General features: G+C 43.9%; 1 protein-coding gene across 3 annotated transcripts; it reads left to right on the forward strand.

Moving 5' to 3' along the window:
• Positions 1-15,358: 15,358 nt before the first annotated feature.
• On the forward strand, positions 15,359-47,595 carry AGPAT5 (1-acylglycerol-3-phosphate O-acyltransferase 5). Of its 3 annotated transcripts, none has more exons than XM_083431770.1 (9): positions 15,359-15,459; positions 15,762-16,003; positions 21,455-21,524; positions 22,705-22,820; positions 30,812-30,901; positions 32,061-32,151; positions 38,002-38,163; positions 42,231-42,354; positions 43,879-47,595. In XM_083431770.1, exons 2-9 carry the CDS (start codon positions 15,785-15,787, stop codon positions 44,102-44,104), a joined length of 1,098 nt encoding a protein of 365 aa, XP_083287896.1. In that variant the 5' UTR covers positions 15,359-15,459; positions 15,762-15,784; the 3' UTR covers positions 44,105-47,595. The 3 variants fall into 3 exon arrangements, with proteins under 3 accessions (XP_083287896.1, XP_083287895.1, XP_083287894.1); XM_083431769.1 differs by having other exon boundaries at positions 15,371-15,425; XM_083431768.1 differs by having other exon boundaries at positions 15,381-15,459; positions 15,766-16,003.
• Positions 47,596-72,089: the final 24,494 nt, after the last annotated feature.

Raw genomic sequence — 72,089 nt, forward strand, 5'->3', positions numbered from 1 at the left:
TGATGTCCCTTAAATTTCAAAGGAAGCAGCTCCTCCCGCTTCCTCCCTGCCAGCCAGGGAGGAGGGAGGCTCCAACTGTGTTGCTTGGCTGTGTTGCTCACCCAATAAGAAGTCTAAGAAAGACTGGGGGGGTGGAGCTTGCATGCCATTTGTGTGGCTAGTTAATGCAAGCTGAGGGGGTTTTTGAATGCTGGGCGCCATTTTGTTGCACGTGCTGCTGCAAACTTTGCAGTGCAAAGCCAGGCTGGGGAGGCATCTTAAGTTGTGGCTGCATAGGCCTTGTGGTGCATGTGATTCAGATTCTATTCAGTTGAACCTCTGGTTACAAAGTTGGTTGGACAGTGTTCTCGAAGCTACCAGCATGAGTTTGACCAAACTGCAGGAGGACAGGAAGACTGGAATGCCTGGAACAGGTGAGGCTGCAGGTCCCTTATTTTGGGTGCTGGTCCCTTATTTTCAAGGCTGCTGGTCCCTTATTTTCAAATCTGTAAGTTGACAGCTATGCCAATGATGCCAGCTCCTGATGCTGAACCTGAACATGGAGTCATACCCATTAAAAATGGGTCCTACTGAAGATCACTAGTTTAGAACCTAGTGTTTCTCTAGAGCACAGAGAACAGAAGAAGGTGTGTCAGACCAGCAACTAGTAGGTCTTGGAATAAACTCACTCATCACTGCACAGAGCTTATGCACCGGAACAGAAAGAAGTGCTTTGGTGAGATACCTCCATACTGGCTGTGCAAGTCCACCCTTATAGACAGGCTTCCCCCTCCTTGTCTTACAACAGCTCGTTTTAATTGTACACAAAGATTGTCAGTTGCGGAGCTGGAGGGCAAAATGCTGCTGCTTTTATGGCAGAGGATTTATATTTTCTCTGACATTGCCCAGGCAACACACACCCAATTACAAGGAAAATCAGAGTCTGGGAAGCAACGATGTTGTTTTGTTCCCAGTAAATTCCATATCTTATTTACAGTCTTTCTTTCTTTTTTTTTAATGATGTTTCAGATATTTTGATATCCAGTGTAAAAAGTATCACAATGCTTGATGGCAGAAAGCAAGACAATTGGACTTTCTGAAGGAAAAAAGCTCTTTAGAGTTCCCCCTGATATAGCGTTTGTTTACACAGGTCCCTTCCACAGAAACAAATGCCACCCATACTCAAGGAAATAGCACTCGTGATATTTTTCTACGTTGGTCATACATAGTCCGGAAAAGTAAGCCAAGGGCACTTTCCCATTCACTGATATATGAAAACTAGGAGCTAAATGGCACCTTCAACCTAGGTTATGGGTGCAACAACAGAATGTCTAGGTGCACTTTTTTTATAACAATAATAAAAAAGGTAAAGGTACCCCTGCCTGTACGGGCCAATCTTGACAGACTCTAGGGTTGTGCGCCCATCTCACTCAAAGAGGCCGGGGGCCAGTGCTGTCCGGAGACACTTCCGGGTCACGTGGCCAGCGTGACATCACTGCTCTGGCGAGCCAGAGCCGCACACGGAAACGCCATTTACCTTCCCGCTAGTAAGCGGTCCCTATTTATCTACTTGCACCCGGGAGTGCTTTCGAACTGCTAGGTTGGCAGGCGCTGGGACCGAACAACGGGAGCGCACCCCGCCGCGGGGATTCGAACCACCGACCTTACGATCGGCAAGCCCTAGGTGCTGAGGCTTTTACCCACAGCGCCACCCGCGTCCCATAACAATAATACAAAGCTGAAAATGAACTGCAGCTAAAATATTATGTTCATTTTTCACATGGTCTAGTCCTTCCTCTGCTCGCCCCCCTAATATTCTTAAGACAGTCTCTTCTCCAGTCTTCAGAGAGTAGCTGGAAGTGAGGAGGCAGAAAAAAGTCCTCCTTTCCGTCCACTCTGCCATTTTAATCTGAAATCTTAGGCGCAGTATTGCGCCCGGAGCTCAGAAACTGCTCGCGCTAATGAAATGTCCTGTCGCAAAATGCGCCCAGAACAATGGGAGTTTTGAACACTGATGTGGGTGCGTCACTCGATGAACAGTAACTGAGTGTGTGAACTGAGTCCTGAAAACACTTCAGGTGATGTGAAAATGGTGGCGGTGGTGTTAGATCTGTGATAGTGTATTCACACATGAACACCCCCCCCCCTTGGAATCCGAGGAATCAGCTGTATCTCAAGTTGGATCTTATTCCATACACAGACTCCAGAATCTTGGAGCTGGTTCTTTGTGTGTGCTGTATTACAGCTTTTAGTCAAGCTAAGTGAGTATTTTATAAGGGCTTTTTTGTTCTTGTAGTTTCCACATGGCTATCTTAATATCTTCTGGAAGGTTATCACTTGTAAGTGACTGATAAAAGCACATAAATGATTTTGGCTACATCTTTTTAACCAAAATAACCGCTATAAATAGGCAGATAATGTCTGGGATCTCCACAGCCTAAGTGCTATAAATAGTTCTTAACATTTTCCCACTTCATGCTTTTGAAAAGAACATTCTCCACTTCCTTTCTTCAAGAACCCTGGGGAATTATACTAGAGCACCACTGCTCAAATATATATATATATTTGGAGAGTTACAAAAACATGGTTAACGAACTTGATAACAGCCACTACAAAATCCATTGAAGGAGGTCAAGTACACTGAGTTAGCGCTGTTCAAGTCATCATTCATACTAAACTGTCTAACCCAATTATTTGTCTTCAGCTTGGTTGAAGAATAATGTTACTTTCTAACCTTTCATTTAGGGATTTCAGCCATAGGAATATGGAATGCAGCTGATGTTCTTTAAGAATTAAAACAAACCATCTAGACCACTAAAGATCTTCTCTTTAGAATGCCCTTTCTGGTGGCATCAGCCTGATTTCAGCAATAAATAACTCAGGTAGAAAAGATATTTACATTTTCTGTACAGTAGTTGGCAATGAAAACAGACTCCATAGGTGCAGTCAAAATGCCTGATCGATAAAAAACTAGCAGCTGCCTAAGTTCTAGCACACCCTGCTGGCTGAGACATTAAGAAAAAAGCTGCAACAGATGTAAAACTGGGTTAAGGAACTTTGGGCAGGTTTTTCGGGTTTCGTTAGCATTCAGAAATGCATGTTGAGTCATTGTATTGCCATGTGTTATAAACATGGCCCATGTTTTGCATTCAGACGTTCCCAGCTTCACCTCCAGCAGGTGTTGTGAAAGACCTTTGGCTGAGGTCTCATGCTGAGGCCCCAAACATTTAAAGCACTCTTAAACCACTTCCACAGTCATGGCTTCCCCCAGAGCATCCTAGAAACTGTACTTTGTTAAGGGTGCTTAGGAGTCTCAGCAACTCTCAGCACCCTTAACAAACTACAGTCCGCAGGATTCTCTGTGGCTGGCCAAGCGGTGCAAGAGTGCTTTGCATATATGGTGTGGATGTGACTTTGACCCTGGACATCTGCTGCCAGTCAAAGTAGACAGTACAAGGCTAAACAAATAATCGGACGTGGCGTAAGTCCAACTTCCTCTGATAAGCCATCCCTGACAGTGCGAGCAGTGGAGACAAGCAGGAAATAGACACACAACACTGAAATAGCCCACAGATTCCCATTTTCATCTCATAATAGGGGTAGTGTGGGATTGAATGAGGGGGAACTGGGAATAGACCAGAGTGTGACAAGAATTCCAGATTTCCACACACACCGCCAATACTGATCGACCTTGTAATAAAAAATTTAAGGTCTTATATATGTTCATAAATGTACCAACCAAGCACATACATAGATATGTGGACCACATGTCTGGAGCAGCATGGAAGACCATCCTGCAACCATTTTGACTCCCCAACTGACCAAATGTTTTCTCTGCAAGGAGGGAGGGGGTGAGGGAACCTTCAGGAATTGGGTAATCACCATTCCAAAGGAATGGGCAGACTACCAGATAAGGCAATCAGATAAGGCATTATCAGATAACCTGGCAGACAGGAAAAACAACAACATTCAAATTTCTGTTGTAGACCACCTTTTCTGTGATGTAGGTATGATGTATGGAGGGGTGGTTTTGAGCTCCAGGGCAGGGAATTTAAAATTGGCAGGCACGCCTTTGTTCTGGGTCCTCCGTCCTCCTGCGTGTGAGGGGAGCACCCTGTTGCAACAGCTTTAATAAAGATCAGTCTTACTTGCTGCTTTGCTTCTCAATATTCCCTGATTGGCCTCTGTTATTTTCTCCTACCGATAGGGAACCCACTTAAGGACTCTATATGGGCTCTTGGATACCCTATAAGGGAAGAAGGGCAGATTTTGTTTACAACAACCTTTTCATTGAAAAGAAAAAGCAGTGATACCAACTGAACATTCCTCAGAAGCTTCTTTGCCTTAAGGTCCATGTCAAAAGCAGTCCAGCTTTTTCAACTGTGGGTATGTCATGCTTCTCATGCTCCCCTTTTGGTGCAGCCCTATGCATCAAGAGAAATGTAAAAAGACTTGTATCTCCTGGTTTCATTCCTTGTTCACCTGTATGCACTTGTTTGCTTCCCCACCCCACCCCATGCTTTGTAAATAAAATTACTTTTGGTTCAGTCTTTGTTTAGGCCGACTCAGCCAGGACTCCATCACAGTCACTGCAACTTGTTCTATGTCAGTGGCTTGGAAAATTACTCTGAATGGTTTAATGAAGAAGCATCTGCAAATGCCATGCTTTGTCGTCACACATAATATAGCTGCTGGAGATGTTCTGTGCCTTGCATCTGTGAAATAATCTGGGAGGTGAAGAAGGCAAGGTTCAGTTCAGTTCCTATCCCACCTTGTCTCCAAAGATATCAAGGTCGTGTCCATGGTTTCCCCTTTTTTATTTAATCCCCGGAACGATCCTGTGAGGTAGGTTAACCTGAGAGGCAGTGATTGGGCCTAATTCAATCAGTGAGCTTCATGGCCAAGAGGGGATTCAAACTCATTGTTAAGTTGTGGGTGAACATATCAGATGACACAGCGATTCTTCAAACAGCTCTTGTTTATTCACAGGCCAGAACAGAACTGAACTGAAGGATTCAGCCAGTCTGCTTATATAGAGCTCCACTAGAACGCAACAGTAACCATTTTCTGTAACTATCCAATCACTGAACGTCACTTTCAATCCCTTATTTGCATATGTGGACCTGAGTGAAAACTACCTACAGTATCGCCCTGCTAGCCCAGGGTGAGAACTTCAGTACATAACACCCATGTCTCCCAGGGTGTAGTAAAATACTCTAAACACTACACCACACTGGCTGTTAGGTAAATACAACCTGAACCATACTCTGTCCAATTCTGGTTCTGTAATGTACACAAAGTCCAAATTTGGAAATACAGCATTTTTCTTTGTCAAAGTTGAGATGTTGGAGGGCTAAGGATCTGATACAAAATTATCAGCAACCCTCCTAACTAGACTTCTCCAAGATTCATATGGCCAAGAGAGATTAGTAATGATATTGTTCCCTGTCATAGTCTTCATACGGTAACCCCCTGTTATATCATCCATCTAGGACAACAGAGGGCATAGCTTGAAAACGCAGCTCAGTAAAAGCGAATCAAAGTGAAGCTGGCCAGGGATTTGACAGCTAACTGGTTCTAAAATGAACCATTTTTAGAAGGGGAAACCAAGGAGGCAAAATTACCGTATTTTTCGCCCCATGGGGCGCACTGGCCCATAGGGCGCACCTAGGTTTTTTTGGGGGGGGGGATAAAGAAAAAAAATATATTTCCCCCCCAAGCGCGGGGCTGGGGCGGCCCCACCCCCCAGAAGCCTGGGACCCCACCCCCCAGAAGCCTGGGAACTCCCCAGGCTTGCGGATAGCTTCCTGAAGCCTGCGTTCGCCCCATAGGACGCACACACATTTCCCCTTCATTTTTGGAGGGGGAAAAGTGCGTCCTATAGGGCGAAAAATACGGTGTAATAATTTTCAAGCCTCCTGAGAACTGGTGCTAATTTAAATATAACTTATTACCACTTTGTCCATTTTTAGCACTGCATTTTGACCCAAGTATGAAGCAAATATATATTAAACCATTTATCTAATCTTGGACAAATGGTTTATTGTCCATTGGTACATTGGAATGAAGTACCGGTACCAATATTCTGGTAAAAGGTGGCTTGCGGCTGCATGAGAGCTGAATTGCCGATCAAGCTTAAGATCAATCTAACTGTTTGCTGAAGCTTTCAAATTCAAGGATGAGCAAACATGCTATTAAAAGCAACGTATTAAACCCTTAATGCTGGCTTTGCTGAAGAAATGGCATGATTTGGCAGTTGTCCTATAATAGCAAAAGGATTATTCAGACATATATAATTATTTGGATCAAAATGGGAAACTACAAATAGCAAAAAGAAGCTGGCAAACAGCCAGATGTGGGAATGGACCTGAAAGATGGAGAAAGAGAAGTCTCAGTAAAACTTAAAATGTGGCTTATTGTAAAAGCAAAAGAAGTTGCAACTTACATATTAATAACAAGCTGGATCCAGACTTAATCACACTTAGTTGCAAGTAACATAAGTTCAGTTGATTTCAATGGGTCTGTTTTAAGGATTTATTTATTTAAAAACATTTCCATACTGATTAATATTTTAAAATTCTCTAAACCCTGTACTCTATGTAACACTAAATCTACATGTTTTTAATGTTAGAGGAAATTATGAACTGGTGTCATATCTCAATATCATGCAGACCTATTATTGCACACATTTAAATATTATATTATTTTTGAAATTTGTTAGTGGTCTTTTTTTCCTAGAGGGTGCCCAATTAAGCCTAGAAGATGTCCAATTAGTATAGAAACATATTAGCGGGAACAAATAGTCTCCACACACAAAAATAATAAACATAGCATTGAGTGTTTCGCATCATTTTACATAATCTTGGTTTTTTTGCAGAGACTGTATTAAATTTTATTCATTTTTTTTTTTAAAAAAGGAACATATAGAAGTTGCTCTAATTTGCCTCTGTGTATTTCAGTGTTGAGCAGCATACTTATTCTAATGTGACATTTACCAGTCTCTCTTAAGACCTTACATCAATGTAAAGTATTACATGCAGTAACGTCAGAAATCATAGTTTTTCAACTTCCCACCCACATCTTGGCTCACATTGCTTGCCTAAATAACCTTAATTCAGCCCTGAGAAAACATATCTAAATAGCAAATATGTGTCCTAAAAATAAAATAAAACCAAGTTGGCATTGATGGGCAAGGCTGTACTTTCATGATGACTCAAGGCAGGTTACCCTAACTCGGTAATTTTTAAACCGTGATAAACTGAAAAGAGCACAGCTACCCTGTCTAAGGATCACAAATAGCTGAGCAGTATGGCATGCTTTAAAAGCTATCCATTCCAAAGCAGCTGTTTTTGGCACTAATAATAGCTGGCCTGGGACCCTAGGGGCTCTGCCCCATGCCCCGCCCCCCACTGCTGTGAGCATGCTCTTCATTAGAGGAGAATGACAGGCAGATCCAGCTCAGGCTGAATCTGACATCATGACTTTGGGACGTCAAAACAAAGCATCAGTAGGTCTGGCACAATTTGTGAATGTGTGCAATGCAGGTGTGAGATGCTCACATCTAAATAATCCATGTAGACTTCATTGTTGCTTTTTAATGTACCATATTTTTCACTCTATAGGACGCACTTTTTCCCCTCCAAAAATGAAGGGGAAATGTGTGTGCATCCTATGGAGCGAATGCAGGCTTTCGCTGAAGCCTGGAGAGCGAGAGGGGTTGGTGCACACCAACTCCTCTCGCTCTCCAGGCTTCAGGAAGCTCTCCGCTAGCCTTCGGAGCGGGGCAGGAGTTCCCGCCGGCCTCCAAAGGCTTGCTGATAGCAGCCTGAAGCCTGAAGAGCGCAGCGCTGCACACCCCGGGCTTTGGCCAGCTAAATAAATAAATAAAAATTTATTTATTCCCCCCCCTAAAAACTAGGTGCGCCCTATGGTCCAGTGCGCCCTATGGAGCGAAAAATACAATACTTATATCCTGCTGTATTTTAAAAGAAAAAAAATCAACTTACAACATAAAACAAAAATCAGTAAACTGCTTACAAATGGAGTAAAACTATGCCTAAAGTCTGTCTAAACTGTTTGAGGGTTCCTTTTCCTCTCAAAATCTGATAACTCCCCCTGGTTTGGTGTATTTATCCAACCACTGTTGTATTTATCCAACCACTGTTTCTATGTTTTTATTAATGGGCAGAGCAGACACTTGGTTATGAGCTATCAGACAGTAGACTCTTAACTCAGTGGGGAAACCATTAAGATATCGGAGATGATCTTCCAAAAAAGCTGAAAAAACATCTTCATGTATGCGACAACGGCCGCAAGAGTTTTAATAGCACAAGGATGGAAGGCTGAAGAAACCCCAACTAAAGAATCACGGCAAGAAAAATTGATGGACTATGCAGAACTAGCAAAACTGACATACAAGCTACGGGACAAGGATAACTGTGACTTTAAAGATGAATGGGAACCCTTTACAAAGTATTTGAAGATGCAACAAAGCGAACTAGACTCCTTGGCTGGTTTTGAATAAACATTCACAAACTTTTTATTGATAATAATCAGCTAAATAGTTTGAGGATCTATACAACTGTGTAACATGCAGAAAACAGCATTTTTAGAGAAATCAAAGACTGGAACTGAGGGTAGTCGGGGGATGGGTGGGTTCTGTGGGGGGGGAGGGGGAGGGAGGAAAATGGGGAAATAAGGATGATATGTTTCTGGATAATATGTTTTGTTTTAATTTTGAATTAAAAAGTTATAATTTAAAAAAAAAATATATCGGAGATGAAACAAATGTCTCTGAAAATTGGGATGATGGTCTTGAGCAAAGTGTGGTTGCAGGGGAAATGTTTTCTGAACGGGTGTCAGAAAATACACTGCATGTTTTGCAGAAGTAGTAAAATTATGAAGCTAGCAGAATGCCTGATGTACGATGTCCCTGGGGTAGCAAGTAAGCAATCAGTACAAACTGTATTTTACACTTTGTGAAAGAATTAGTGATTTCAGTTCCAAAATATTATTGGAGTGGGAGAAAAGAAATTTATAGTGGCAAAGATTCAATACATATTAAATGTTCAGCTAGTTCATATAAAGATTTTCAGAAACTGTGACTCTCCAGCTGGAAAGTAAATGTAAATAAAGGTGACAGATGTGCAAATATATAATAGCCTAAATTAATACTGTTACTGTTTGCCTAAAAGAAATTACATTTGTTGGTTGACTAGTCATCAGCATATGATGAATCTATTTCTTATTAGATTATACCACAGTGATATTTTAAAGTATTTTTCTGTTTTCTGCTTTGTTTTCATCTGAACGTGAATGGGTAGAGGTTGAAAGAGATTCTTAAAACACTTTAGACAAGGCCTTTGAGCCATAAATTGAACTTCACCTATTTCCTTTATGACACCAGAATAAATTGCAATTTTATGCTCTCATCCCCCCCTGCAACTTTTCCTGAAGATTGTTTAAACATTGATAGTTGAATATTGATGGGAATCATCCAGCAAACGTACGGGGTTCTATCCCAGCAAACAGCATTCCCTAAATCACCATCCATGGAAAATTCCTCAGAATATACAGCTAAAAAAAACATATTTGTTGCTGTATCTTTTCTACAATGATGCTGTATTTTCTTTGGGCAAGCCAGAGAAGTGTAAACTTCTCATTACTGCTATTCAACAGATAAAGTGGAGTCACCCCAAAAATGTTTTCCATGATCCACAAAACTGTTTTTCTTTTTCTTTTTTGGTATGCAAATATTTGTTCTTCAGAGGTGATCCTCTTTCATAGAGCTCCTCAGACGGCACTTCTCCAACATTTTTTTTGTCTGAGCTCCCCTCTTTGGGTAGAATTCAGTAGGCTGGTTTGTTACTGATTTTATTTTAATTTCGAAGCTTTACACTACATGCTGATGACTGGTAGCCACGTGAGTGAAGTAATGACACCAGAAATGTTAAGAGGTGGCATGGCAGTCCCAACTTCAGTAAAAAAAAGTACTCTTAGGTGGGTACAACAATCCATAAAACAAAACTACAAAAAAATGTCAGCAGAAGTATGGGAATGTTCAGGGAGGCAGGAGAGGATATATTGTTTAATAATATCCTCCCTAACTTGCGTTAGCAAGTTATATAACTTAGTTTTACATTCCCCTTTTAAACGCACAGCGGTTAGCTTGTTGCAAGCTTGTTTAAGCTTATCAATATTAGATTCCTGGTCATTTCCCCTTTTATCCCTCCGAAAAGAATAGACACAACACAATCTTGTGTAAAGTATACAGTGGTACCTCAGGTTAAGTACTTAATTCATTCCGGAGGTCCGTTCTTAACCTGAAACTGTTCTTAACCTGAAGCACCTCTTTAGCTAATGGGGCCTCCTGCTGCTGCTGCGCCGCCGGAGCACGATTTCTGTTCTCATCCTGAAGCAAAGTTCTTAACCTGAAGCACTATTTCTGGGTTAGCGGAGTCTGTAACCTGAAGCGTATGTAACCTGAAGCGTATGTAACCTGAGATACCACTGTATATAAAAGAAGTTTACTCACACATTCAGTTCACAGATGGATCTTTGAAGGCACTTCGTTATGGAGTATATACATGTGGAATCTATCCCATATGGGAATGGTCCCTTTGTCCTCTGTTGGCTGAAAGCCAACACAGCACCTCTAGCTAAAAAGCTGTTGCTCCTACAGTGGACAAAATGAAATAGACGGTGTGTACAGCGTGCCTGTCCTTTTGTGTTACCTGGGCAGGTAAAGTCACACCCACCTCTAGTCACATGCAAAAGGAAGTATGTCCCAGTCAGGAGGAAAGTTTTCTACTGACTGGACCAAACATTCCCCGCAAGTTCACTCTAGGAAAACAAGGAATGCTGTACTTGACTGCTATCTATGTATCACATCCCACATGAAGTAGAATAAAACAGCAGGCTAAAAACAAGACTGCTGTTTTACAAAAAGATGTAACTCAGTGGCAGAGCATCTGGCATCACCAGAAAGGACTGGGAGGGACCTTGTCTGAAACCCTGGACAGCCATTGTCAGTCAATGGACAACACTGAGCTAGGTGGACCAGTGGTCTCTCTCCATATGTTCCCATGCCTGGGTCTGGGCCAAAAGGAAGACAGGCTTATTGGGAACGGCATTCCATTCCTTTTTGCCGTAGCCAAAAAAGACGGTATCGAGAAGTAGCAGCAGGTACTACTTCATGCAACATATAGTCGAACTATGAAACTCACTCCCCCACAAGGCAGGGATGGCCAACAATTTGGATGGCTTTAAAAGAGGACTGGACGATTTCATGGAGAGGGGTATCAATGGCTGCTAGCCCTGGTGTCTCTGCTTTGCCTGCACAGATGGAGACAGAAATGCTTCCGAATACAGTGGTACCTCAGGAATTACTTTTATAATGAAATGATTTTAGAATGTTGTACTGTTTTATTGTTGTTAGCCGCCCTGAGCCTGGCTTCGGCTGGGGAGGGCGGGATATAAATAAAATTTATTATTATTATTATTATTATTATTATTATTATTACCTCAGGTTAAGTACTTAATTCGTTCTGGAGGTCCGTACTTAACCTGAAACTGTTCTTAACCTGAAGCACCACTTTAGCTAATGGGGCCTCCCGCTGCTGCTGCGCCGCCGGAGCACGATTTCTGTTCTCATCCTGAAGCAACGTTCTTAACCTGAGGTACTATTTCTGGGTTAGCAGAGTCTGTAACCTGAAGCGTATGTAACCTGAAGCGTATGTAACCCGAGGTAGCACTGTACCAGTTGCTGGAAACCATGGGAGGGGAGAGTGCTCCTGCGCTCATGCCCACAGGTTCTTGCAGGAAATGATGGAGCTCCTGGTACCCATTTCAAACATGAACAGATGCTTCCAATTTTCCTCCTAATTCCACACCTGAAATTACATTTTCTGCTCTTCATGGCAGTCTGGTACTTTAGATTTTCCCACAACTTGGAACACTATAATAACAGTAACAACAACAATAATTTTATTATTTATACCCCGCCCATCTGGCTGGGTTTCCCCAGCCACTCTGGGTGGCTTCCAGAAGAATATAAAAGCATAATAAAACGTCAAATGTTTAAAAACTTCCCGATGCACCTGTGCCCCTGGCAAGAGATAAGAAAACAGCTACAGTGGTGCCCCGCAAGACGAATGCCTCGCAAGACGGAAAACCCGCAAGACGAAAGGGTTTTCCGTCTGCAGAGGCGCTTCGCAAGACGAATTTCCCTATGGGCTTGCTTTGCAAGACGAAAAATGACGAAAAAATTTGAATTTTTTTTCGCTCCAAAACCCCTTATTTTGAATCGCTAAGCTGCTAAAAGCATTTTAGCAGCAAAACCGCTAATCTCCCAAGCGTTAAAAAGCTGTTTTTAGCCCTTAAAATGTCAATAGCGCTAATAGCGCTACTCCGCCAATGGGCTTGCTTCGCAAGACGAAAAAACCGCAAGACGAAAAGACCCGCGGAACGGTTTCTTTTCGTCTTGCGAGGCACCACTGTACATGTGCTGAACCTTGAGTCAGTCGCTTTTACAGGAGCATAGCATTTTGAATACAGGCTTGCTCTTTTGAAACAAAGAAGGACAAAAAGTGCTGGGGCATAGTAGAATTGTTCCTTTTTGTTACCATCTCTATACAGTAGCCTAAAGTACAGTGTGTGCTTCTAAACATGACAAGAGCTTATGTCACCATAAACAAAGTGCATTCCCAGAACAGCTTCCCATGCTTGGTCCAGTAATGAATGTTCGATAATTTATTTTTTTTAAAAAAAAACCCTATATGCCAGAATATTGATGTTGGGAAAGAATGAGGGCACAAGGAGAAGGGGACGACAAAGGACGAGATGGTTGGACGGTGTTCTCGAAGCTACAAACATGAGTCTGACCAAGCTGCTGGAGGCAGTGGAAGACAGGAGTGCTTGACATGCTCTGGTCCATGGGGTCACGAAGAGTCGGACACGACTAAACAACAACAACAATGCCAGAATACTGTTGCTGGAGTGTAAAGGCGGCAAAGCAGAATGCTTTATCTGTTGAGTTTCTGCCTGCCTCTCAGCTTGTTAATGGCACAGTAAACCTGCCAGAAAATGAAACAGAGGAAACCTAAGTTCAAACTCCTGCCAAGTTATGGATCTCCAGTATAGATACCTTGGATCACCATGTGCAAATCTCTCTCCTACCACACATGACTGGAGGAGGAGAAATACCTACAGTTGGTATTGTAATTTATCTTGCGCTCTTATGAGGGGAAATAAAAGGTAAGGAAGTTATGAGAGAGAAATGCCACGCTGGTCTATAATAGCAAGGCAAAAAGTGGCACTGTGGTACAATTGCTTCTAGAAGCTTCAGTCTACACGAGGGATGAGTGACCTGTAGTGTCCCAAATACTGATAGGCTACATCTCCCATCATCCTCAGCATTGGCCAGTGAGATTTTGAATGCCAACCCCATCCCTGGTCTACACAACTGAGACTATCACAGCTACTACAATCCAAACAACTGTCTGTCAGCAGTGTCCTTGTCAGGACATTTCCTGAATTTTTCTCTTGCATGACTGATTCATTTATTTTATGCAGCGCTTCCACAAAGGACTGCAGGACAGTGTATTTGAGCGTTTCCCCAATTTAGCCTCATAGCCTTGTTGATGTGTAGATCCTTCACACCACTTGCTATCCGGTCCTTTTAACTTGAGGTGACAGGGTCCGAACATGGGACCTTTTGCATCCAAAGTATGTGCTTTACTATTATCCCTCCCCAACATTACCCATTAAGCTTTATGGCCAAGTGCAAACTTAACAACACAGGTCTCCTCTGTAGAAAAACCAACATTCTGTCCACAGCAAATGGTTTTTGCAAGTGCCCGGCCAAATGAGACATCTATGTGAGCTTTACAGCACCATTAGTGTTTGCAATACCAACTTACAGTCCATGGATAGTAAGCACATAATAAAGTCCCTTATCATTTCTTGAATTTATATCCTGATCTATTCTGTGGATTCAGTGCAGCTTATTGCTGTTCCTCTCTCTCTCTCTCTCTATATATATAATGTTTATTAAATTTTCAATTATACATCTCAAAATAAACATTTTACGTACCGTTAAATATCCAACAACCTCCCTCCTTCTCCTTCCACGGTTCATTCTGTCTTTTGTTCCTGCAATATTTTACATCACTCAAGATTAACGACACTGTTGATTTTATCTTAATAAAACTTGACTTCCTTCCCTCTCTTTCTGCGGTTCCTTAAATTTATTTTTTCTTCCGCATATCCAAAATAACTTAATTTGCTCATTTATTAATCTACTTTAAATATATAACCTTATAAAAATGTAGGTTATTACAATAATCCTGCCAATGTTCTTTTACGTTTACAATTCATCTGTCAATATTCCATAAACCATTTCCATTCTTTTATTGAAATGTGGTGTATAAACGCACTGTTAACGGAACAGCAACTAACAAAATAAAATAATAATAATAATCTAAACAAAGGGCCGGATTTAGGTTTGATGAGGCCTAAGCTACTGAAGGTAATGGGGCCCTTTATATGTCCAGCTGTCCTTTGTCAACAACAAATCGTCGCTGTTTTTGTGTTGAATATATGCTATATGGTAATTTATGAACCTAATAAGTATCTAAAGCCATTTGCACATGTTGCCATGCAACCAGTCCATGCAGAATGTAGGCACCCTATATGTAAAGGTAAAGGGACCCCTGACCATTAGGTCCAGTCATGACCGACTCTGGGGTTGCGGCGCTCATCTCACTTTATTGGCCAAGGGAGCCGGCGTACAGCTTCCGGGTCATGTGGCCAGCATGACTAAGCTGCTTCTGGCGAACCAGAGCAGCGCACGGAAACACCGTTTACCTTCCCGCCGGAGCGGTACCTATTTATCTACTTGCACTTTGACGTGCTTTCGAACAGTGCCACCCTATATATAGAAATGAGCAAACCAGTGATATTTTAGGGAGCAGGTGGAGCCCATTGCTTACATCCTAGGAGCCTACACAACACAAAACACTGTTGCTGTATGTAGGTTTTACTTTGTTTTCTATCTTATATTTTGGAAATTGGTACATCCAGTTTTGTTTTTTCTTTTAAAAAGTTTGGGGGCCCCAAGAGAGTGGGGCCCTAAGCTATAGCTTGTTTAGCTTATAAGTAATTCCGGCGCGCTTAACAGCAAAAAAAGACTAACGAATTAATGCGGCGTTTGGAATCTGCAAAACATTGACAGGAGGAGCAATTAAAAAAGATAATGAGCTAAGCCCTAAGGGCGCCTTTACGCGCGCCTTTTCCCTCCCGGGCACGAGAGGCGAGAAGCGAGAGCGAGGCGGGGAGAGGCTCGCCTCCTCCGGGCAGGCGGGCGGAGCAAGCCTTGGCCAACCCCCGGAAGTCTCCGGCGAAGCGGAGGCGGAGCTGCCTCGTCGCCGGCGCCCTTCTCCTCCTCGGTGCGCGGCCAAGAGGCACGGGGGTGGCGGGCAGGTGAGGGCGTCGCGTGCGCCTCCCGAGCCGGAGGAGGAGCTGCCGGTGCCCGGCTCCCGCTGCCGGCTGCTCCTTGCTTCTCCGCTGCGCCCTCCCACGCTGCTTCCTGCCTGGGCCACCCGCGGGCCATGCGGCCGAGCTGCGGAGCCCTCCTCTTCCTCCTCGGCGGCGCCTACAGGCTGCGAGGCGTGAGAAGAGGCGCCTCCTCCTCCTCCTCCTTCATGTGCTAGCGGCGTCGCGAAGCCCAGGAGCCGGATCTTCATTTCTTCTTCTTTCTTTCTTTCCCCCTCCCTTTTTTAAAGTCAGCCCAACTCTGGCCGGAAAGATGCTGCTGTCGCTGGTGCTGCACACCTACTCCATGCGCTACGTGCTGCCCACCGCCCTGATGATGGGCACCGCGCCCACCTACGTGCTGGCCTGGGGCGCCTGGCGCCTGCTCTCCACGCTGCTCCCCGCGCGCGTCTACCACGAGGTGGATGACCGGCTGTACACCCTCTACCAGAGCATGGTGCTCTTCTTCTTCGAAAACTACACCGGCGTGCAGGTCAGGGCGGCTGCTGCTGGGGCGGGGAGGGGGCTGGCGGAGGCGCCACGCCTCCTTAGGGGGGGCTGGGGAGATAGGAACCCACCCCCACATCACCTTTCTCCCCCTATCTCTCCACCATGTCGCGTCTCTGGATGCCAAGCCGGAGAGGGACTCGGCAACTTGGCTACAGGTGGGCGAGGCTGCGCGCAGGTGAGCGAGCGGAGGCAGGGGCTGCGCCTTCCTCGCTGCGCTCTCTCCCTCCCTTCCTAGCAGAGAGGGGGTTGCCCCCTCGGTTTGCTCACCTTCCCAGGCTCTGGGTGGCCTTGCAGGTGGGAGCGAGCCTTCCCAGGCAGCCCTGGGGCTCTGCCTACTTCCTTGATGCTGGTAACACCGAGGTTGAGTACAGCACAGTTAAGGTTGCACACAGCAAGCCGAATTTGCACTGGGGAGACAGCAGAGTTTCCTTCGGGAGGGTGGGGGGAAAGGGACCCTGATTGGGGTCACATTCGACCTGTGGAACGCCTTCCCACCAGATGTCAAGGAAATAAACAACTGTCTGACTTTCAGAGGGCATCTGAAGGCGTAGAGGGAAGTTTTAATGTTTGGTGTGTTTTTGTTGGGAGCTGCCTGGAGTGGCTGGGCTAACCCAGTCCATAGCTGTCAACCTTCCCCTTTTTTGTGGGAAATTCCCTTATTCCAGTGCTGTTTCCCGCTGCTATCCCGGATTGTTAGATATCCCATAGACTGTCCCCAGCACAGGTGAGGCTGCTAATCCCTTATTTTCGAGGCTACTGATCCTTTATTTTCAAATCTGAAAGTTGACAGCTATGACCCAGTCAGATGGGCAGCATATAAATAACAAAGGTGGCACAGTTGGTCTAGTCTTCCCTGTAACTGTGGTTCCCAGAAAGAGGTGACCTACCAGAGACAGCGGCTTACCTGCCATGCCCCTTTGAGTGGCACGTTCAGTCTGATGCCCCCAGCCTTTGCTGCTGTCCCATTGTGACGGTGCACTTCTGCCATTCCTTTCTGGCTAGTACATCACTCGGAGGGTGAATGATCGAGGAAGAGAGGTAGCTGTGGGAACAGCCCTGCCTCGACTTGCTCTCCACTCTCTGTGGGTGGTAGAGCAGGGAGGAATCTCTGCCTGTTGAACCCAGTTCCAGGTTGCACAACCTAGAGATGCTGGCAAGCGAGCAGGTGGGAAATGAGCAGAGTTAGCAAGGAGCAACAGTCAGCTCTTCCTTTCCACCTCCATGCCTGGGCTGGGCTCTATTCTCAGCACAGAGAGAGGGCAGTTGAATAAGGATTGCTGGTGCTCTTTTGCAAAGGCCACTGTTTACCCACGTTGGTAGGTGAGCAGGTGAAGAAACGGTATCTGTATTGGCAACCTTTGCCTTTTTCCAGCAAGACCTCCACCTCTCTAGGGTTAAAGGGGAGGAGCAGACTCTTCCACCCCAGCAGAGTCCGAGCCTTCCAAGATTACTCCTGCCAACTTTGGCGGTTGTTTATCATCTGCAGGAGACTATCTTGACTTGTCTGGGACCTTGTAAGTTGCCTTACCATCCACCGTACTGTCTAACTGGCACTGGGGAAACAAGTGCAGGCCTCCTCCCAACTAGAGAGTGAAAGGGTAATAACACAATGAGGATTCTGTACACCTTAAAGACTTAAAGGGTTTATTGTGTCATAAGCCTTGTGAACTTGGCCAATGAAAGCTGGCCATTGTAAACCTGCCAGCCTTTAAGGTACCATGCCTGGTGTTAAGTCTTAACAGAATAATATGGTTGCCCTTCTGGAATTTGACATAGAGGAATATAAAAGGAAAAGGTATGATATTGCATGTTGCTCATCAAGGTACCACACGTTTTTAAAAGGTGGTGTTTTGTGCATCTCTGGTTGGCGGCACTCAACTGCAGCTACACTGGTTCAGACAACGTGCTTGAAACGGTGGTTTGTGCATATATGCTGAATGGCAGATCTTCAATAGTGGCTGTGACATGAATACGGCACTAGAAAGGGCTATCCTTCTGGACTGAAAGGTAGTCCCTGAGTGGGGAACCTGTAGCTTCTCAGATGTTGCTGAACTACATGCTTCCATCATCCTTGACCACTGACCATGCTGATCGGAGAGGACTGGAGTTCCACAGTGTCTGGAGGACTGCAGGGTCCCTGTAATCCTTTGAATGGCTTGGTATTTGAGCAAATTACGCAAGTATGGTCCTTCCTAGCTGTCTTTGCCACCCATCTAAGGAAAGGCATAGACGTATGAGCTCTCTGTGAACAGTAAAAGGTAAAGGTGAAGGTACCCCTGACCGTTAGGTCCAGTTGCGGATGACTCTGGGGTTGCGGCGCTCATCTCGCTCTGTAGGCCAAGGGAGCTGGCGTTTGTCCACAGACAACTTCCGGGTCATGTGGCCAGCATGACTAAGCCGCTTCTGGCAAACCAGAGCAGTGCACAGAAATGCCATTTACCTTGCTTTCGAACTGCTAGGTGGGCAGCAGCTGGGACCAAACAACAGGAGCTCACCCCATCACGGGGATTTGAGCCACCAGCCTTCTGATCGGCAAGTCCTAGGCTCTGTGCTTTAGACCACAGCGCCACCCACATCCCTGTGAACAGTAGACTTAAATAGATCCATAAATCGGCAGTCCCACTTCTCTAATAAGGCATTGTGGTTTGACTTGTCCCTTGTTGTAGCACTCCATGTTGTTACCTGTTGCTTTCTAATGTGAAACAAGGCATAGGTTTAACTTGCCGTGAACTTCCAGTTAACATTCCATCCAAGCCCATACATTCAACATCAGAAGGAGGAGTTACTTCTACATGGCTTTGGTGCACCCAACTGAAACTTTTCTGTCTCTTCCTCCAATTTCATTTAGTATTTAAACTGTTGAAACTCTTAAAGATGCTAATAAGAGTTCAATTTGCAGAATTTTTCAACAACTTGTGTTGCATGTTTTCTTCCCCGAGTTGTGCTACCTAAGCCTGATATCTAGAGGATGACTTCTAGTTTCATTCTAAACCATCAGTTCATCATGTGGTAAAGCTGTTCCTAGGCCGTACCACTTTGGATTGTAAGTGGGGAATTACTCGATTCAATAGTCTGTTCCCCACTTGAAAGCAAAACATACTAACAATGACAAAGAGATGAATTTCAGTCAAGCTTATCTGTTTCACATGATGGTTTGGGGCCAGGATTGGGAGTTGTTGTTTTCTCACTGGTGGTACATTTGATCATACAATTCCATACCTGCAACCTGTCAGTACATTCATTCCAAAGACAGTTTTATTAAATAATATAAGCTATATTACTCTTAAAAGTCCATTGGCTTTACATTATGCCTGTCGCTACACCAAGTGCCTGCTTGATGTCTTAAAATGTCTTCACCAAACTACGTGTGCTAGCAGAAGCAGCAAATCCTTTCCACTGATGAGAACTACCAGTTGCTATGTATTCCAGTGTAGTTTCCCGATCATAAACTAGAATGGCTCCCCAAACTAATAGCTGCTTTTAAAAATGAGAGATTTGACAGGGTATGTTTAGGGCAAGTGCATGTAGTTTCGTTGGAGATCTGGAAGTGATAACTTTTTTTGGCTGCCGAAACATCTGAGGGCCGAACCGACCTTGCAATCATCACCTGAGGCCCTTTATTTGTGTGTTTCCACGAGAGGCCCAGAGCTTAACAACATGAGAATGGGCCTTTTCTGCAGTGTCTCCCTGCTTGTGGAAGCTCGCCTGGCTTATATATCTTTATATATCTTTAGACGCCAGGGAAAAACATTCCTCTTCCCTCAGGCCTTTGGCTAATTAAACATCTAATTAAATCTAAGGCCTCTTAAATTGGGCTGGGACCCAGGGATATTGTTTCTGGTTTTTTAATTATTATTTTATATATTTTTGTGTTTTTGTAAATCGCCCTGTGATCTTCGGATGAAGGGCAGTATATAAATTTAATGAATACATAAAAATGAAATAATAATACGTTTAAACAAACAAGCAAACAAAAATCTTTTGAGATGAATGCTAAATGGGATGGTAGTATCCTGGTCTTTGGACATGCCAGTTTGGAAGCGAGTTCCAAGGAAGCTTGTAGTCGGCCAATTGTACTTACCGTATTTTTCGCTCTATAAGACGCACCAGACCACAAGACGCACCTAGTTTTTGGAAGCAGAAAACAAGAAAAAAAAAATTCTGAACCCCAGAAGCCAGAACAGCAAGAGGGATCGCTGCGCAGCGAAAGCAGCGATCCCTCTTGCTGTTCTGGCTTCTGGGATAGCTGCGCAGCCTGCATTCGCTCCATAAGACGCACACACATTTCCCCTTACTCTTTAGGAGGGAAAAAGTGAGTCTTATAGAGCAAAAAAATACGGTAGGCAAATCTTTTCAAGATCAACTGTTCATTTCAGCACTGTTGCCAGCAAGCAGATGTTTCAAACTAAGGGTACCAAACTGATGTTAAATGGTCCTTTCATTGAGTATGCTTGACTAAACTAGTCATCCAGAGGTCAAAGACTTCTGCATCCTGTTAAACTTTTCAGTTTTGTGCTTAAAGTACTTTCATTGCTTTCTCTTCATTCATGAGGTAATGTTTTCCTGTTTCCTCCCCTGCCATTTCTATCTTTATGATGATAGTAAAATAAAAACCCAACCCTCTCTCACTTGTGTACCTTACCTCAATCAGGTTGTGTTAAGAAAAATATATTTTGCATATTTGGATCGTGTTTGCTTTATAAATATGCATACATGTTTGCTACTAATTCCACAGGAAGATCGGGAGAGTGTGCTAAAGGGGTTTTCATCTTTTAAAAGGGATTTCAAAGATGGAAGCTGGGTCTCTGTTTAAAGCATAATACATTCCCTCACGTGAAATAATTCCATTATTTTCACATGTTGGTTCTTGAACTGATCAGGTACTGATTGTTACATAGAAACACTTAAGACAATGTCTGCTGCCATCTTTTTATTGTTGCTTCAATGGGTATTGCGTATGACTTTTGCTGTAATTGTATTTTTTGTTTGTTTGTAAACTGCTTTGAAATTCATTGGAATAAATAGCAGCCTAGAAATACTATGAATCAAATCAGTATTAAGACTTTACCTGAACCGCACTAACATGAACATGTCATGATTTTGCAAGATAAACTTTTCCTCTCTCTCCTCTCATTGTAAAAGAATGTAAGAGTACACTTTTATAAGCCAATTTAGTTGTACATCCCTTCAGTTTCATAGACTCAGGTGAACGCTTAAGTTATACATGGTCATTCTGACTTCAGTAAAGTGCCACATAAAGTCATGGGTAGATTAAGTTGGGGCATCAAGGTGAAAGAAAGGGAAAAGGCAGTCCTGTCATAATGTGGGAATTGTTAAATCTTCTCTCTCAAGAGTTTAAATAAAATAAAGCTTGATCCTAGGTTTTGTTGGTGTACTTCAGGCTGTTAAATCAAGTACCTTTTTTCTTTCCTAGATAATTCTGTATGGCGATCTGCCAAAAAATAAGGAGAATGTGGTATATATATCAAATCATCAGTGTACAGGTTTGTATGCAATTTCCTTACCTGTAAGAGTTGTTTAATTAAAAAAATATTAAAAGCAAAAACAAAAAGTGTTAATATAACCACTGAGAATGAAATTCTCTAGATATAGATACTTGGGATTGCATGTTAAGATTAAATAAACAAAAATACAAAGTATGGTCCTGATAGATGAGCAGGATATTGGGTCTTTTAAGCTGTTTCTTTGCAAAGCAGCCCCCACATGCTTCCTAACAAGGTGCCTCGAATTTGGAAGTGCTTTTGAACCAACACAAACAGTTGTATCCAATGGCGGCTCTTGCACAAAGCAAGACACCCATTGGTTTTTGCCAGTCCTGCTCATGGCAGCCCACTGAAATGCCACCCCTAAGCTTGGGAGGAACCAATGGAAGAAGGTATTGTAACGCTCAACAGGGATGCAGTAGGATTGGTGAAAAATTGGGGGGGGGGGGGGTTCTGCCTTTCATGAGCAAAAGTGATTTCCACTGGAAATCTGCGTACAGTGTTCAGTTTTAATTGTGTGCTGCTCATTTTTTGCCAAGTGTCTAATACCTGTTTTGAACTTGGCTGATTGGCAAATTATATTACGCCACTTTTCCGTGTATAAGACAATTTTTAAAATTATAAATTAATGTTTGAGCAATTCTCAGCAACCCCCCCCAAAAAAGCTCAGCAGCTCTCAACTCTTTTGTAAATTTGGAGTCCCCAAAAATAGGGGTCGTGTCATACATGGGGGCGCATTGTGCACGGAAAAATGTGGTAAATACTGGAACCGTGGGGGGTGATTTCAAGAAGTCCCATTAATTCTAGTTCTTCTGATTCTGGTTTTAAGAGCACACGACTTAACATGAAGGTGTGTTTCTGGTTCGCTGTCTGTTGAGTCAGTGTTTCTCACCAGATCCTTCAAGATATGCATCTATTCTGTGTTGGCAGGAGATTAAAAGTTATGTAGTGGTATTATGCAAACAGTACAAGCTTTGTTTAAAAAATGAAGAAATGTGTGCTAAAATACTAAAGAGTAATAGGGGGATATGATTGTGGAAAGAACTTACCTTGCATTGCCACTGACCACAGTTCATCTTTCATGTTCATAAGCACCAGACGAGCATTAAATAATGTTGGGAAGGATTTTGACATTAGCCTAGGGACATAAATGTTTGAGTTTTGTTTGTTTGTTTTGCAGTTGACTGGATTATAGCAGATATGTTGGCCGTCAGGCAAAATGCTCTGGGACATGTTCGATATGTTTTGAAAGACGGGTTAAAGTGGCTTCCTTTATACGGGTGGTATTTTTCTCAGGTAAATCCCAATCCTTTCTCCACGTCACATGAAATAACTAGTACTTTCTGCTAAATTTTGACATGCCTCAATCGTGGGCATGTTTACTTGGAAGTAAATCCCATTTATTTCAGTAAAACTTAGTCCCAAGTACTGCAAGGCATGCTTGAAGTCAGGTCCATGCAATGTTTCTGTCTTGATAATGTGTTTTTGTTTCATATTTGAAACAGAATAGTGAAACTTCAACTGTTTCTAGTTAGCAGATTTTATCTGGTAGGGTTAGGAGGGCATTTTTGGCTCTCCAGTCAGGTGTTTAGCAAACTAAAAGTAACTCACTGAACTTGGGACAATCCCCGCTAAGATGCAAAAACCACGTGTCCGTGTCCTACACGATTAACAGTGCAATTCTGGCATTTATTTATTTATTAGAAGTAAGTGACATGGAGTTCTCAGGTAAGTGGGTCCAGAATGAACCCTAAGACAATTTCGAGCGTACTGAATTGAGTCCCACTGAATTCAGTGGTGTTGACTTATTAGTAACCATATATAGGATTGCATTTGAAACATTTATCCTTTAGTTAAATTAGTTACGTATTTCAGTCTGGCTTTAATCACATTTTAGTCCTGGGTTTGACTCAATGCATGGATTGTGTTTATTGATGGAATAATATCCTTGCTGTTGCACATATTCATAACATGTTAGCAAATTGGGTTGTGTTTCCAAAGAAAGCAAGAATAATTTGATAGATGTCTGCATATGCTAAAATTCGCTGAATTGTGGCTTTTATGTCTTTGTCACCGTGAAGTTTCTGATTAAAAAAAAAACCAAGTAGCCCTTTTATGTCAATGACTTGATTTAGATATGTTCTTATATTTTCTTATTCTCTTTCCTTTTTGCTTTTTTGCTCCTCTAGTTGAGCTTCATATGGATTTTATCCTAGTAGGCTATCAGGGTGATCTAGTGAGCTGTGTTCCATTAGACACAATAGTTGAAATTCAGAAGATCTTTGGGAGACAAGGGGTAGTGTTTCTCACTAGGTGAGTGTGGTTCCATATCTAAACTCGTGCCATATATTTTTAGCAGAGAGAGATAAGAGCTATAATGACAGTTTTCCACTTCTCTGCATATGGTCCCATAATTCACATCTTGTGTCCCGAAAGTCACAAGATGTTGGTTCGCAGATGCAAAAACACAAGCTGCATAGCACATACCTCCATTATTCGAACGCCACTCTATATAATCACTTTAAATGAATGAACCCCTTATATATTTTGGAGTTGCTTTCTGCTGCCAGGCGGGGATGAGGGGAATAATTTTCATACATTAGTTTCTTGTAGGTTCCCCTTTGTCATTCGTTCAGACTAGGGCTGCCATGCAGCTGGACATTACGGGGATTTCAAATGCGGAATTGACGTCTGGGGGAGGGGGGAATTTCCAAAAGGTGGCGCTTTGTCTTGGATCTTAGGCAAGTCAATCGGAAAAAACCCTTTGAAATATGGCAACTCTAGTTCAGACCAGGTAGCGACTGATCTTCCATGGGTGTGCTGCCATAGAAAATATTAATTATCAGGGTGAGTTGTGTTTTGCCAAATCCAATGTATGAAATGGCCACCATAAGAATCACTTCAAATGTTACTGCTTCTGTGTGAAGGCCACTCAAAAAGTTGGGAGTAGATCCCTGGAGAGATCCAGCCTGATCTATGTGGTCAGTAAACTGGGATTATTCATATGGTCACCCTGGTGGTAAGTATCCGTACACATATTACAGTTCCCCCATGGAATCCTTTTTTTGGTTGCCTTCTCTTAAGAACCACAATGTTTGACTCAGACCTACAAGTTTGGCGCATGGAAAATAGGCTCCCCCTGGAGGAAGCTTTCAATTGTTCTTCATGGCTGTTGCTTCTGTGGTAAAATCTCACCCTGCGTATTCATAAACAATATGTGACTGCTCATTGAGTGTGTCACCATGTGGATTGAAAAGCTTGAGAAATAAGATTGGCTATTTTTCTCCATAGCAATAGGTTTAAAAACAAAACAAAAAACTTCTTACGGACATAAGAAAATTGACTCCTCTGTATGGCAAGCGCTGCAGAGAATGATTTTGCAAATCATTCCCACATGGTTGTTAGTTGGTATGCGCCAGCATTTGATCTAGCAGGTGCACTGAGAGAAAAATGGACCTTTGGTACCTCATGGTAAACAATATGGCATGAACTGTAGTAATTTACTTGCTGGTGTACAAATCAGGCCTTGAGTTGAACCAGTGAAGTTGTTTTCCTTTGGCATAAATAATAATAAATAATAAATAAATTTTTATTTATATCCCGCCCTCCCCAGCCGAAGCCGGGCTCAGGGCGGCTAACAACAATAAAATAAGACAACATTTTAAAATCATTTCATTAAAAAATTACTTCAAATCAAATTGATGGCAACCATTGGGTAGAGTTCTGTGAAGATTGCCAAAGGAGGGAGTCAGCCTGTGCCCTGGCCAAAGGCCTGGTGGAACAGCTCTGTCTTGCAGGCCCTGCGGAAAGATGTCAAGTCCAGGGAACAAGGAAGGACAGCATTGTTTTTACGTTGCCTCTTTTCCCTTGTTTCTCAATACAGGTGCTGCAATCCTGTCCAATTTATCTGTTTCACTCCAGAGATAATTGAGCGATTTGCAGATTTTTTAAAATCTTGCAATAAAATCCAAAAATTAAGTAGTCCCACAAATCCTCGAACTGCTTTAATAGTTCATAGGTTTTCCCCAAAGGATTCTGAGAACTGTAGTTTTAGGTCCTCGCAGACCTAAAATTCCCAGCATCCTTCACAAACTACAGCTCCAAGGATATGGTTCCCCACCTATTCTTGTCCATGCCCCTCACCTAAGCATCTCTAAAATCCTGATCCGCCCCCCGTGACATATAATTCTTATTATTCAAAAAGTGAACTCCTGTTTACGTGGAGGAAGCTAAAAGGCCATAAACTTGGTCTAACTCATTCTCAAATTGCCCCCCTTGAAAATCAAACTGCCCCCCTGTGGGGCCTGTGCCCCACATTGAGAACCACAGCTTTAGAGGAATTCATGTGCTTTAAATGTATGGTGTGCTTCTGACCCCTGGAAGTGGTTTTCAGGACACCCCGTGGCTATGTATTTTTCATCCTCAGGCTGAGACCAAATTGTCCTCCTCCTCCTTGCTCTGTAGCCGTGTGATAACAGATTATTTCATCAGAAGAATGCTCTTGTTGGAAGGGAAGAGGCAGCAAATTAGCAACGCAAGAAGAGCTCTCCTGGATCAGGTCGAAGGCCTGTTTAGTCCAGAATTCAGTTTCCCACAGGGAAACCAACCAGCAGCTGTTGGTTTTCTTGCCAGTGGCTATCACCAGACTGAAAATGCCCATTCCTGGAGCTCCTCTCCTCCTGGAAGCAACCCCCTTCCTCCTGACAAGTGACTGGGGCCAGGTGGTTCTTCTCTCTTGTGCAACCACAGTAAATGATTCTACTTGCTGTCATTTTAGGATAGGTATTTTGTTTACTCCCCATAGTTGTTCAAGATCATTCATCCGCAGTTTTCCCAGTTAACTGCCGAGCAGTCTTATTCCCATGGATGATGAGGAGATAAAAAGCTGGGTTTTCCTTTAGATCAGCTGTTCTCAACCTGTGGGTCCCCAGATTTTGTTGGACTACAACTCCCATCATCCCTGAGCTCTGGCCTTGCTAGCTAGGGGTGATGGGAGTTGTAGTTCAACAACATCTGGGGACCCACAGGCTGAGAAAGATCATGGGTTGTAGATGCTTTTCATGCTGCAAATAGGAGAATTCAGTGGACACCTTGGCCAACATTCAATGTCACAAATCACAGTCTGCAAATTATGGCACTTAAAGGTATTTAAGGGGAAATTCTATTGATAAGGATATGCAAAGTATATGGAGTCAGTTGGCAGGTATTCTTTCTTTTCTTTTTTTAATTCTCCCTGACATGCCAAATGGTACAAAAACAAAACAAAAAACCACTTCCTCCTCTTCCTGTTGATACTGTGTTGGTGATGTCACTCGCGCTCCACTAAAACTTTCCAGTGACAATTAATTACAGAATTGTGATGGAATGCATTATTTCCTACCTCAGATAAACATCCTGTTGTGGAATATATGTGTGTAGGCTTTGAGTATGTAGAAAGCAGAACACAACTTTTAAGGAAAACATGCTAGTAAACATGTCTGTATGCTTCCTGCCCAAGCACAAAACACACTCTTAAAGCATTAGAGAATAAATATGATAAAGCTAATAAGGTATTTATCAGATTCATGGAAATGTATTCCAACACTCTATTGATTCTCAGTTTAATGTTGATTCCCAGAAAAGTCCTACATACACAACACAGTGTGGTGAAGTGAACATGTATGTAGATAAAAAGTAATAGCTTAAAGTGTGGCAGAAAAATATCACCTGATCCACCTGCCTCTATAAAAAACTGATCTCTCAGTTGCAAACATTTTTACAGTGGTGCCCCACAAGACGAATGCCTCGCAAGACGGAAAACCCACAAGACGAAAGGGTTTTCCGTTTTCAGAGGCGCTTTGCAAGACGAATTTCCCTATGGGCTTGCTTTGCAAGACAAAAATGACGAAAATTTTTGAGTTTTTTTCCCGCTCCCCAACCCCTTTTTCTGAAGCGCTAAGCTGCTAATAGCCTTTTAGCAGCTAAACCGCTAATCCCTTAAGCCTTTAATAGCCGTTAATAGCCCTTAAACTGCCAATAGCGCTAATCCGCTAATGGGCTTGCTTCGCAAGACGAAAAAACCGCAAGACGAAAAGACTCGCAGAATGGATTCTTTTCGTCTTGCAAGGCACCACTGTACTTGGAAGGAAGGCCTGGGGATTTCAGTGGAATTTAGAACTTGAAAACATGTAATAACTTCATCAGAGGTGATGGTTTTAACATTTGTCCTTTGTGAGATACGTTATAGCTCCCTGTAATTATTTTGTTTCAGCCCTCTACTTCTTGTTATTACCTGCTTTACCCTATAGCTGGTCAAGCCCATTTATAATAAGTTTCCTATATTAAAAGTTAGGGTTGTGTTCGGCAAAGTCATAGAGTAAATCAGTGGACATGATAAACTTAAGTCCTTTGATTTCAGTGGGTCTGCTCTGAGTTTGACTTAATCAGATACAATCCAGTATTATATGTGTGCCTGTTGCTTTTCTCTTGAGTAGGCATTGCATGCTGAGCCAGCTGTCTTTGGTTTTGCAGACAAGGGCTGCTAAATGCTTTGAAGCAGTTGGCCAAGGTTGAAATTAGGGAACAAAGCGAAAAAGTGATTAAACATTAGCAGCTTTTCATCTTAATTGACTGTAATAATCATTTTATTACTTGTATGTGACACCTGAGGTCTGCAATCCTGATTCTGAGGCAATCCCTCTTGTATTCTCTACATCAGCCTTTCTCAAGCTTGGGTCCCCAAATGTTGTTGGACTGCAACTCCCATCATTCCTAGCTAGCAGAACCAGTGATGTTTGGAGTTGCAGTCCAACAATATTTGGCAACCCAAAGTTGGGAAAAGCTACTACGTACTATTCAGGCCACATCTATGTCCAGTTCTGGGTGCTGTAATTTTAAGGAAGACATTGACAAATTGCAGCATCTCTAGAGAATGGTGACCCAAGATGTTGAGGGATAAGAATTGCAATTTATTTGAGACACAATTGAAAGAATTGAGTATATTCAAACTAGAGAAGACCACAGCGAGTCGTGATAGCTGTCTTCAAATACCTGAAGGGCTATCGTGCAGAAGATAGAGCAGTTTTGTTCTCTGTTGCGCCAGAGTACTGTACCAGCAGGCTGGGGAATAGAATCCTTTAATGCCATACTTGAAATGTAACTCTTTTTTTGTTGGCACAATAGGGCATTTTATTAATTAACTGTTATGCATGGATGTGTTCATGAATTCATTACAACTGCTTCTTTTAAGTCAAGGCATCTGGTATTAATTGAAGCCATCGGCCTTTCCCTTTCCTTCTCTCTCCTCTCCATTTTGCGCTTGGGGAACCAGTTCAAGAATTAGCCAATATATCTGCAGTTCTGAAAATGGCTTGCATTCAACGTAGTACTAAATAGTGCTTTGCACAAATAGAACAGCTTCTTCTTATTCCCCTCCCCCCAATGCCTCACCCCTAAATCTGTTCTGGATTTTCCCCCTCACCTAATCTTCCAGAGCAGATTTGAGAGAGGATAACCCAGGTTTGGGATGGGAGGTGGAGTGCAGATGGGGTCCCATTGCACAATCATAAGTTATTCCACTCTTGCATTTATTTAGTTGCTTACTGCCCACTGGTTTAAAATATTTCTAGCTTATATACTTCCCCCTTTTTTTGGTTTTATTTCATTGTAAGCATGTCTATAACCATAACTGTGGGTGTGTTCAAAGGTGGGTTGCTTGGTTCAACAGCATTTTGTAGTGTGACTATGCATGCATCTAGCTCGGGTCGGCAACCTGAGGTCCATGGGCCACAAGCGGCCCATGGGGGTTATTTAACCAGCCCATGGACCCCCGCCACCTGCTTGGTTGGCTCCCGTGCGCCACGCTAAACTGGCCTTCCACAACACTGGCCGGCTTCCCATTGGCTGCAGGAAGCTCCTGCCGCCAATGGGAAACTGTGTACGCCTCCTCTGCGCCGGAAAGAGCACCGGAAATAGCGTTTGTGCATGTGTGCGCACATTCCGGCCCACCGTGGCGTGTGCGGGACCGTGAAACGGCCCAAGCCACAAAAGCTTTGCCGACCCCTGATCTAGCTGATATTATTTGCTTTGTATTCCATTGGGGGAGGGGGAAATACCATACTTAAATGACTTTTTCTTGGAACGTTTGATTAGTCTCCATATAGAATTGGCTGTGCTTTTAGAAGAATATAGGTGTGGTTCATGAAGCATAACTAGAAAGTGTGTTCCCATTTATGCTCCATCTGCGCTCTACATTTAAAGTAGTATTACAGTCATACCTCTAGTTGTGTTAGGTTCACATTGCATTTTTTCTGGTTATGAACGTGGCAAACCCGGAAGTGTTTACTTCCAGGTTCACCGCTTTGCGCATGCGCAGGAGCAAACTGTCGCGTCACATGCAGAAGCGGTGCTCTACTTACGACCTTTCCGGGTGCAAACGGCACCCCAGAACGGATCACGTCCGTAAGTAGAGGTACCACTGTACTTTATCCCGAGAGTTGCAGCTTGTTGAGGGTGCTGAGAGTTCCTAGGAAACCCCCATTCCCCCTCACAGAACCACATTTCCCATAGTTCCCTGGGAGGAGGGATTGGCTGTTAAGCCACTCTGAGAATTGCAGTTCTGTGAGGGGACTCGGGGTCTCCTAGCAACTCTCAGCACCCTTAACAAACTACACATCCCAGGATTCTTTGAGGCAAGCCGTGACTGTTAAAGTGCAGGTGCAGCCTTAGACAAAGCTAAGTTGAGGAGTTTAGCAAGTTGACTTATGCTAGACTTATTTGTCCATCTAGCCCAATATCAACTATTTTGACTGGTAACAGCCCTCCGGGATTTCACCCTGGTAATGGATCCTTTTAACGGAACCTGCCAGGGATTGAACCTGCGATTTTCTGTATGTAAATTATCCATAGTCCTTCACCTTAGCAAATGGCGACACAGCCTCTCTGCTTATCCCTCAGCTCCCTGTCAGTGTCCCAGTTCTTCTATTACTTTCCTGATTTCTCTGCTTTCTCTCTCTGGAACACTCTGTTTTCTTCAGGAGAGACTGAGTATCACCAATGAATTTTAGCTCTTTAATATCCTTGCTACAGTTTTACCTGTTGGTTCCAGTTTAAGCTGTTGTGTTCATATGGACACAAATGTGAGTTTTGCATTAAGTGTAATAACAGGGGTCTTTTTAGAGGGATCTTATTTCTATCTATTTTTTAAGAAATTGGCATTTATAATTTCATGTTTTTTAGAGTATTGAAAATCTGTGTACTTTGTTTCATAAACTATTGTCATCAGTATATTTTCCTTCTTTCTTTGCTAGCATGGAGGAGTCTATGTGAAACGAAGTGCCAAATTTAATGAAAGGAAAATGAGGAACAAGTTGCAAGCCCAGATAAAGGCTGGAACTCCAGTAAGATTATATATTTCCCGTGTGTGTGTGTGTGTGTGTGTGTGTTCTAACTGCCATGAGAATGAAAGTGACAAGAATGCTTGTCTCATATGTTGCCCCAGATGCATGGCTCACCTTTCTTCCCCCTGCTGAACAGATGAGTGGCTGGATTAGGATGTTTGTTTGTCTGTTGGTTGGTTGGTTTATACACCATGTGCATGCCAAAATGGCTTCCAGCATGGAGGAGTCTTAGGTTTGGCTTACACACTTCCTTTTTCTGTGAACGGATGTCTTCCACGTGGTTAGTAGATAGCACTGTACCCTCCCAGAAAACTCTTGGTGTCAGAATATAAAACCTATTTCTGCAGTATCAACTTTCTCTGAATTAGGACTGGTGGTTGTTGCTGTTTTTGCAAATTAAATAATGCTTCTATTGCTCAGCTAATATGAAGTTTCATATAGGCTAAAAAAAGGAGGTGATTGCTGTCATAACTCCCAATAGAGTGTCATGTGGATGCTCAGTCTTACAGCTTACCTGGAACCCTGGAACTGAGTGTTCAGCATATCCACCAAAGCATCAGTTTTTGCATGTTGGGATCAGGAAGAAATCGGCAGCATTCCTTCCTTCCTTCCTTGTCAGCTGAGAGTCATACAAAGGATAGCATGTTCTCTTTGCTTGCCAATACCTATAGCTGTCACACACCAAACAAGGTTTGCTAGCCAGGGCTGTTAGGTTAATTTGTTCTAGTTGAGAAGGCAGCTTGTATTTCTTGGTCTTTGTATTATTTAAAGTTGCAGTACATTCAGTTGCAACTGGTTAGGGATCTCTGGACAGGATATAAAGAGAGAGAGATTTGCTCACTAAACTGTGTTGGTTTGCTTTCTCTGACTTGAACCATTTAGTATGTTCTTACACACAATTTTTGTTGGTTCTGCTGCTTAATTTTTCCTTGAAAATTCGGATTCCTTGAATATCAAGATTGCTCATCTTAACTGAAAACGACTGTTATTGTGCATCTTTACATGTCCTCTGTGTTTTATTCAACCCTCTTGTCCCCTCCCTATTGAGCACACACATACTGTACACACATACTTTGCTGTCATACTGTAGCCTAGAGATCATGTTGTGATGCTTCCTTTTTTTAAAAATTGTGCATATAAATATTTTTTAATTCCACAGATGTATCTTGTGATTTTTCCAGAGGGAACACGGTACAACCCAGAACTACCAAAAACCATTGCAGATAGTCAATCATATGCTGATAAGGCAGGTAAGGAGAACTTCAAAGAATTTTGGGAAGCAGGGAACTTTGAACAGATAACATTCACTGTTGCGTAGACACAGCCCTACGGTTTAAGGATCACCAAGGAGAAAGGGACATTAGTTGAAAAAGAGTGAGGCTTGACCATAGGTGGGTGCTGAATATACACATAAAAGTATGTGGTCTTAGTGTTTGTTCCTTTTCATTGGTACTGCAGGTCGCACTAATGTTTAAAGTATAGTCAAACAAGGAAACTTCACAAGTGGTATGTCCTTTGAGAGATTCATTGCAAGCAAACTGTGCTTGCATGCAATAAATATTGTGCCCACGCGATTCCTCTGGCATGAGCTTTGCAGAGTACGCAATGTCATTGGAAGCCGATTGAAGTCTGAACACTATCTGTCCTTTTGGACAATGAAGGAAAGAACACCTTGAAAGCTACAACTGGTGTTTATTGTAGTCAACAGTAATAAACACATAGATTACTATATACAGTGGTACCTCTGGTTACGTACTTAATTCGTTCCGGAGGTCCGTTCTTAACCTGAAACTGTTCTTAACCTGAAGCACCACTTTAGCTAATGGGGCCTCGCACTGCTGCCACACGATTTCTGTTCTCATCCTGAAGCAAGGTTCTTAACCCGAGGTACTATTTCTGGGTTAGCGGAGTCTGTAACCTGAAGCGTATGTAACCCGACGTACCACTGTACAGATACAGAATATTAACAGCATGTACACTCTCTCAGCAAACTGCCATTAACCAATCCCTCACACTATAACCACCACAGACAGAGAGACTCTCTCAGAACACAGGCATATACGTATAGCTGCTCTGTTACAGTATAACACTGATTGGCTGAGCGCTCTGCCAAGAATATCTCACATGTCCATGTGCACACATATATATTTGAGTCAGTATTTTAAAAATGGCAACTAATCCAACGCCAGGATTCACCTAACAGGACCTTCTAGCAGAAGCCCTGTGCAAGGACTTCCCCTTGTGGAACGGGGCTTCCCCCGCTGCACCCCCTGAAATTTGCTCATGAGGAGACTTGTTCTACCTCGCAAGCTGAAATTCTTACACAGACGAAACATTTATCATAGTGCAGCATTGAATTACACCCAAAGAACTTAGAGTAAACATTTTAAAATGCAATTTGCCAGGCATTTTGGGGTGACCACGCTCCTTTTTAGAAGCTTAAATACAGTGAATATTTTCTCGCATCTGAATATTGTTAACAGTTTTCGATGCTTTCGTTGAGATTCCTGCATTGCAAAGGGTTAGAATCCCTTCCAGTTCTGTGATTCTATGATATATTAATATTATTATTTGCTGCGCTTATTAGTTACTTATTTAATGAAAAGTAAACTCAGATGAATATAAACTGGACCAGGTTTCCCTGTAACAAATTCATGCACTTTGGTAGTTCAGAAAACAAGGTTCAGCTTTCCAGGCAACAAACCTGCTACTTGACGTCTTTGTACTCTGAGTACATAAAGGTTTAGCTGCAAGTCTGATAATCATGTATCGGTTTCAAGGATCGCCATCTAGTTGGCAAGGCAAGAGGCCAGGCTCTCTTATCTTTTTAATTTTTCTGCAGTTGTAACATTCAGCCTAACAGTACAAGCTTTGTACTACAGAGCTTCATTGCTCTTCACTTAGAATTTATTTTCAAGTGGAAAGAAATTGGAGCAACAGTGGCTGGTTATCGGACTTCCTTTCCTAGTCTAAACACAATAAAGCATTCAGAAACTTTTAATTGCTACAGAATTACTGCTGCTAGCGTTTTGGCTGGGTTTAGGCTTTGAGAACATACTAAACCATTTTTTTTGTCCTGTATTGAATGCTAATTGGCTTCTGGGCTCAAATCAAGGTGCTAATTTGACTTTTTAAAGCCAACTGCATTGCGACCTGGATACCTTGGGTGTCTCATTTTTCTGCTTTGTTTCGTCTTGAACACACTGTTCAGGATCTGAGTCCTTGCTGCAGGTTCCACTAGCCTTGTTTTAATGATATGTACTACCTTAATGACTGGCACTTTTTGAATTTGTTCTCTTATGTTTTACTATTACGTGTTCTTATGTGAGCCACCTTGAATCCACCTTGTGGGAAAGAACCATTTTTAATACATAGGCAAATCTGGTGGTTCACAAGGCTACATCACAGACGAAATAACATTAGGAATAAATATGAATATCAAGGTAAAACTTATTCAAACAGAAGCAAATAAACAACAGAATGTTTTGAGAGCCTCCATTTAGAACACCAAAAATTAAATGCTTAGTTCTCAACAACATGTTTGGTAATCTTGCCAGTTATTACGAAGGCACAGAGCTCTGTTAAAATTCACAGACAGCTTTCTGGGTCATGTGGTCAGCATGACTAAACCGCTTCTGGCGCAATGGGACACGGTGACAGAAACCAGAGCGCACGGAAATGCCGTTTACCTTCCTGCAACAGCAGTACCTATTTATCTACTTGCACTGGTGTGCTTTCAAACTGCTAGGTTGGTAGGAGCTGGGACAGAGCTCACCCTGTTGTGGGGATTCGAACCGCCGACCTTCCGATCGGCAAGCCCAAGAAGCTCGGTGGTTTAGGCCACAGCACCACTCGCGTCCCTTACAAGTATTATTTAGCAACATGGCAAGACTCAGTATTTAGGCTTGGGGGGGTGATATCTACTTGTTTCCACCCACCAAACACCCTTCAGAGCAGACATGGGGGGTTGCAGGGGCAGGAGAGGAAAGGGAATTCCTGTCAAACAATTGGACATGAGTTCCTAAAATAATAAGCAGATGTTCATGGTAGTCAGTGCTTACTGCCAAATCAGGCTTGTAATTTGACTAGCACTTTGTGACGCATGTCCAGAACAGCAGTCCCATTCTTGCATCATACATCTGGAAGGCCACAAGGGATTCAGATATGTATGTGCTAAAGTTGCAAACCTGTTCTTTGCAAGTGAGGTACATATTTTTCCTTGGTTATGCTGACCATTCACCTCCCTAGCCATTTTCACGTGTGGTTTTTTGTGTTATTTTGTGGATGTTTTATCGAAAGCTTGGGGCAATATTAGCCAAACTGAATGCTTGGTAATAAAAACAATTGCTGTCATAACACTGCGTCCGGTACACACGGGCTGTAACAACATCTCAGCAACACAAACACCGTGGCACTTTTGATACAAAATTCACATGCTAAAAAGCTGTGTTAGGTTTCAAAATATTTGCATAGTCTTGTATTGAATAAGTAAACATTTCTGGAATGGCTGCGATGTCCTTGGTTGTAACAAGTGTTGAAGGAATACAGTTTGGTGGAAGCAGTAAAAAGAGAAATATTGTTTGCAGGAAAGTTGGTTAAGAGATGCAGCACATTCCTGTTGGTGTAGAAAATGAACTGTCTTTTAACTACTCTGTAAATGGAGGATTTGAAGCAACCCTCTTTTATTCCACTTGCTTTGTATGTAGTAGAATCATTGGAGCACTGAGCTGTAACCTAATATATCATGCTCACAGTCATGTTGTCAGATTATTATTTTTTACACAAAATAAGGGCAAGACTGAGACCTCCCTATTATTTTGATATTGATTTTGGATGGTGGCATTTTGTTAACAGCAGGATACTGGAATTCCAGTTAATGTTTCCAAAAATAAAATCAGGCTGTCTCTTCTTTAACTAAGGAACTTTTGTCTTGCTTTAGTTCACATTTTAATTTATTTCGTTTTCCTCTTGTTGAACAGGTTTTATTCCTCTCAGTTGCATTATGTTGTTTTATGTTTCAATATTGTGCTATAGTTCTAAACATGTTATGTATTCTGCCATGAACTCCATTTTCCGATGAAGATGGCATCTCATAATTTTTTTAAGGAACGTGATTGTGAGATTCATTGTAAGATCCTTTTGTGCAAGAACTTGCAACTCACCAAAAGTAAATCTCTTTATTATAAATGCATAATAGGAATTTAGAGCTTCACGTATTTCTGCTGCATATTAACATGGTTTAAATAATCTGAGAGTAACATATGAACCATAGTTTTGCTTGGAAGCAAAACTTAACAAAATAGAGCAAAATCTTTGAGGGCATGTAACTTAATTTAGGATGAAAAGAGCCAACTGATATATCAGTAAAGCCCACCCAACTATCAGGACTCATCTGGGTTTCTCCTTGAGCTACTCAATTGAACCTGGTTACAGAAAACTGATGGAAGCATTTGAATAGCCAATGTCCACAGCAGCTCTCTTTGGACGTGAAAGTAGTTATGGGTAAGGATTAGGGCAAACCTTGACATTAGGAAGCCCTAACTTGCAGGCTACAATTTCTCTAGTGTCCCCCATAGGCTGAAAGTTTATAAAAGGCAGACTTCAAACACTGGCCTCTTAAGACTTGAGGAATACATGAACATATTGTGCAAGCTAGGAATACTGTTATTTTCCCATGGCTTTCTAGTGGGGGGAAATATTAAGGTCATCGTTTTTATCTATGCAGTACGGTGTACCATGGATATGTGTGATTGACAGTCTTTGATGTTCTTTCACGTAGAATTCAATTTGCTTAAGATGCTTGCTCTTGAAATTTGATCTAAGCATTGGCTTTCATTTTGTTTTTCTATGCGGGTTCTTTTGGTGCTTAGCTAGCGATCCTTGATGAGATCAGTGGTGGCAGACGGGCTTCAATGAAACAATGACTTGTTTGCCACAACCAATGTTTCCACCTTTGGTATGCAGAACAGTGTTGGATACATTTGTGTGTGGAATAAGTAAGACGCTGTGCGTCTTAGGATGCTGTTGCTGAGGCCCAGCAGGCCTGGCCGCACCCTCCATGAACTCTGTGTCTAACCTAGAACATGTCCCAGAATCCTCTGCAGTGCCCAGCAATTCTGTGGCAAATTGTATTAGGGTTCCCGGGCAAACAGTTCCTTGAAGTAGAAAGTTTTCAATACACCGGCCTTGTTCACGCATAACTTGAATCCAAGCCATGATTTAGTGTGAACGAGCAACTTCCAAGAAAGAGATTGTGGTTACTTTGCCCCCCTTTTGGCCTGTCCCTGTTTGCTGCTCCTTTTGTCTTAAAATATTGTCTGGATCTGAACTTGTGGTTGAGCTCTCTGAAACCAAATAGGAGTTCTAAACTGTAGGGCAAATCTTGGTTACAGCTTGTGGTTTGTCTTGGGAGGGCTAAACCATGAGCCCAGCTTCATACGATGTAGTAAGCCAAACCATGTCATGTCCTAGACCAGGGATGGTCAACAGTTCGATCGCGATCTACTGGTAGATCCCCAGGAGGTTTTGGTACATCACGGTCGATCACTGGTTCCCTTTCCTCAGTGGTGGTAAAATAGAATCGGGCCCCACCCCCTCACCCCATCCTCCATTGTGGCACGATCTCCAGAACGGAAGAGAGAGCTTTTGCAATGATGCTGATTGTTTCCTTATTGATCTTTTGGTGAGCAACTTTCCTCCTAAGAAAGCTCAGCAACCTTTCCCTGAATCCCTAAAAAAACAGAACTTTATTCCCTAAAAAAAGCTCAACAACACTTTGACCTGAACACCTCCCCAAAAAGGGTAGATCACTGCCAGTTTTTTCTTTTGTGAGTAGATCGCTGTCTCTTAGGAGTTGGCCATCCCTGTCCTAGAGCACAATGACTGGAAGAAGAGCAAAGCTGCTGCAAAATTGGCTTTGGGTGCTCACATGATTTGGCTTAATGTTACGTGCGGAGTGGACCCCTAATTTAATGTGACCTGCAGACTAGAGACAAGCAGGAGTTAATATGTCACACTATCATCATACTCTGGAGGCTTCAGTTCTCCAGGAGAAAAAGCCACTTTTAATACATTTTCAGTATACTTTTTCTCTTGCTTAGGACTTGCTGTATTAAAACATGTACTGACACCACGGGCGAAGGCTACTCATGTTGCAATTGATTCGATGAGAACCTACTTAGATGCAGTTTATGACATTACAGTAGCATATGAAGGTACTGTGGACCAGAAAGGACAAAGGAAAGTGGCTCCATCCATGACAGGTGAGTTGGTGATGTTGAATTAATTTAAGCAAGAATGGGGAGTCTGTTTTGGACAGCGGGTTGGACCGAATTGTGGCCAACCCTCCACAAGCCATATTTGACAGGTGGGCGGGGCCTAGTATACAAGGATGTGAACAAAGCACTTGTGGAAGGTTTGGGCCAATGATGTATCTCAACGCTTGCCCATCATAGTTTTTAAAAACCAGCCAGAAGAGGTTGATTGGGTTGGTCTAGAAGTTAAATGCTTCTGTGCCAGCTGCCTTAAAGGAGGCGGTGGTGTAAGCCCTCAAGAGGACAGTCCTGAGGTTTGTGACAACTACTGCCCAGTTGCTAATATCCCCTTCTTGGGCAAGCAAACTTGAGATGGTTGTGACTGTTCACCTTCATTCAGTGCTTGGGGGGAAACTGATTACCAGGTGTCTGAATCATCTTCATGAGAGGTTTTTTAGCAGAGACTGGGTAGCAACAGATTTCCTGCAATCAGCAAGTGCGTGGCCTCTGAGGTTCTCTGACCAGGTATTTTAAGTTCATGTAGGCTTTTCTGCTCGTAATTTTTAGCTGTCTCAAAATGGGTTTTATGAAGATTTTGACTTAATCTTTTGTTGTGATTATTCTCATCCATGAGGATGAAGGACAGTCCAAAATATTTTTTAATATACTTCTTGTTCAGGAGACTGGTGGGAAGTCACACGCTCTCCCTGTTCTGATGTTAATTTTGGTACTTAATGTCCATCCCATTATTCCTGACTAGAAAGTAATGTCGGGTCCATTTACCTCAGACCTGGGGGACTTTGGCCCTCCAGGTCTTGTTGAATTGCAGCTCCCATCAGCAAACATGGCCGGTGGTTGTTCAGAACCTTTGAAGGGCCAGCGTTTCCCCACATCTGATTTATCTGAACCTTACCCCCTTTTTCATTGTAGGTGATCGTGGGGTGATTTGCAGCATCTTTCAATGTGGCAGTGATAGCCAGGGTGACTGCAGCATCTACCCTAACCTTGGGAGATTAAACCCTCTTTAAAGGATTGTGGATATCTGTCCCTATCTCCTGGGTCACTTCTCTGTCTCAAAATACTAGAAACTTTGAAATCATCCCTCTCTCCTATTGCACTCTGCCTTTGGCATACTTGCAAGATCTGACTAGTGTTCATTAATTTTGGAAAACAGCCCTTCAATCACTGTTTTGGATTAAAACCTACATGTCAACTCTTGGCCTGTGATGAAATCGGGTGCAGGGGCTACCAATATATTTAAGAATATCACCTCTTTTGTCAAAACAAACGGGTGACTTCAGTCATTTTGTGGGTACTCCTAGGCGGGATTTTTCCTGTTTCAAAAAATGTAATGCATTTAAGCTAGTTTATATTTTAGTATTAGTCTTTTAATGTATCACACAAAACATAAACCCATTTGACAAGACTCAAACTACTACTTGTCTCTGAGCCTGTAACCTTTTGGATAGTTTTGTACTTTGCTTTCTTTTTATCCTTCTTTGGAGATAATGGGTGAAGAACACTGTGTCACATTACGATTCATTCCCATTCCTCAGTACCAGTAGTAGAAACATTGTAGTGCTAATGGTTTTGGTGTTCTTGCCATTTAATCTATCTGAAATTATCTTAGTTTTTCCTCCCGTTTCTCATGATTATGGTACTTCTGCAAGCAAACACAGATGCTCATTGATGTTTAGTTTCTACTCCTTTTATTTCCTATGACTGAAAGCCGTCCTAGAAATAGTTCCTTTCAAGTTGGTTGCGCTTTTGTTCCCATGAGAATTTGCCTAACACATTCTAATCAGTTTCTGATTCACAGCAAGAAAGTTGTCCCTAATCAAAAGCTTGAGGGGTAATGTATGATTCTTAATTATGTTGCTTCTTGCGGAGGGAGCATTTTGTTTTATTCGTCCTTCCAAGAATAGCCTTTTGGCAACTTTGGAAGAATTAAGCAACCCATCAAATGCTGGCATTTCAAGCCAATATTCCTGAAGTTGGATGTAATTTGTAGTTAATGAATTGTTGCAATGGGGTTTGGTTTTTTTAGCTTAATTACATAAGCCTTTGGGGAGTTGAGCCGATGTGAAATTAAGGGTCATGGGACTACGCAACCTTTAGTGGCTCTTATGATAGAATCCAGCTGTTCCTCCGCAAAAACAGGAATGCCATAAATTGTTCTTATCCACTGGTAAGCCAAAGTAGTTACAGTGACATTGTGTCTTTTGGAAAAAAATGAATTAGTCTCGCTAAGATGAACTGCGTACAATTAAAATAGTTCCTTGGTCAACTGGATATAATCAAGAGTTTCGTTCTCGCAACTGCATTGACTATTCGTTTTTTTAAAATTGGAATGGTATTAAGGCTAAGGGTAACATAGTATGCAGAAGTGAGAGTGGCAGTTTCTCCCACAGTGGTTTCCACACTTTGGACGAAAAGCTGGAGGACTGCCATGAGGCAGTTTTGATTTTATGTTGCGCCTTCCTTTTTGCTTTATCCCATGAGTACAGCACTGACACGGTTGAAACGGCGACCCAAGATATAATGCATTTCAAGGATTTGCAGGGCAAATTGGCACTTGGATGGCGAAGAGCTAAATGAGATTGCTTTGCATTGCTTGCACCTGCCCAGGACCCTAAAATAACCTCAGCTAGGGCAAAGGCAACAGGCAACTCCTGTAATGATAGATGCTCCTGACCTACCAGTGTGTGGCGGAAGTATGGAGAGGCACATACCTCAAATACTCGTGCGAGTTAAAAGGGAAGGCGTGCAGAAGTCCCCAGTGTCCACTTTTCTTCCATGTTACATTCTAAATGAAATCAGAAGGATGCAAATTATTATTTATATTGTTCCTGCAGAATGGTATTTTGTGATTAATGGACATCCAAAACACACAAACCATCAATAAAAGTAAAACTAAGGTCATGGTTTAAAATCCTTTCAGCTGTGCCTAGTGCCCTTGGTATCAGAATTCACTTAACGATACATACTACAGTTCTCATGTTCCGTTTTCTGCATTCCTGAATTTCATTGCGACTTACAAGTCATATCTTGTTCCTGCTGGCTCTGAACTTTAACCCTGTGGAATTATTCGTGATTCTCTCCTCCCTTCCCTGCCGCCCGAAATACTACTTTATACTGTGATTCTCAAGATCAAATGGATTTAGTAGCTTTCATATGTGCACCTGAAGTTGGGTTTTTACTTTGTGTGTGTTGATTTTCACAACTCCTATACTGAACTGTAAACCATTAGGCATCGGGTTGGCTGCTGTGGGAACAAAATATTGGACTTGATGGGCCTTTGGCATGATCCAGACGTGCTCTTCTTATGTTCCTAACAGTTTCATATATTTGTGCAAGTTTTAGAAGAAGGTGGTGATTTTGACTTCAATAGCCAAAGAAAGAGAGAGAATGTATATGTCCACTTCAGTGGCACTTATGAAAGTAACACTCCTACCCTCTATTTTTTAGATTGGAAAAGTATTTTAAATGGGAAAAAATGCCGTATTTTTTGCTCTCACTTTTTCCCTCCTAAAAAGTAAGGGGAAATGTGTGTGGGTCTTATGGAGCGAATGCAAGCTGCGCAGCTATCACAGAAGCCAGAACAGCAAGAGGGATTGCTGCTTTCACTACATAGTGATCCCTCTTGCTGTTCTGGCATCTGAGATTCAGAATATTTTTTTTCTTGTTTTTCTCCTCCAAAAAACTAGGTGCGTCTTGTGATCTGGTGCGTCTTATAGAGCGAAAAATACGGTACATTTCATACATTATTTAAGGTTTAAGTAGACATTAATGTCTCTGAACATGGATGGAAACAGTGGTGTTATACTCTGCCTTGTGAGAGTACTTACCTTGAAAAGCAACCTAATTTTTTTTTTTTAATAAAAAAAAATATAAAACGAATTGTGATCTTGTTACTCAAAGTTCCGAGCTTGGAGTAATTTTCAAAAGCCTGTTTCTTTTAAAGAATGCCGAATAACACTGCACAATTACTGGACTTGGCTTTAATTTTACTGAACGACAGTGGAGTTGCTGCTGATGGGACAAGTGTATTCATGATGCTCTTTTGGGTTTTGTAGACTTCCTTTGTAAGGAGTGTCCAAGAATCCATATTTATGTTGATCGCATTGCACTCAAAGATATTCCTGAAGAACAGATGTATATGAGAAGATGGCTTCACGAACGTTTTGAAATCAAGGATAAGTAAGTAAATACAGTGATGTGACACTGCTTCTGGAGCAGCATTAATACGGCTTGAAAGTTCCACAGAACTCAACAAAATCTTAACTGATTATTGCATACCATCAGTGAAGGGTTGGATCCAGATTTTGCCTTCCATGGTTGAAAAGGCACCTTCTGGAAAAGCTTCTGATCCAGCAAAGGGGTGCTGCTGGTGGAGAAGGTAGAGACCTCTTTTGCCTGTTCATCTAGCACCCCCTATTACGCTCTTCTGAAAGGTTGGAGAACCTTCCGGAACAAGAAAGAGGTGGTGCTCTATGCTACGGGAGGAGTAGGGAGAGTAGACTTTGCTTTCGTTCAGGGGGTACTTCTGCTGGTGGGAACAAAGTTTGGATCCAATCTAAAATGTTTCCCACAGACCTTTTGCTTATATTTTATAAATGTGTGGATGCCCACGAGTTAATATAGCCAATGTGGACAAGGAGTTGGATTTGGAGCAGAGCTTCAAATCTTGGTTCCTATAGTAAGCTTCTTAGTGGCTATGAGTCTGCTCACCTTCTCTCAGGTTAAATTTACTTCCATGGGTGTTTCGGAGTATAAAATTCTCAAGCACCAAAAACTACAAAGCACAATGTTTTTAGAACATACATTTTAGGATAGAGATAAACTTGATGAATAGTGAATTATCTTTGCTTGCTATTCCAGGCTGGATTTACATGACCATTTGCTACATAGCCTTCCTGGGCAAAGCCAGGCTGTTCTCCTCACTTGAGTCTAAAAGTGTCCAATTCACATAATGAAGTTTGCCAGTGCAACAGCTACCTCTGCCCATTACTATTTGCACATGATACCGTATTTTTCACTCTATAGGACGCACCTTTTCCCCTTCAAAAATGAAGGGGAAATGTGTGTGCATCCTATGGAGCGAAGACGCCATAGCCCCGCGACCCTCTCCCGGCTGGAGAGGTGACGCACGGCTATGGAAGGAGCCTCTATAGCCGCACGTCACCTCTCCAGCTGGGAGAGCGTGTGTGGGGCTAAAGAAGCCGTAGCCCCGCGACCCTCTCCCAGCTGGAGAAGTGACGTGCGACTATGGCAGCAGCCTCTCCGCTGCGCCTTTCCGCTGCTCCCTGACCTGCTCTTTGGGGCTGGTGGTGGGCTTCCCCCCGCCAGCCCCAAAGAGCAGGTTGAAAGGAACCTGAAGCCTGGAGAGCAAGAGGGGTCGGTGTGCACCGACCCCTCTCGCTCTCCAGGCTTCCAAGGTAGCCGCCTGAACGCACTTTAAACGGCACCTTGTTTTAGAGTGGGAAAACAAGAGGGGGGAAGTTCTCCCCCTCTCTGCGCAGCGCCTCCTGCCGCTTCGCTGAAGGGGCGCTGGGCAGAGAGGGGGAGAATTTTTTTTTCTTGTTCTCCCCCCTCTAAAACAAGGTGCTTCCTATTGTCCGGTGCGTCCTATGGTGCGAAAAATACCACTTGTGTGACATTTGTGTTCATCATCAAACTATGATAAGCCTGTTACCTTTTTTTTTATCCTTTCTTTGCTCCTAGGTTGCTAATAGAGTTTTATGATGCAAAAGATTCTAAAAGAAGGAACAAGTTCCCTGGGAAATGTGTCCGTTCCAAACTAAGTCTCAAGAAAACTTTGCCATCTTTGCTGTTTTTAAGTGGGCTGACTGTTGGTATGCTGCTGACAGAATCTGGGCGAAAACTGTACGTGAAAACATGGCTCTATGGAACTTTGCTTGGCTGTCTGTGGGTCAGCGTTAAAGCATAAGGTTCTGCACCTACAACCAGTGACATTATTCTCCTGTCTTGCACATCACATCAAACTCTTTCCTGAATTTATAAAATGTAAATAAAGCCTTATTAATGGAACATTGGATGAATTGAGACTTGTGACCTAAATCTGCCATGGTCAGTGTGGAGAACATGTATATGTAATTATGCTCCTGATTTTTCCCCCCAGAAAAAGCAACAGAGAGCCAGAATTATAATGCATTTTCCCTCTATGGATGGCTATCTATCTATCTGCACATGATTTAGTAGAACATGTGATTATAGATAAACAGCTGAAGTGGACCTCTGAATGTATTTACTGATATTACTTTAGGTTTATATATTTATTCCTGACCCACGTTCTTTAGTTCACTATGGAAATTATCACAGCTGCGTCACAAACTAAAAACCAAAGCTAATATCTCCCAACACATTTGTTTCCTTTTTTTTCCTTTTTAAATTGAGTTTCTCAAATTTACAAAGCAATTGGTAGAACATGAAAAGCTATTTTTTAAGAAAAAATATGGGTAAAAACTCTTCATGTGGAAATTACTTTAACATATGCATGGTTTAATTATATAACTAGATGGCCTAGTTTTTGTTTGCAACATGTTTAATTTTATTCTCGAAAAGGCTTGTGTTCTTGATTTAAAACACCCTGTGCTGGTGCATAAATGATTTTATATATACAATATGTTCAACTAGTAAGTCGATAATTGAGGCTGTCTTGGTTGTAACGTACCTAGATGCGCAAAGAGCATATTGGTACATTTCAGCTACACAATTAGTTTCAGTCATAATATGTGTGCCATAAACAGCAGTGCGCATTCCAGTTTCCTGTTACCCCAGGACCACTTCACATGGGGTGTTTTTATCAGGAGCAACCATATAGTGTTACTTGTGAATATTTTGCTGTGAATACACCAGTCGGGAAACAAGTGTTGGTGAAACATTGACTTGTGTGAAGTGGTCCTGAGCCATATGGAACCAAATGAATGTGCCTTGCCATGATTGATGCTGCTGTGCAGCTTAGAGTATATACTATGGTAACAAGGAACATCAATGTGTTCTTGCCAAAATGTAGACTATGTGCCTTTTTAATCTACTGATCTTAAATATAACCTAATATTTCACAGCCTGATCATTTAACACTGTAATTTTGGGGTATTTCCAAAGCTTTTCACAGTTGGCGTGCACTTGAACTTGACGTATGCAGTTTTGCACTGTAGAATAATAGTGAGAGATGCATATTCTATTAGTATTTAATCCACTCACCAATGTGTTTTGTAAGAGCCAGTGGTTCTTGTTGCTATTTGGTGATATATTGGGAAAATATTTCCTGTTGTCATGGGGCTAATTATTCTGTATCAACTAAGGGAAGGGATTCTATTTCGTATCTATTATTTTGTAAAAACAAAAAAAATCAAGATTCCACTATCAAAATGGAAAAAGATTAGAGGCTATTTTTATCTTTCCGAGTTTTTTTCACAAGAAGTTTCTGTTGGCCTTGGAATTGTTTAAGACCCAACATGAACTAAAACGCTTGTCTTAGATTTTTAAAATATTAAATGCGTTTAGCTTCAGCTATGATGAGTAAGAAACACCTTGTTCTTGTGTGTTCTCCTGAAATTGTATAGTATACTCCATTTCAGATGTTCATCTATTTCATTATTCTGCCTTCTGGTTACTAGAGCAGACTTGCTGGTTAATGGAATAATCTATGGAAGAACAATGTGTTGGGTTTGTAGCCTCTGAGAAAGGATATGCTGTCAATCTCTGTGTCCTAGACCTGCGGAATTGCCTTCCAGTTTTACTGTAAAGCTTTTTTTGTTAATGGTTTGCCTATCAAACAGTTCAGAAACCTATGGGTAGCGTTCAACTCTACAACTAAAACAAGCTGCTTAAATTTAACGAGGCAGAACAATTCTTTGGAAGTTGAACAGAAACATTTTAACTGTTCACAGATTCCAGATTATCTGGGACACAAATCATCTCCTTCGCGAAGCTTTATTTTAAACTTAATATCTTTGGCAAGTTGATGTAGCTTCCCCCATGATTTGTTTATTTAAAAATTGCTATTAATTTGAGGCATTGGCTGCTATTTCAGAACATAAGTAGATATTGACTTACAATTTTTTAAAAGCAGTGTGGCAGCCTACTGCCTATTACTATTGTTTCTCAACTTTCAGAGTTTTAATACCTTACTCTATATAGACAGGTCACCAATAACCTTTAATTTAAATTGGGTCAATGACTATAACTTTATTGGATGCCCTGCTGCTACAGCAGTCGAGATACAAGTTTTCATCCGCAGGATTGTAATTCTGCAAAAACAGAACATGCAGACTTTCACACTGAATGGCTCTTTTGACATCTGAAGAGGGCCTTTGTAAGAGAACTAAACTAAGGGCAGACAATGTGATTGTCCCTTTGCCTTGCCTGACAGGAATACTAGAACTGAATCACCTAATTTTGATGGAGCATTTATTTGTGGCAAGGCCACATTCCACATGTAGCCATAGACATACGGGAGTCCCTTCCTCGTGGTGTGATCTCATGCTGCAGAGGTTTGTGTGAATCAAGGGACCATCAGATTGACAACACTAACTGAGCCAGGAGCAAAGTGATTGGGTACGAAAGATGCACATAATTAGCCCCACCCATATGGTGGATTGAACCGCATGCTTCTCACTAGCATGGGGTTACACCATGAGGAAACAAGTCCCACACCTTTGCAGAGCCAGATGAGTTTTAAAGGCATGGATGCTATTGGCAACTTGGAGTACAGTTGGCTTAGTTGCCTATTGTGCTCCAGATATTCCACTGGATAAATCTTAGTACTTTTGTATTTCACATCTATTCTTTAAAAAAATGGCTGTGAAAGCTTCAAAAGTCACTTTGCTTGAGACCCCTGGTTATAATCTGCTTAAATTCCTTTGAGTATCACAAAGGCATAATTAGAAAGGGGATTGTAAATGTGCAATGAAAATAGGCTCCTTTGAAAATGATTCCCCCCCCCCCCCCGCCAGCATTACTCGATAATAGTTGTGTTCACCATATTGATTTTGCTAATTGGTGTTTCTGGTTTGGTCTCAGTTGTTCAGAAAGAGTTTCACTCCGTAAATGGTTTCGAATATTGCACATTTATATGTGCTGGCTGGTAATAAGTTCAAACTGCAAACTGTGTTGCAAAAGCAGTGAGGTAAGAGACAAGTACCAAAGAGCGGTTTGGTGATTTTGCATTCGTAGAAAGTCTCTATTTTGAATTGGGGTAATTATGTAGTTCACAGAAATGTTTCTTGCAGCTCACATAAATATTTCTTTGGGAAATGAACTGACAGCTTCTCTTGTCAGTTTAAATGTGAAATCTCTCCCTCTCTCATTGAAAGGGTTATGATCTGTGCTTATGGAAGAGATACTGTTTGTTCACATTCTGGAAACTTAAAGAGTTGATGCCAGGATTAAATTAAACATACATTCCAGTAGAAACTTCTTTGAAGGATTATTTTATTGATTTTGAATGTGTGTGATCATAAGTAAATATTGAAACTGGAACAAACTTTCACAAATGATTGCTGTGTCTGGCCCATTCTGTCATGTGAAAAGTCAGTCTCAATAGTTGCAAGGCGTTGCTTGGTTTTAAAGTGCGCTTTAAGCCTTTAACAAACATGTATATTGCATGGCACAGCTGTGATGTTCCAAGGTATTCAGAATTTCTCCATGGCCACTACATTGGCTCAACTTGGTTTTGTTTGGGTGTTTTCTTTTTGGAGGCGTTTTATCAACTGTGTTGGCCTGCATAGTGTTCATCATTATCACAATCGCACACATTCCACAATGAAAATGTGAAGATTTATATTGTTTTATTCTGGTTCAGAAAGTGGGGCTTTAACAGAGTTTGGGTGCTCTAGAGCAGTGGATCCCATTTAGGGATCTGGGGACCCCCGAGGAGCCGCAGAACACACTCAGGGGGTCCACGGCACCATCCCCTGCCGGGGACTCGCTTTTTTTGTTAATTGCACAGTGAAAGCCACAACCTCCAAATAAGTACTGTTTTTAACTAATTAATCTCTTTAATTCTAATTAATCTGTTTAATCTCTGAGAGCCAGTGTGGTGTAGTGGTTAAGAGCGGTAGTCTCATAATCTGGGGAACCGGGTTCGTGTCTCCGCTCCTCCACATGCAACTGCTGGGTGACCTTGGGCCAGTCACACTTCTTAGAAGTCTCTCAGCCCCACTCACCTCACAGAGTGTTTGTCGTGGGGGAGGAAGGGAAAGGAGAATGTTAACCGCTTTGAGACTCCTGAAGGGGAGTGAAAGGCGGGATATCAAATCCAAACTCTTCTTCTTCTTCTTCTTCTTCTTCTTCTTCAAGCCTAGGATGAAATTTGGACACAGGAGGACTAATTAATAATAACAAATTACTACTACTACTATTAAAAGGGACGCGGGTGGCTCTGTGGGTTAAACCACAGAGCCTAGGACTTGCCGATCAGAAGGTCGGTGGTTCGAATCCCTGCGATGGGGTGACCTCCCGTTGCTCGGTCCCTGCTCCTGCCAACCTAGCAGTTCGAAAACACATCAAAGTGCAAGTAGATAAATAGGTACCGCTCCGGCGGGAAGGTAAACGGCGTTTCCGTATGCTGCTCTGGCTCGCCAGAAGCGGCTTAGTCATGCTGGCCACATGACCCGGAAGCTATACGCCGGCTCCCTTGGCCAGTAAAGCGAGATGATCGCCATAACCCCGGAGTCGGTCATGACTGGACCTAATGGTCAGGGGTCCCTTTACCTTTACCTTACTACTACTACTATTATTACCAACATTACAAAATTTCTCCTGTTTTCCACTCAGTCTTCACAAATACTTTATCAAGCCCTGGCCATGCCTTCATCTATGTCCCTGAAGGATCCATCAGTTAGCAGAACCATATACTGCAATGTTTTCCTAAGGTGCACCATCTCAGATTACAAGTAAGGAATAGCATGTTTAATACTCTCATATAAAAATCCTTCTACATACAGAACACTTACAAGTTGGGGACACAATTGTTTTTCTTATTATTCAGTTGTAGTGAAGCAATGGAGACAAGTTTTTCCTACTGCCGAGGAATAGGCAATTTGTGGTAATTCCACAACTTTCATGGTCTGTTTTTCAGTATACCAAAAACCCTTTGCTTTTTAGGGGTCACCCCACATTACATTTCCTTCAAAAAATTGCTTTGCACAGGTAACTACCATAGAGTTATCAAAATTTCCAAAAGTAGAGGGTCTGTGGCTTGGTTTTTGGAAAAATAAGGGGTCCTCAGTAATTGGCTAAAAGGGACGCGGGTGGCGCTGTGGGTTAAACCACAGAGCCTAGGACTTGCCGATCAGAAGGTCGGCGGTTCAAATCCCCGCAGCGGGGTGAGCTCCCGTCGTTCGGTCCCAGCTCCTGCCCACCTAGCAGTTCAAAAGCACCTCTAAGTGCAAGTAGATAAATAGGTGCCGCTTTATAGCGGGAAGGTAAACAGCGTTTCTGTGTGCGTCGCTGGTGCTGGCTCGCCAGTGCAGCTTCGTCACACTGGCCACATGACCCGGAAGTGTCTCTGGACAGCGCTGGCCCCCGGCCTCTTAAGTGAGATGGGCGCACAACCCCAGAGTCGGACACGACTGGCCCGTACGGGCAGGGGTACCTTTACAGTAATTGGCTAATTGGGAACCACTGCTCTAGAGGCATGAGTTGACTTGCAAAGGAAACATTGCTTATTAGAGCAGGAACCAAAGTAAGAAAGATGAATCTCCCAGAAAGGTTTTGTGTTCAGAATGGAAAGCTCCTTTGAATACATCAATGTAATGTTCCTGGGGCAGCAGGGAGAGAGCGAATAAAATGCTGCGGAAATTTCATTGTATAAAAATCATCAATATTCTGAAGCAAGTGTTTCCCATCTTCAAAGTAAGTCTTTAAAAAAATTGTTTTGGGCAACCCCCTGCATTTCTACAACATCACCCTTCAAACAGTTTACTTCCATCAGAAATGGACGTAACATTCCTCTCTCCCCAGAGCATAGGAAACATTTTGTAGAGAGCCCCTGAGTAGCTTTGAAAGCTATTTGTACAAAAAGTCAACCACACACAGCAATATCCGCCAACACAGCCAAGTGAAACTGCAGGGGAAATTAAGCAAGGCAGGATTAAATTTCTAGAAGAGTACTTCGCCAGAACACTGCTTTGTATTGTTGGCTTTTACAAAAAAAAGGGGGAAGTACTGTGCTATTCAGCTACAAAGAGATTCGAAGCTCTCCAAAGCAGCAGTCTGATTTTGGCACTTCGCTTTAATGCACCTCACATAATAGACACACATATTATTTTTATTATTATTACTTAAGAACTCCAATTCCTTCACAATGCACCCACACCATGGGATTGCTGCTACGTGCATTGTGGCAGCACCTGCAAAAAATCTTGCAGTTGTTATGTCAGCATTCTGAAATTAAAGCTCCTTTAACTGCAAAAGTGGGGAAATGTTATTGGAGAGTAAGCCTTGTCTTTGGATGTTGACCCAGTTTGACACTGGGCTGCCATTTAATTGGAACCTATTAAGAGGACATTGGATTGCCAAGGCTTAAGTTTTGGCAAGATTGTTATTTTTTTCTTCTTCTAAACGTAACAGGCAACCTGAATAAAACAATATATGCTTCAAATGCCTTACAAACTGGATGCGAGTTGACTTGCAAATATGGAACTGCTAAGGCACTTATCATAAAATATGTTATGCTGTTGTCGTTTAGTCGTGTCCGACTCTTCATGACCCCATGGACCAGAGCATGCCAGGCACTCCTGTCTTCCACTGCCTCCCGCAGTTTGGTCAAACTCATGCTTCGAGAACACTGTCCAACCATCTCGTCCTCTGTCGTCCCCTTCTCCTTGTGCCCTCCATCTTTCCCAACATCAGGGTCTTTTCCAGGGAGTCTTTTCTTCTCATGAGGTGGCCAAAGTATTGGAGCCTCAGCTTCAGGATCTGTCCTTCCAGTGAGCACTCAGGGCTGATTTCCTTCAGAATGGATAGGTCTGATTTTCTTAAATACGTTATAGTTCACCAGATAGCATTCGAACAAGCATTTAAGTAACATTTCCAGAATAGCAAATTCTTTCAAGGAGGGGAGGCTGGTATTCATTCTTAAATTCTGTGGCCATGGAGGTTATTTCACACTGTTCCTTCCCACCTCCTCCTTGGTGAGCACTAGATTTTCGTCACCTATTTATAGAAGTTATTCCTAAATATTAGATTAGTTGATTGAAAAATATTGATATGGCTCTCCTTCACCCACCTTAGCTTACATATCCACTAAAATGAATATAGTGGGTCCAATATGTTTCCTAGTCTTTTTTTTTGCCCAGTGCAGCAGAACATCAATGTCTTAAATCTACAGTGGTCTACCAGTGTCTTACAACCACAGCCTGGGTTGTTCTTAATCGGGTCAGCAAACTTTTTCAGCAGGGCTACTGTCCCTCAGACCTTGTGGGGGAGCCGGACTATATTTTTTTTTGGGGGGGGACGAATTCCTAGACCCCCACAAATAACCCAGAGATGCATTTTAAATAAAAGGATACATTCCACTCATCTAAACACATGCTGATTCTTGGACCATCCGCGAGCCGAATTTAGAAGGCGATTGGGCCACAACGCGCCTCTGGGCCTTAGTTTGCCTACCCATGCTCTTAATATTTCCTACATATAACTGGGTGGGTGGGGAGGGTCCTATAGAAATAGAGTCATATTAGTATACTGCTCTTCAGTCATTTTAAATCTATTTCATACTTGGCACACATCCTTTAGTTTTTGGTTACAGGAACCAGTCTCCTTCCCGCATTGTCTTCTGCCTCACCGACTGCCCTAGCTCCCAGTGTGGTGTAGTGGTTAAGAGCAGTAGTCTCATAATCTGGGGAACCGGGTTCGCGTTTCCGCTCCTCCACATGCAGCTGCTGGGTGACCTTGGGCCAGTCACACTTCTCTGAAGTCTCTCAGCCCCACTCACCTCACAGAGTGTTGTGGGGGAGGAAGGGAAAGGAAAATGTTAGCCGCTTTGAGACTCCTGAAGGGGAGTGAAAGGCGGGATATCAAATCCAAACTCCTCTTCTTCTTCTTCTTTCCTCCCGGCATATATGTGAATTGGGGGTGTGGATAGCGGGCTCCGTGTGAGTACAAGACCTTTTGTACTCTTGTACACAAATGCATGAGAACTCAGGCTTGTTTAGTGCAGCATTAAATAAATCCAGCAAAGATGTTGGTTATCTCCCACTCCCATGTGTGCGCACATCGTTAAATCAGCTCTGGGAGCAACTTTGTTGGACAGATCTGGCACCACTTTTATGGCTTGCAAATGGACATAACTTATCAGGGAAGACTAGAAAATCCCTGTCCTAAAGATGTAAATTAAGCTTCCATCAGCACGTTTTTTTTTTGTTAATTCCCAATACCTCTTCCCTTGCGAATCCTGAATCTTCAAAGTAGTGATGTGAACAAAGTGATACATTTAATCTATTGCCGTTCGCTTGCATTGCATTTCAAATGTTACTTAATGGCAGATTATTACTTTTTTTTTTCCTTTTCATTGTCACATCTAAAAACAGCCCCGTGTTAGGACTGTGGCAGTTCTTGCAACTTTATTACAACGTGTTCTGAAACAAAATTAATTTGGCTACGGTAAGACTAAAAGCGGCAAACCTGGGAGTAAGCCCCATTTAGCTCAGTGGGGTTTACTTCTGAGTAGGCATGCGTAGAATTGCACAGACAATAATTTTTCAGCATGCCTTCCAAGTGTTTTTGTAACTAGATATGTGCCCTCAGCTATTACTGTCTATGCAACATAAAACTTGCACCATAAAAAAAAAACACTTCAGTGTCTCCTAGAACAGGGGTCTGCAACCTTTAAGATAAAAAGAGCCACTTGGACCCATTTCCAAAGAAAAAAAAACTGGGAGCCGCAAAACTCGTCATTATAAAAATAACTTTTTTGTCACTTTTTAAAAATTATTTCTTTGTTTGACCCCTCAGAATTACTCTTCCTCATAGAAATAAACGTTAAATTAACAAGTTACCTTTTTTGTGTGTGTGTGTTCTTCACTCCCCTTCAAAACAGTGACCAGTGTACATGCCCCCTTTCAATGCAGTGACCAGCATACATGCCCCTAACAATGTAGTGGGTGGACGGGAAGGTGACATCGGGACGGTGCGTGACTAACGCACGCACCGCCCCCATGCGATGTCACAGCCAGTACAGCGCCTGCCACAGTGGGGAGTGTCGGGGCGCACAATGCGCCTCCTCCCCTCGCTAGTATCTGCCCCGGAGCCGCGGCAAAGGTGTAAAAGAGCCACATGTGGCTCCGGAGCCGCGGGTTGCAGACCCCTGTCCTAGAACATTTGGTGTGGAGCTTGTTTTAGAGTTTAGGTGGGCAACAGGTTGCTTCATTTTAGGCATTCTCCAAATACTTATTTAATCTTCCCGCTGGAACAAGTTTTCTTGGCTTTCTAACATTCTTTCTTCCTTGTTCTATGTAGTATCAGAACAATTGGAAGGGGCAGTATTTTTTTATGATAAATTGCTTTTTCTCAGCTGTGTGACTTTGGGGGGGGAGTCCATCCGTCCTGCAGTCTGAGAACAAGCTGGCAGGCTTCTTTTATATTCCTGTGTGGCACATTAAAACTGGAAAGGAATTCCTTTCCCTTCCCAAACGGTAGGTGTCTTATTGTACTGATATATATACAGTGGTACCTCGGGTTACAGACTCCGCTAACCCAGAAGTAGTACCTCGGGTTAAGAACTTTACCTCAGGATGAGAACAGAAATTGTGCGGTGGCAGTGGGGGGCCCATTAGCTAAAGTGGCACCTCAGGTTAAGAACAGTTTCAGGTTAAGAACGGACCTCCAGAACGAATTAAGTTCTTAAGCCGAGGTACCACTGTATAAATTTTAAGAGTAACCCCATGGAACTCAACGGGGTTCACTTCTTAATAGACTTGCGTAGGATTAGGAAATCTAATCCGAGATAGCCATGGAAAAAACCAAAGCAGGGTGTTATTTATTCTGAATTAATCCATGCTACTTTTGTCCCTAGATCCACCCACCATCAGATCTGGCCTACCTACTGCTGAAATGTGACTTATTGCAGATAACCCCAAAGTAAATGCAGCCCTTGATGGGGAGAGGGAGGAGTTGCCCACAGAATGCAAAGCCTAAAGGGGAAAGTTGAGTTCTTTGGTGCATTATCTGACCAAGAAAACTTGACTGGATGAAAACCTTATTCCCCTCGGTGCCTTTTTGCCCTTCAGAGAAGGCATGCCAAGAAGCTATGTTTAAACCCTGGCTCTTAACACTGCTCAACTAGGGAGATCAATTGAGCTGTTTTCAATGTCAGTGAGTAACCTGATGTCTCAGCGGGCAACCCGTCAGGGATTGCTGCTGGAAAGAGAGATCATCCTCCAGTTTCTCTTCTCTCTCAGTTGTCACACTCCACTTCTTTTTGGAGCTGCTCCAAACAAGCAGATGTAATGTGGGAAGCATTGGTTTAACTGGCAAAATGCACATCCTTCACTGTGGATTCAAAAACATTTGCTGAAACTGAACTGAAACATCTCATAAACATCAGCTATCCAAAACTGCATTTTCAATGTTGGAAGAGCTTTAATGTCACGGTGTACTTCAAAATGCTCTTATCTATTTAGGGATTGAATCCATTGGACCCTAGTCCCATGGAGAATCTGTGATGGCCTCCCTTATTTCATACAGTCATGGAAAACTGTTTCCAGATTCTCTGTCAGAACAGACATCTGGTGTGCCAAACAGCTGCTAAAAAAATAAGTATTGGGGGCAAGTGCTGCATTTTTGTTGGGAGTGCTGCAGCAGTGGAAGAAACAGCTAGAAAGATTTGTGCCGATTAAAAACACTTCTCAGGGAACAACTCCTAAGGAGAGTACTCTGAAGAGAGAGAGAGATGCAGGAGGTGATAAAGTAGCACGTTTCAGGAAGTCTAGGTTTGAAAGTATTTTTTAAAGCATTTTAACGTAGTGGGAGTGAAAAAGAGACCTCAGGTGTAGAAATCGCAGAGCTGTTATTCTTAGCACCATCTGGTGGTAAGCAACACATACGGGAAAAAAATTTTTTTTGCTGAATTCTGCAGCCGACACAGCAGAAACATAACTATAAACTATGGTCTTCTTCTTCTTCTTCTTCTTCTTCTTCTTCTTCTTCTTCTTCTCCTCCTCCTCCTCCTCCTCCTCCTCCTCCTCCTCCTCTTTTTCTTTTTGCATGAGAAAGTAGTAGGAAATTATGACATTGGGAACACATATTGAATTGGTCCAACATTGGGAGGTGGTGGTGCCCAGGAATGCTGGTAAAAGCTGGGAAGACATAGGCCACCTTTGAATACTGAAGGGTTCATCACTTAGCTGATAGGAAGATGCCACGAATTAAATTAGGGTGATTAAGTGTTGCCATAGAAGTACAGCTCATCCATAGCCTTGACACACATTACATTTACTTCTGGTAGATAGGGTTTTAACAAACGAGAAATCACCAGCTTATCAGAATGAGAAGGAAATGCATGCAGTCACCCTGGATCACATAGATATACAATGCTACCTCAGGTTACATACGTTTCAGGTTACATACGCTTCAGGTTACAGACTCCGCTAACCCAGAAATAGTACCTCAGGTTAAGAACTTTGCTTCAGGATGAGAACAGAAATTGTGCGTCGGCAGTGGGAGGCCCTATTAGCTAAAGTGGTACCTCAGGTTAAGAACAGTTTCAGGTTAAGAACGGACCTCCGGAACGAATTAAGTTCTTAACCCGAGGAACCACTGTATAGATACTGTATACAAATACCCACCTCAGCTGTATTAGGGCAGGGGTGTCCAACCAGTAGATCGCAATCTGCCAGTAGATCTCTGGCGGATCCTGGTAGATCACGGGATCCTTATCGTGTACAAAAAGTTACGGGGGGCGAGCTAAACATCTGCACAATCCTCCCCTAAAAAAGCTCAATAACTCTGGGCAATCCACACACACCCCCACACACATGCTGCTGCTCCCTCCAATGACAATGGGTATATCACTGCCAGTTTTTTTATACTGGGAGTAGATCACAATCTCTTGGGAGTTGGACATGCCTGTGTTAGGGGATGCAATCCCACAGCCGATGTTGATGTAAAGTTCAGTGGCTTCTGTACGTGGGATTGCCGTTCACCTCAGGCAGCCAAATGTCTTGGGTACTCTCAGTACTTAAGAGTTCTCTTTCCCACTGCCTTTTTAAAAAGCTGCTGTGCTTAATCTCTTTGAGAACAAGGACTAACACTATCTGCATGCTCTCTCGTATCATGGAGCCATCCCTCCCCATTTCCCCCCTATACTTTTTTCTGACGAATTGCTTGCTTTCACAAAGTGCATAAGGGTTCAGTAATAAAATATAGCTTGAATCCCACAAAAAGTGCAAGCATACAATCAAGATATGGATAAAATTATTAAAATACAATGATTTGTGATCTTGCCTATGCAGAATGAAGCCTCAATATGTAACTGAAAAGGCAAGCAAAGAATAGATTTATACGATAGAATAAAAGCAGTTTGACTAAGGGGTCATTTTGAGTGGTCCAAAAACTGGATTTTGCAGTAAGAGTTAGCCACTTGGCTGAACTCTACAGATGATAAGGTGAGCTGACTAACCTTTAAGTTACTGAGCCCACGTGGTGAATATGAAGATAGCTGACAAAAAAAGCTGGTGGTGTTTTGCTGCTAGTGCCTAGTCATTCATATATTTTGGGACACCCTCCAGATCTCAGATTATAGATTGCCAGTTATCGTGCATTCTGTAGAGAGAAATGGTACCATTCTAAATTTAATTCTTGCTTGCCTTTGGAGACATTAAGGTTATTGGTTCCAGCCAATATTAGCCGTGTTTAGGTCCCTCATTGTTAAAGAGGCGGAGGCAGACATGCCCAATGGGATATTAAGTGGTCAGCAGGGCTGGGGAGGGTCCTTTGTTTAAAGCTGCTCAAGCAAACTGCAGTGTCTGCACAAAGTTAATGTTCAGCAGGACACAGTTGCCTCTGGTGTCGATAGTGGACGTTTCACTCTCCACACAGAGCAGCCTTTGCCAAACTGGTGCCCTCCAGAACTTTTGGACTTCAACTATCAACTGGGCTGGTAGGATGCTGTAGAGACCAAAAACATCTGGAGGGCAAAGGCTGTTGACACCTCCAGCAGCTAAGAGCATATTTGGAACAGGGCGAGCTGTGGTCAAAAGCAGGAAGCGTATGAAAAGCGGGAACCATTCTTCGAAGAATGTCCCTGGATGATAAATCTAGGATAGTTTGTTTATGGAAAGACTTTCGGCCTGTATTAGGTTCAGTGTTGGACTATGCTGGAAAAGAAGAGCTCAAGTAACATCCCTAAAAATAGATGGCTTGCAGAAGAATTAAGTGCACTTACTGTGCCCTCTGACATACACAAACACTGCTTATCTTCATTTCCTTATCTTGTCTGTTTGACACCTCATTTGATTACATATTTATTCATTTGGCTCCACAATCCACCTCCTGACAGTTCAGTACTGATACTGTTCGCAGCCTGAGGGAAGGGTCTTTCTGTTTAGGAGAGCAGGGGGTGGGGGTGGGTTTCTATTTTTGAAAAAAAGAAAAGAAATTGGCAGATACTCAGTAAACAACAAGCACGGCAATTATTTTAGATGGGTACCAGCCTAGTTTTGCTGGGCTTTTGGTACTGCTCTTTCTTTTTCCTGTATGGATTCAGGGACTTCAAAATGTGCTCTTCTGAGGCAAGACTTGGGACAGGGGCATACCTGAGGGTGCTTATTGGTGAAAGCAATGTATATTTCAGGAAGCAGCTTGCAAAAATCTATATTAGGTATGCATTATGAGAAATGTTCACAAAACTTCATACACATTTCTGTGTAGGTTTTTTTTTAAGACTCAAAACTGCTGCAGAAATTGACTGAACTGAAACAAAGATTGCAGTTCTCTCTTCGTTTGCAGTGCCCAAGAAGATTTGTAAACCATGTTGAGGGGGGGGGGTTTAATACAATCAAGCAGTAGTATATAAAATTTATGAAATAAATAAAATTAAAATGCCAAGTTGCTGCTTTGGTTGTTATTCGTTTCACTAAGAACATTCAGTATTCACATCACCACTTAGTCTGCTGCTTAGATCAGGGGGTGGTATGTCCAGAGCAGTCTAATCCCAAGATTTTTTGTGAGGGACATGGTCAAATGTTTCTATAGCTGCAGAATTCTGATCAGAGTTTCCAGCTTTTTTTTTCTGCCTGAAAAAGGCTATCCAGCCTCCTATTCTCACAGCAGCCAATCAAAGGCCCATGAGAACTGCACAAGCAGAACCTGAACACAAAATACTTATCCCTCCTGCCATTTCAAGCAACTGGTGTTCAGATGCATTGCTCAGGTAAGAGATGGCCCAGATTTCAATGTGCACCATTGTGCACTCGATCTATTTAGGAAGGAAAAATATGTTATCCTTGTTCTACCTCTTTGGTACAGCAAAGAAGCTATTCAAATTCCCTCCAGCCCAGGCAGCTGATCAAACACCGTGTTGTTGAACTGCGGAAACTTTGACCCTGGCATGGCACACAAACAATGATGAAGAATATCGCACCTGTGGCATCCAAAGCACCAGAAAACTATACAATGCATGTGTTGTGGGAAACAGAAGAGCCAGCACAAGGAAAATCCATATACTTCTGTCCCGGTAGACTGCCGCACAGCAGATCCAGGAAGTATTTATGCATTATGTGACCACAATTAGCAGCGTAATTAGGCACAGCCGGCTAAACCAACTTGTTTGTGCTGTAAGCAGACGGGGAGCTGTTACTCTCTCTCTCTGCATAATGCAGATGAGGAACTGCTGCAGATTTCAGAGCTCGCTCAAACATGCACACATGGGACTAATTTCTCTTTGTTAAAAGTCAATTTGGAGCATGAGCACTTTTGCTTGAAGCAGAGTCCATTAGTCCACCCTAATCGGGTTTTGTGCAAACAAGGACTAGGAATTTTTACACCCTCTCGACCAAGGCGGTAGGTCTTAAAGGCTGGGTAAAGGTAAAGGTAAAGGGACCCCTGACCATTAGGTCCAGTTGTGGCCGACTCTGGGGTTGTGGAGCTCATCTCGCTTTATTGGCCAAGGGAGCTGGCGTACAGCTTCTGGGTCATGTGGTCAGCATGACTAAGCCACTTCTGGTGAACCAGAGCAGCGCACGGAAACGCTGTTTACCTTCCCGCTGGAGCGGTACCTATTTATCTACTTGCACTTTGACGTGCTTTCAAACTGCTAGGTTGGCAGGAGCTGGGATCAAGCAATGGGAGCTCAGCCCGTTGCGGGGATTCAAACCACCGACCTTCTGATGAGCAAGTCCTAGGCTCTGTGGTTTAACCCACAGCGCCACCTTCGTCCCATTAAAGGCTGGGTAGGAGGAAGCAATTCAGCCGCTGTAGTTTTTGCGATAGAGGTAGAAAAGACTCTACAGCCTGAAAGAAAGAGATAATTCGCATACAGTGGTACCTCAGGTTACATCCGCTTCAGGTTACAGACTCCACTAACCCAGAAATAGTGCTTCAGGTTAAGAACTTTTCTTCAGGATAAGAACAGAAATCGGGCTCCGGCAGCGCAGCAGCAGGAGGAGGCCCCATTAGCTAAAGTGGTGCTTCAGGTTAAGAACAGTGTCAGGTTAAGTACGGACCTCCGGAACAAATTAAGTACTTAACCTGAGGTATCACTGTACTTTTGTAACATAAGAAAAATCATTTTTAAAAAATATGTAAACTATCACGATGCATTGGGGGGAACCTTCTGCTGATTGGGGCCCTGGATTTCTGCTCTGTCCTTTAAACTGTACCACCAAATGAAAGACCTTTGATTGGGAAGTGAAACTGCTGCACGTAAGCTGTCAGGAGTTGCACTGGGATGACATCCTCGGTGTCTGGTTCCACCTCTGTATTACTGTGAGAGTCATGATACTCGTGATGCGTCATTAGAGACCTTGCAGATGATTCAGCTGAAGTTTTGGCTTCCTGATCAGATGAACCCTGATGCAAATGTTACCATAGTGCAGAGCTTTCCAAACTGTGCGCCGCAACATGTTAGTGTGTCAGCAGCATTGTGTAGGTGTGTTGCACAAACGCTCCCTGCGCCCTTCCAGGGGGGCTGGAGAGGGGTTAGTTTAACCTCTGGTTTGCTAGTAAAACCAAATTACTGTGTTGCAATATGATGCAAAACTGAATTACTGTGATGCGAAATGATGCATGCCCCAAAAGTGTGTCACCGACTTGAGAAGTTTAGAAAGCTCTGCCATAGTGTATTCGCAGAGCTATGCAAATAAAAAATGTTGTTGTTGTTGTTGTTAGCTCAAACTTTATTGACAATCTTATAAAACAAATATAATGTATATCTTCTTAACTAGACAAGAATATAAACCGTATAAACAAAAAGCATATACAAGTAATCCTCCATTTGTTTACAGACACTAAACTTATTTTATATTTTTACTATCTCTTATTTTCTTATCTATATATTGACATAAATTTTAAAAACGTAGTTGGACTTCCTATCATTTCCCGATGTGTATTTTCTTTCTGATGTTGAATGTACCTTACATTATTAGCTTATCCTTTGTTTTGTTTTCTAATACATTCTTACAACAGTTTGCACCTTTTGATTTCTTTCGTTTGTGTTTCATTAGACAAGGTTCAATCAAATGCTGCCATAGACAACATACCGCTATTATGATTTTGTATATATCTCTTATATTTTTCCCATTTTTGTGTAAACACTTGCCTTGTATTGCCTCTCAAGCTGTTTGTCAGTTGCGCCATTTCTGCATATTCCTGTAACTTGCTTTGCCATTCCATTATAGCTGGAACATTTGTTTTAATCCTGTTATTAATCCATACCCAAAGGCAAGTACATGGCACTTCAGGAAGAAGAAAGTTTGAGCCAAACTTTAGGACTAGGTGGAGGTTAAAGAATGCATTTTGAAACAGACGAATTTAATTAGCAAAATGTTGGAGAGCAGAGAGGTATATGGTGATGTCCGCCCCTCCCGGTTCCAGCCCAGATCTGCAAGATCTGTACTGTAGCGGGAAAGTTGACAAGGTCAGTAACAGTAGATAGGGAACTGATGCCACAGACACCAATCTGACCTCTACATAGTCATTAGCACTAGTGGAATTGTTTCCCCAAGACCTATGCAAATGCCTCCCTCAGGTACCATTTACTAATGAGATCTTCAAAACCAAATCTCACCCACATGTATCAAATATGGACGCAAGGCCCAGAATGGAGACAAAAGTTCCCAGACAGCCTGCTGCGGAATATATCTCTGTGTAAATAAATCAAAGGGCTGTTTTTTAAAAACCATCAAACTGTCAGCAGGAGCTAGTTGTTTATTTTTAAATACAGTATATTTTACAGATACCCTGTTGCACTGAGACAAGAGATCTTGTTTTATGAATGTCTCTCAGTGGTGGGGATATGGAAATCTTGAATTATAATCTCATCTCACTGAGGCCTGCTTGAGTTTCCGCAAAGACCGTTAGCGGGAAAATCTCTCAACAATATCCTGAAAAGGGCTTAGTAATTTCTTTGGAAATTCATCCCATAGGGGATTTAGACTAGACAATACAGAGACATACATATATTGCCTCTGTCATGAACTCAAATTGGTTACAAATTCCATCTGCATGATCCACGGCGTCTATTGACACTTCCTTGGTAACTTTTTTCATCTGTTGTACGTATACTGCTTGAAGATTTTTAAATGTTAAATTAATGTTTTCAATTTCATTAAGAAACATTTATTTTCTTCAACTTTAAAAGTTGGTAAATGAATACATTTAAATGCATTTCTAAACCTCATAATACTTAAATGCATTAGTCTTTAAGGTGCCATGAAGCTCTTGGTATATCAGGATCCACCCTGCCCATGCATAGTATTGTTACAGATTTGTGGGTGCCCCGACTCCTCTGGCTTTCTGGGTGCCCTGCCACCCCCCTAGATTCCTGGGTGTTGGGGTTTAATCAGTTTTTAGACAATTAAGGTGAGCTAACTGACGTTGAAATTAGCAATGTAAAAATACCAGTTTTCCTGTTCAGGAGATCAGCTGATAGAGGTGCCATTAAGAAAGGAAGAGAGGTGGTCATTGAGAGACATTGACAATGCAAATATTGTCCTTTTCCTTCCAGCCATGATTAGTGGGCAGAGACAAAAGAGTTGGGAGGGGAAGGTTGCTGGGGTTACAGGGGGCACGATGTTACCACAAGAAAATAGTGTCCTTTTGCATGAGGTTTTTGGAAGGAGCAAGAAGGATGGGGGGGGCAGATGTCCATGTGGGCTGGCTGGGATAGACTAAACACAGAGACCAGGGACCGTGGCTGGCTTCTACTTTGGACTGAAGCTATGGGAGAAGCAACAAGAGACACTCATGGAGTATAGTTCTGCACTCCCTCAATCAAGGTGTACATATGTGTAAATAGAGCCATAAATCTTAAAGACACTGCAGTCTCCTCTGTGCCTATTTCCCCTGCCCAAAGGGGAAACACAAGGCCTGGTTAAGTGCCAAGACCGCTGGGGTGGCCTGTAGAATTTCTTGCCAGTTTCATTCTCTCCCACACATGGAGAGAGATTCTTTCACTTGAAGATGGCCAACTGATGTGATTGGTCAGGTCTGCTGCCTTGAGTGGGGGGGGGGGGGGCTCCTGTTCATTCTGCTGAGTTCTGTCCTAAAGTCCTGTTCTGATGCCACCACTGCGTTTAAAAAAAATCTGTTATGATGGGGAAACTGCTCCTTGGGATGCCTGCAGTGGATGACCCAAACCCAGGGTGCAAATGTGCAATATTAGTAAGTGTAATACTTATTGCCCCCCTCACCACTCATCAAATGATTGATCTATTTACTGGGAAGAGAATGGTTTGCACGCCCATCAGAGTGCTGGGCTTCTCCTGACTCAGCACCGTTGAGATGATAGAAAGATGATAGATGATAGATAGATATAGATAGATAGATAGATAGATAGATAGATAGATAGATAGATGATAGATAGATAGATATAGATGATAGATAGATGATAGATAGATAGATAGATAGATAGATAGATAGATAGATGATAGATAGATAGATAGATAGATAGATAGATAGATAGATAGATATGATAAATAGATAGATAGATAGATGATAGATAGATGATAGATAGATAGATAGATAGATAGATAGATAGTAGATAGATAGATAGATAGATAGATAGATAGATAGAATGCCACTGACACCAAAATCTGAAGTGGGGGCAGGAAAAAAATTATTTGCTTGGACAGTTTGAACCCCCACTCTGAGGCTTAACTACACCTGCTCTACAGTGTAATACTAGAATTAAAGTCTTTTATGAAGTCCTGGAGAAGATAGGCAGCCACTCTAAATGTTCCTATGTTCAGGCAAGAAAAAAAGCTAATAATTGGATGCAGGTTTTCTGGTGATAAGCATCCGTTTCCAATAGATTTCCCCCCCCCCCAAAAAAAAAAAAACTATTTTCAAGGAAGGGGCATCCATTTTAGGACAGTTAAAAGCTTTAGGATTTGGTTTTAGAATGTTAAGAGGGATTATTTTTCAAGTTCCCGTTTTTGTGCCAAGGATTATATTAATAAATCAGATCAGCGGATGATGAGAACTCTTTCCCTTTCTCTTTTGTTTAGACCATTGCCCTAATCTTAAGTGTATAACTGTACTGGAAAGCTGGAAGGTCTCCAGAAGCAGCCCTTCCTCCTTCGACCACTTCCGCTGCCGCTCATTCGCTCGAGCCACGATATTCGGCTTGGGCCAAATTCCAGCTGAAATACATGACATGAAAAGCACCAACTGTCTCTCAAAAAGCAAACACTGTTCCAGATTTAAACTTGAACTGTAAAATGGGAATGTCAGAGAAATAGCCAAGGGAATTAACAGTAGTTGGGATAGGGGAACTCCCACCCCTCCTGCTTCTGAAAACAAGGGAAGATTTGATGCATTAAACGGCTTTTCTTACCTACTTAACATTTGTTTTCTTTTCCAGGTCTCTCTGCAGACTAATGAGGGGAAAGTATCTGTTTGCACAAAACCTGAGCACCCTGGAACTTAGAAGTGTGTTTGAGGCTGCAGCCTCTGCGAATTAAGCTCTTCTTATTTTCCATCTTGATTCCACAGCTGAGACACGCTTCATTCTATGCATTCTTCATGTATTGGAAAGAAAGACATGATAGTTGCAGTACAACCTCATAAATCTCCTCTGATTTCAATTCTGAGTCTATGAACTCCAGCAAAATTCTCATGAGAAAACAGTATCTGTCTATAAAAACTCCTGAACTCCCCATGGGAATTGGCTGGTTTAGAAGGGTTCAGGGGTTGAGGGCTGTGGCTTATTTGCAAAGATTTTCCTCAGTAAATACATCATGGCAACACAGGATAACAACCACTGCACTCCGCGCGAGGAATGTCCATCCTTCTTTTTATAATGCATGAACTTTTGAGCCTTCCGACTGAAAAACAAACTTTGAGCAATTGGATTAAATGCAAGCCTATCCTTTCAGTAGGAGATGCTCAAATTATTGGTCAGGGATTTGCTTCCTGTTACAAGAGAGCCTAATTTCACTTTGCGATAAACCAGATTATGAGAACGGATTTGTCAGCCAGATTTGTTTGGCTAAGACATGACTTATAGCAATTCTGTCAGCAGTGCTTATAGTTATTTCAGAAGGGCGACGCTTCCATCAGCCATCCTGCGGTGACTCTCTTTCTGCCAGGAAATGGACAGCCGATCCTAACAATGCCTGGAGCACATCAACTGGATTCTGTAAGGTGTCCTAGGAATCATTATGATCAGTTCTATTGGTGAAGCCCTAGGCTGCCCAACCATGGCAAACATGATCACAGGTTCATAAGAGTTGGAACGGACACTGGAGGTGGTCTAGTTCAACAGTTGGTAGAGTGTGAGACTCTTGATCTCAGGGTCATGGATCTGAGCCCCACGTTGGGCAAAAGATTCCTGCATTGCTGTGGGTTGGATTCAATGACCCTTGGGGTCTCTTCCAACTCTATTCTATGAGACCCTGTGCTCAGTGGGAGATTTGCAATGCAGGATGAAACGACAGCATCCTTAACAGAATGCCACCCTTTGTTTTTGTTGTTTAGTCATCTTAATCGTGTTCGACTCTCCATGACCCCTTGAACCAGAGCATGCCTTGGAAATTCTCACTTTCTTCTCAAAACTTCTCCTTTCTTTATGTCCTTAGAGCTTTCCTGGCAAAATACTGGAGTGGTTTGCCAGTTCCTTCTCCATGTGGGTCACATTTACAGTGGTACCTTGGGTTACATACTCTTCAGGTTACATACGCTTCAGGTTACAGACTCCGCTAACCCAGAAATAGTACCTCAGGTTAAGAACTTTGCTTCAGGATGAAAACAGAAATCGTGCTCCGGCGGTGTGGCGGCAGCAGGAGGCCCCATTAGCTAAAGTGGTGCTTCAGGTTAAGAACAGTTTCAGGTTCAGAACGGACCTCCGGAACGAATTAAGTACTTAACCCAAGGTACGACTGTAGTCTAAACTCTCAGCTATGACCTGTCTGTCTTGGGTGGCCCTGCACAGCATAGCTCGTAGCTTCTCTGAGTTATTCAAGCCCCTTCGCCACGACAGGGCAGTGATCCATGAAGGGGGGGGGGTCACCCTTAGCCAGGGACTAATTCCATTTGCTACTCTTAAACTGTGCAATGTGACATCACATAAGCAGTCGAATACAACATTTCCTGTTTGCCCAGAGTGGACAGGCAAGGGAATGTTGCTCCAGCCAGGAGGACTTCCTGTCAAACCTGGTCTGGAGCATCCTCCCCCTGCATGTGACTAGATAGATGGGCATGACCCTGGCAGACCCTATAAAGGGGCTAGTCACGCAGCCATCTTCCTTTTCCTCTTGACTCTCTCACTCTCTTGACTATCGTGATGCCTTTTGCTGTGTGCTGGCTCTCAGCCAGCAGCACATGGGCTCATCCCTCACAAGAGGATGAACTCACACCTTTCTCTGCAGCTGTAACTAAAATCTAAAGCCTGTCTTCAGGATCGTACTGTGAACTGAATGTAAGTAAACCTTATCATAACTTTCTAAAGGAAGACTGTCGTGCCATTATCGTTTTTAAGAGGGAACTAAAGGAGAAATCAGGGACATGGGTGGCGCTGTGGATTAAACCACAGAGCCTAGAAGGTCGGCGGTTTGAATCCCCGTGACAGGGTGAGCTCCCGTTGCTCGGTCCCTGCTCCTGCCAAACTAGCAGTTTGAAAGCACATCAAAGTGCAAGTAGATAAATAGGTACCACTCCAGCGGGAAGGTCAATGGCGTTTCCGTGCACTGCTCTGGTTCGCCAGAAGTGGCTTAGGCATGCTGGCCACATGACCCAGAAGCTGTACGCCGGCTCCCTTGGCCAATAAAGTGAGATGAGCGCCACAACCCCAGAGTTGGGCACGACTGGACCTAATGGTCAGGGGTCCCTTTACCTTACTAAAGGGGAAATTTACCAGGAACAATCCAATCTGGACAAGCCAGACAGGACTGCTCAATTTATATGATTCCAACGAATCCATCAACTGGGAATGGGCTTTGCTATCTGGGAATGGGCTCTGCTATTAGCTCACTAGCGTGAGTGAGGAAGGATACTATTTAATCAATATATCCTGTCCTACTATCCTCAACATTCCCAAACAAACACCTGACTAGCACTGTTGTAGGCAAGGAGGTGCACTGTGCTGGTCCCGGGGGTAAGGTACCTTGGGTGTAGCAAAGTCCACACGAAGAGGGGCAAGGTCCGAGGCAGAGTGCCGGGCGGTGAACAGGAACGCTGGAACAGGAGGCTGTGCAGGGAACAGGAACACCGGATGGTCGGGAACAGGAGGCCGAGCAGGGTACAGGAGTACCGGATAGTCAGGGACAGGAGGCCGAGCAGGGATCAAGAACGCAGGAAGGTCCGAAGCCAACAACGACGTTGCTCCCGCAACCTGGGGCCGGGCTGACTGGGCTTTTATCCTCTTCTAAGGCCAGGGGCGGTCCCGGCCCCCTGGAGCCCCGCCTCCTCTGGCCTTAAGGCGAGCACTCCTCCTGGGGGCAACCAGTTCCCTTCGCCTCTCTGCTCTAAACCTCTGCAGATCAGGAGAGGCCGAAGGGTTACTGGGCCCCGGAGGAGGCCCACCTGTGGCCACTGAGTCGTCAAGCCTCTCTGGGGCCAGAAGGGCTTCACCTGGGGCCAGCTCCTGATGCACTGCCACAGGTGCAGGCTCTTCAGCATCTAGGCCTGGCCCCAGTTCAGCCGGCCCTGGAGGCGGGGACTCCTGTGCAGGCCGGGATTCCTCTGTTTCATCCTCCGAATCGGAATCCCAGGCCATCACACCATCCCCCCTCCCAGGCCCCCCCCTCAACCGAGGGTCCGGACCCGGCTTGCCGGGGTACGTCGCATGGAACTCTCGGAGGCAGGCAGGTGCGTGGACGTTGGCCGCTGGTTCCCAGGAACGGTCCTCCGGTCCGTACCCCTTCCAGTCAATGAGATACTGCAGCTTTCCCCTGCGGTATCGGGAGTCCAGGATGCGTTCCACCTCGTACTCAGGCTCTCCCCGAACCAACACTGGCTGCGGTCGGGGACGGTTCGGGTGGAACTCGTCGGGTGGGGCCACCGGACTCAAAAGGGACCTGTGGAAGACCGGGTGAACCTTCAGGGTTGCGGGTAACCGGAGACGAAATGCCACAGGAGAGACTTGGTCTACGATAGGGAACGGGCCGGTGAAGCGGGCGTCCAACTTCCGCGAAGGTCGAGAGGGGTGGAGGTGGCGAGTGGAGAGCCAAACCAGGTCACCGACGCGAAGTTCCGGCCCCACCTGGCGGTGGCGGTCGGCCTGGGCCTTGTACGCTTCCTTGGCCTGGTGCAGTTGCTCCACCAAAAGCTGTTGCTGGGACTGGAGCTCTTGAAGCCACTCTGTCACCGCCGGGACTGCGGATGTCGGCAGCACCTCTGGAAACAGCCGTGGATGATAACCATAACTGGCCTGGAACGGGGTCTGCTGGGTGGACGCATTCACCGCGTTATTGTAGGCGAACTCCGCCAATGCCAGGTGGTCGACCCAGTCATCCTGCTGGTAGCTGCAGTAACACCGGAGGTACTGCTCCAGCACCGCGTTCGCCCGTTCCGTCTGGCCATCGGTCTGTGGGTGGTAGGCTGACGAGAGGCAGACCTCCGTCCCGAGGGTCTGGTGTAGTGCTTGCCAGAACCGGGATGTGAACTGAACGCCCCGGTCGGACACCACGCGCTCAGGTAGGCCATGCAGGCGGAAGACATGCTGAAGGTACAGCTGAGCAGTTTCCTTGGCTGTGGGTACAGATGGACAGGGAGCGCAGTGCACCATCTTGGTGAAATGGTCGGAGAAAACCAGAAGGCAGGTACAGCCACGAGACGAGGGTAAGTCCACTACAAAGTCCAACGAAACCGTGTGCCAAGGGTGCGGTGGAACTGGCAATGGCTGTAGTAGGCCGGGGGGTCGCCCGGTAGGTCCCTTGGCGCGCCGGCAGACATCACAACCAGCGACGTAGCGAGCCACGTCAGCCTTCAGGCGGGGCCACCAAAACTCTCGACTGACCAGATGGGTGGTCCGATACCGTCCAAAGTGCCCCGCTGCTGGGGCATCATGGGCCATCCGGAGAACCTCCAGCCGTAGTGGCCCTGGCGGGATGTACAAACGACCGTGGTGCATCAGAAGGCCCTGATGCAGGACCAGCCCCGGATACTGTGGGCTGGACCCTTCAGCCAGCTCCCGGAGTCGTTCCTGGGCCCAAGCGTCGACCCGCTGCTGTTCCCGCACCCGAACCTGCAGTGGCTGCGCCTCCTGGGTGGCCAGGAATGCAGCCGGAGGTAGGATCGTGGTGGGTTCTGCTTTCTGTACCGTGTCTGCGTTGTCGTCAGGTTTCCGGGACAGGGCATCCGCCTTCTGATTCTGAGAGCTAGGGATGTAGCGGATCCGGAACTGGAACCGGGAAAAGAACAACGCCCACCGGATCTGTCTTTGGTTCAGCTTGCGGGTGGTCTGGAGGTACTCCAGGTTCCGGTGGTCGGTTCTCACCTCCACCGGATGTCGTGCCCCCTCAAGATGGTGGCGCCAGACCTCAAAGGCTACCTTGATGGCCAGTAGTTCCCGCTCCCACACAGTATAGTTACGCTCCGCTGGTAGGAGCTGGCGGGAATAGAAGGCACAGGGTAAGAGTGGCGCTTCAGGACCAATCTGTTGAGACAAGACGGCACCGAGAGCCGTACTGGAAGCGTCGGTCTCCACCACAAAGGGTCGAGAGGGGTCAGGATGTTGTAAGACTGGTGCCCTCTGGAAACAGGCCTTCAACCCCTGAAACGCCTCCTCTGCCTCCTTGTCCCAGGAAAACGGCGTCTTTGGGCGCAGTAGCCGGGTCAACGGGGTGGTGCGATGAGCATAATCAGCGATGAAGGTCCGGTAGTAATTGGCGAACCCCAGGAAACGCTGTAGGTCCTTGCGGTTCCGGGGTGCCGCCCATTCTTGAACCGCTGTCACCTTCCCCGGGTCCATTTGCACCCCATCTGGAGAGAGCCGGTGACCAAGGAAGTCCACAGTCCGCTGATGGAACTCGCACTTGCTGAGTTTTGCGTACAAACGGTGCTCACGCAAGCGCTGCAGCACGGTCCGGACATGTCCCTCATGGCGAGCCGGGTCACGGGAGTAAATCAGTATGTCATCCAAATACACCACCACGTACTTGTCTAACAGGTCCTGAAACACGTGGTTGATGTAGCGTTGAAACACAGCAGGCGCGTTGCACAAACCGAAAGGCATAACCAAATATTCGAACTGCCCGTACCGGGTCCCAAACGCTGTCTTCCACTCATCCCCGGCTCGGATCCGAATCAAGTTGTAGGCCCCCCGGAGGTCCAGCTTGGTGAACACCTGTGCCCCTTGCACCCGCTCCAGCAGCTCCGAGATAAGGGGCAAGGGGTACCGGTCTGGGACGGTAATTTTGTTCAGGGCTCGGTAATCATGGCAAGGGCGGAGTTCCCCACATTTCTTCTTAACAAAAAGCACCGGCGCCGCAGTGGGCGAGGTGGAAGGCCTAATGAACCCACGCTCCAGGTTCTTGCGCAAGAAGTCCTGCAAAGCCTCGCGCTCTGGCTCTGTTAGGGAATATAAGCGACTCACTGGTAAAGGCGCTCCGGGTTGGAGGTCTATGCCGCAGTCAAAAGGCCGATGCGGCGGCAGCTGGTCTGCCCCCCGTTCCTCGAACACGTCCTGGTAGTCCTGGTACACGGCTGGGAGCGTGGGTGCTGCCTCCTCTGAGGGCGCGGCCGCCAGCGTTCCGGATTGAGCATGGGAACATGGGTCTGGGAAGTGCACGGTCCGTTTGACCCAGTCAATCTGAACGTTGTGGGCCTCCAGCCAGTCCATCCCGAGCACCAGGGGGAAGCGGGGCATAGAGGCAATGTCCAAAGTTCGCAACTCCCGGTGCTGCTGGAGACACAGGACCAGAGGCTGGGTCTCCTGAGTAACGGCACCTGAACGCAGAAGTCGTCCGTCAATCGCTTCCACCTGGACCGGTACTGGCTTGTTCCGAAGTGGCACCTGATGATGGGCGGCAAAAGCAGCGTCCATATAGGAGCGGGTTGCCCCTGAATCTACCAAAGCATGGGTGAGGATCCAGGGCCCACCTGGAGGGTATAAACGTACCGAAACCATAAGATGTTGCAAGTCCATTGGTGCGGGCCCATTCTGTACGGTTTGGGACCCCCGGTAGCTAGGGCCATCAGCTACTGGGGTTGGCGGTTTCCCTGCGGCTGGCGTTTCTCAGGGCAGGACCGAGCGAAGTGTCCACTTCCGCCACAGTAAAGACAGAGATTTCCATCCCGACGCCGCGCCTTCTCTGCGGGGGAAAGGCGTGGCCGCACTGCCCCGAGCTGCATAGGCTCCTCCGTTAAATCAGTTGTGACCGTGGGGCTGCCGGAAAAAGCTGGTGCCGTGAACTGGAAGTGTCGGCGACCCCGGGCCTGACGACGATCCTCCAACCGGTCGCCTATTTGTAGACTCCGTTGAATGAGAGTGTCCAGCGTGGTGGGGCGTTCCATTGTGGCCAACTGGTCCAGTACCTCGTCCGAAAGCCCTTCGAGATACTGGTCTCGCAGTGCCGAGTCATTCCAGGTCAAGTCCTGTGCCAACAGCCGGAACTCCGTGGTATATGTGGCCACCGTGGACTTGCCCTGTTTCAAATGCCGAATCGCCCGGTTGGCTTGACTCTCTTTCTGGGGGTTGCCGAACGCTGCCTCCAAACGATTGCAAAACCCCGTATAGTCTGCCAGCAAGGGGGAGTCTTGCCTGAGTAGCGGCAACGCCCACTTGGCCGCCTGGTCCTTTAACAAGCTAATCAAAAAGTGCACCTTGGTACGGTCGTCAGGAAAGTTCCGGGCTCGCCCCTGAATATACAGTTTGGCCTGGGCCAGGAACATGGGAAAGCTGGCCGGGGCTCCATCAAATTTCTCAGGCAAAGCCACTGGGTACTTGCCCGGAGCCGGGGCGTCGGCCCCAGAAGCCGGTAGGGCTTCCAAGCGTTGCTGAAGTGCCTCAACCGCGTCACTGAGCTGCTGCACGGTGTGAGACAAGGCCTGGTTCTCCTGGGCCAAAGCCACCAGTGCAGCCGCCTGTTCAGCCATGGCCTCTGGCTCTTCCCGAACGCACCCCGACGAAGGGGGAGTGCGGGAGGTGGCGGGAGCAAACTGTGCTGGTCCCGGGGGTAAGGTACCTTGGGTGTAGCAAAGTCCACACGAAGAGGGGCAAGGTCCGAGGCAGAGTGCCGGGCGGTGAACAGGAACGCTGGAACAGGAGGCTGTGCAGGGAACAGGAACACCGGATGGTCGGGAACAGG

Source organism: Podarcis tiliguerta (assembly GCF_965153285.1).
Source record: "Podarcis tiliguerta genome assembly, chromosome: 3".
In the NCBI taxonomy this organism is placed as follows: Eukaryota; Metazoa; Chordata; class Lepidosauria; order Squamata; family Lacertidae; genus Podarcis; species Podarcis tiliguerta.

Coding starts and splice junctions, on each gene's coding strand:
- AGPAT5 (XM_083431770.1), top strand. CDS start 15,785: ATGCTGCTGTCGCTGGTGCTGCACACCTACTCCATGCGCTACGTGCTG. Junction 16,004..21,454: donor AAAACTACACCGGCGTGCAG/GTCAGGGCGGCT, acceptor TTTCTTTCCTAG/ATAATTCTGTATGGCGATCT. Junction 30,902..32,060: donor AGATAAAGGCTGGAACTCCA/GTAAGATTATAT, acceptor TTAATTCCACAG/ATGTATCTTGTGATTTTTCC.